Source organism: Polyodon spathula, chromosome 14, assembly GCF_017654505.1.
Source record: "Polyodon spathula isolate WHYD16114869_AA chromosome 14, ASM1765450v1, whole genome shotgun sequence".
In the NCBI taxonomy this organism is placed as follows: Eukaryota; Metazoa; Chordata; class Actinopteri; order Acipenseriformes; family Polyodontidae; genus Polyodon; species Polyodon spathula.
In genome coordinates, this window is record NC_054547.1 from 28,603,232 (window position 1) to 28,664,179 (window position 60,948).

Here is a 60,948-nt window from a genome sequence, read left to right on the forward strand (position 1 = left end):
AAGTTATGTGGCTGTGTTTTTGTTTTGTTTTTGTGAGATTTTACAGTCAATTAATTTTGTTAACTTTGGTAATCGTTTCTGGTAAAACAAGATAGTTTGTTGGATTTTCAGATACCAAAAAAAGTAGAAATAAAGTTTTCTTCTTTGCAGAAATCAGGTTTCTTAAGAGGTACCTGGCTGCACAAGTATTCACTTGGCTGTGCTCCACCGTGTGGCGGCTGAATCAGTTAGGCAAACTTCTCTGTTTTTATACTGCCCCTGCTCAAGCTGGCGCGTACAGAAGGGAACAGAGAGAACATCTTGATTGGAGAAAATGACCTGAGAGTAAAATCTCTGTCAAGAGGACACAAATTGGGGAGCATTAGCAGTAAACTTCTCACGACTGTTAATAGCATTTGACATTTAGAAGGTCAGAAAAAAAACAAAAACATTTTTAAATAATTTTCTAAAGGTATTCACACTGCAGGACACGAAGAGGTTTAGTGTGTGTGTGTGTGTGTGTGTGTGTGTGTGTGTGTGTGTGTGTGTGTGTATATATATATATATATATATATATATATATATATATATATATATATATATATACACATATTTTTCTTTGTTTATTGGTGTGTAGTATACCTAAGCAGTAAAAGTGTGTGTATGATTGAATAAAGCGTATTACACAGGTCCTCCAATAACTGTTTCATGACTGCTGACCAAAGACCTGAAAGCATAGCTAAACTGAGAGCCTATATATAATACAGTGATCTACTTCTGAGCGTAAAGTGTAAACACTTGCATCTTTAATTAATGCATTAATAGTGGATGCTAGTGGTTGGCTAAAGTTAAGAGACGTGGAATTGTGCAAGTTTGTTAAAACACCTTTTCTAAGTAATTAGGAGAGAGTCTATAATTTGTTGACATATATATTTTTAATAAACTACAGTAGTATTTTAAGCAAAGAAACAAACAAAACAAAACTCAGCATTAAAGGTTGTCTATAAATCACTGTACTACCCGCACAATAGAATATTTTACTGGCTGCTATGTATTTAAAATGCACTTTGTTACAACATGATGCGGGCAGAACAAAAGTGGTGCGCTAGATTTACACTGCGTTGCATGCATTGTAAGTGCCAAAACAGCAAAATGATTGTTCTGCAAGCACAGCAATGTAGGTATATATTGTATCCATTCATTTAAGGAGTTGGAGTCGCTACATTGTAACGCAATGGACTTGATCAACACAAATAAATGCATTTTTCATACAGTACAAAATGTAGACACGACCATCATAGATCTATAATTAAGTTTTGTACCCTGTATCATTTAAGTACACGTTGGGCTTTTAATGATAAATCACAAACGGTCGATTTGTACAGGTACCTAGAATGCACTAAATTGCAGGGGCTAGAATTCTAGGCCCTCGGGCCAAAGACATATTGTTTATGATTTATAATTGAAAATCAAGCATTCATTAAAATCAATGCAGGGTCTGAGGAGGTTATAAGAGTTAATGTAGTCTCAGCTGCTAAACTAGGAACAATTATGCACATTAACACCTAATGGATGATTAAACTGTTGCCGATTATGCTTTTGGAGAGTTGATCCATCTAGGTTAAAAGGATATTTGTATCTCAATGAAATACATTTTTTTATTGTTATTTGAAAATACATCATTTATAAATTAAGTATTGCAATACAGTGTTCTGTATGACCAAGGGATTGCAGCTTACATTGTAACAGTTGTTAATGTTTTTGTCCGGTATGCAATTACAGTGCTTTTCTGCTATTGTCTGCCCTGTAAATAAAATTACATATAGAAATGTAATCATTGCCTACAATTTATTTAGTACAGATGGCCAATATGCTCTTGCTGTAGGCATTTTGTGGTTTTACTAATTTCATTACTTAGCATTGCACAATCAACGGATTAATTGGGCATCTGCCAATTGAGTGTACACTGATGATAGAAAAAAAAATCAAAGCATATCGTTATTCATAATTCACTAGACTTTATCTCTATAAATGATTTAAATATAGTAAGGGTAATAGTATCTATTCTAGTAAATATAGTAAGGGTAATAATATGGCATTCCTCAGCAGCCACTGCATAGGCTGCTGAGGGGAGCATGGTGGAACACAGCCCGACTGTAGTGGCTGGGAAGAGGGCCACAGTAGCCCACCCCAGCGTCACGACTGGTCCTGACTTCATCACTAGGGAGAGAAGTTGAGCTCCTGCTGCCACCTTCCTGGCCGGGGGCTCCCCTCCCGGCTTCACCTCCCAAGGGTCCGCCCTTGCTATCGCCTTCTGAGGGATTGGTCCGGCCCTGTCTTGCACCACCTGGGGTTGCCTGCATCGCATCCTCTGGGGTTGCCTATCCCTGCACCGCCTAGTGCTGCCGAGCCAGCAACACCTGGGGAGACCTGTTCGGCATCGCCTGGGAAGGCCTGTCCTGCATCGCCTAGGACTGCCTGGGGCTGCTGAGCCTGCAACTCCTGGGGCTGCCGAGCCTGCATTGCCTGGGGAAGCCGGCTTACCATCGCCTGGGGATGCCCATGCACTATTGCCGGTAGATCTTTGCCCTGGATCTGACCTCTGGGGATTTGCTGGGATTCGAGGAGCTAGCCGTGGTGCTGTCAGCCCATCTGCTGACAGCAGTATTGTTGCCAGCATTTTCTCTGCCAACCATATCACAGGGTCCTGGAGCTGTAAGAAAAGGACTTGCTGATATGCCTGCATATTCTGAGGCACGTTGCTTCCTTAGCACGTCTAGACCAATCATTGTTATAAATATTCAAAAAAGATAAGGCAACTATTAAAAAAAAACTTTAAAATGTCTTGCTCTTTAATGTGACCACCTTGTGACAACCTAATGTGAATGCATTAGTAATGTGAATGTGTCTTTTTTATAATGTATGCTAAGTTTTCTGCATGCTTTATAAATACCAGTTGCTTATCTCGTTTAGTCCAAATTATTATTTTCTACAACAATAACATGCTATTTGATTATAATAATTAGTCTTATCTCGCCTCCTCGCAATGCCAGTTTACAGATATATTTTTCCACAGTTTATAAGTTGATAAGTGCATAATGGCATGCCAAAGGTTTGTTCAAATTGTGTGTCATGATTACAGTGATCTTTTTCTTCAGTGGCATATTCAACCTGTGCCAAACAATATAAATATACAATAGAGATGAACAGTGAGATTTTAACTGATTATGATTGTAACTGCTAAAAAACGAGATTGGAAATTCATTTTTTACCAAAAGAAAAGGTGAAAAGTCTTTTATGAATATAACTAAAAAAAAAAAGTCCTTTGCCTAGTTGAATTTCAAGTAAAAACAAAAAAGTAAAAGAGAAAAAAGAACACTTTTCCACAAACACTGACATTTTTTAATGATCCAAACAGTAGAATCTAATTTAAATAGAGGCATCTAAGTCTTTTGTATTGTATTTAGTAATGTTAGTATGTTATTAAATGACTAGGGGAAAATGCCAGTGTCTACTGGTCATGTGATTATTTCATGACTCCCATGATTCCGCCAACCTGTAAATCTATCTCCCAGCAGCCTCTGAAACTGCCTTCCAATCCACATGTCTCGTACGAGTCATGTGAATATGTGTTTTCCAGGATCCCTACAACTAGCAAGCATAGCACAAAACACTACATTCAAGGTCAAAATTACAGTAAAGTGATGACAGCCCTACCTGTAATGTTTGTCTACTTAACTTTATATTTTTTTAAGCTAATTTGAAATGCCCATGTTATATATTTCTCTGCAGGTGAAGAGCGTGTTCACTTGCACAGCACGCACCCAAATAGTTACAATGTATATTAAAACGTGTAAGGCCCGTGCTTGTTAACACATGTAAGGCCACGTGTTAGCTGCACTATATAAAGGAATGCATGTGTGCACTTTGGGGTTCTTGGGGTATTGTGTTGGTGTTTTCTGCCTTAATAAATGACTTTGATTTTGTACAGTTCTCCTATTCTGGGCTCACTTATTTCCAGACCCTAATACATAACAACCCAGCACTGCAATTCTCTTACTTTAAGGAGGACTGAAGTTCGATAGGCTACCTCCATTACCGCTGTCAAACGAAGTGCCTCTTTTCACCTGTCAAAAAACACGTTGCCAAGCAACTAAACCCTGGAGGTGAAGCTCAACCTGGCTAGTCCACTGTCATGTGGCTCACCACAAGGAGTGGCTGGAGCACTGCGATTCCTCCCTCGCCTCCTCAACCTCAAGTTGTGTGAGTGTCTCCATCGTCAAAACTTTTTTCTAGGTCAAGGACTGCTACTAAAATTAATAATTTAATGATAATGGGCATCATCTCATGTTGATATTTTGAAGGTTTGCTTATGAGACTAATTAATATTCACAGGTGGAAAACTATCATTACAAAATACTTAACTGTTTTGTAATGAAACAAATCTGTGAGTGACAAGCTATCAAGGATCACAGTAGAATATACTGTAATTTCCCATATACAAATTATTTAGAAACAAATTTAAATTTATTTTAGAAATAAAAATAGAAAAATGGGTTTAAGTCTTGCTGGAAGAAGATAAGCATCCCATCATAAATAAGGTTGGCTAAGCTAATGCAGAACCTTTCCAATTTTCTAGATTATTTCAAGCAGCTATCAACGACAGTGAGAAAAATTACAGATATTACCACCAACAGCTGAGAGAAATCAGCATTATAAAACATACAGAATTTTAAACCTACTTTTATTTTGCACACGTACATTGTTTTTGAATGACAATAGAAAAAAAAAGTTTTCAAAGTAAGTCTGTAGCAATTTTCTCCTGTCATCTTATACTCATTTGAAAAATGAGCACCTACAAATAAGAAATCTTAAGGAATGTTTTATGCCCAAACTCAAGGGAGAAAAAATCAATTTCATACACTGTGGTGCATTTAAATATTTCAGATGTTGCATACATGTATCTTAAGAGTGCCTATAAGCAGACTTTATTTCTAACCAGAGCCAGTGTTCTACTAGGTACTATACCACTATGAAAATTCTATGTTCTCCTGGTATTCCATTTTTTTTTTTTTTAACGTATTCTTTGTTGATCATTACTGAACATTTCTGTACTGTGGGTGTCGTCGAGCCTTTGAAAATTAGACATTTTGTGTTTGAATTGAAAGTGATGGTCTCGGGGAGTTGAATGGGTCAAAGTTCAAATATAACCTTCATCCATGCATTATATATATAATGAACAGATTGATTAGAATTTATGTCTGGTAACAGATGACAAATGTGTCAATTAATTAAATGGTATTAACAAATTGTTATACTGTGGAAGAGTATTATCTAATACTATTCATGCCTCTAGATTAAAACAAAGTTATGAAAGCATGATTAATTAACACCATTGATGAGTTTTTAAAAACAGCACAGCTGGTTTAAAAACATTTATACAGTAGAATATTTTATGATTGCTATATTTGGAAGTTTGTTCCCTTAGGGCAACACCATGCTGTACAAAGTTAAACAGATATATAAACACATCACAATTAACAGTATGAATGATAGATTAATGACATTCACCAGCTTCATAGATTTCTATCTAGTTTCACATTTGCTGGAATTCAATACAATTCAATTGGATTAAAATCCAGACAATTGAGTTCAAAGTCTAATGCAGTAACTCTCCTTTAGAACCCTGTTTCAATTGGGATTTTTAAACGTAAAATGTGGTCATAATATGATTAATTTTAGGACTAGTTTATGCAACAGCAATCCCAGAAGTCCTGTGAGATGTGTTGTTATAAACATTTAAATATCATTTACAGTATAGAATGTTGGTAATTCTTAATTTTTCATGACCAAAAAAAATGACACATAAATAACACATAACAGCCAACTTTTGAAAAAAAAGAAAACATTACATGGCAAACGCTTTTTCTTTTCTCTCTCGGCTTTTTTTTTTGTATTGCGTTTTGGTCAGATATCTCTGTTTTTAAGAGAGACTGACACTGACACAGTGGTAAAGGGCACTTGATCACACTGGCTTCCCAATCTCTTGTGTTATCTAAACTTGTCTTTAGTGAACACGAATTTTGGTGATGGTTGACAGGATTTTTCTGTCAATCAAAATGTTGCTGGTGTATTGAGACTTACCTGCCTGAAACTTTGAATAGCTTTACAATATTGATGTTTCCTGGTACTCAATCTCACTATCAGTGCTGTAGGTCACATGGCCATATATGTTGACTCAACCAATTTATTTATTCTATATCACGAAGAAGGTGGAAGCATCCATTAAAAACAAAAAAACAAAGACCAGAAACATGATAAAACAGCACAGCCCTGAAGCAAGATGGCCGACTGCTACATTAATAGAGAAAACAAAAACATGTCTGCATGTCAATATTAGAGCAACAGCAAACTGTGTTAAAGGGCAAAGGAGGGTAATGCTCTGCAAATGTAATTGTTTGTTATATTTTCTTTTAGTTATGAATTGGTCCAGTGTAAGATGTAGCAGAACCATCTGCTACAGTACATTCTTTAGCCAATTCATCAGTAACAATAAAATTGGCATTACTAAAAACAATTAACAATGCTCCTTAACAAAATATGAATTTGTATTTATGTATCCATATTATCCAGTAAGCATGGCATATAATAATTTGTTATTTTTAGTATCTGATAATGATTACGAATGGGATGATATTTGTAAAACATTGCAATGATTATTTTGAAGAGTTGATCAATAAAATCATTATAAATTTAGGGTGATAAAGTGCATTACCTATACATGGAGTTATCCAGGGCTTTGCATGCTAAAAGAGTCACCTGTTATTTCTAGTATGTCAGTATGCTTTCGAAATGGATTATTGACCTTTTGATTTTCCCAGGTGTAGCAAGGCGGTAGAGAGCCCTGCACATGAAAAGCCCTGTTGTTAAAATGTATTTTTTTGTTTTTATTTTGTATTCTATTATTCAAAACAAATGTATTTGTTTATTTTTAGAACAAGGTATCCCACATCCCGGTGCATTTGTATTATTTTGCATTATGATTTATTTATATGTATTTACAAATATGACGGTGAAAGCCGTGTGTTTTGAAATGAATAATAAATAAAGTGTTTATTTTGAAAACCTTGTGTAGAAGGTGGCCATCTCCTGAATGAATTAAGTGGTCACCTGTTTAAAAAGTCTGCAGCTCTCTTTGTTCGGTGTGGGTGTTGAGAGAGATCAATCGAGAGAGAGAGAGATCGAGATCTAATCGAGATCGAGATTGAGCTCGAAAGTAAACATAGGATCAGTGACAGCGATTTGCCCAGTCTGACCTATATTTGTAGTATTGTGTTGGTGATTATTTTTTGTTTACCTGTTTTATTTTTTCTCGTGAGCAGTGTGAGTTTGTGTTTAAGTATTTATTTTATTTTTGATTGAAAATAAACGGTGCGCGGTGCCTGTGCACCACAGTTACCTTGTCTTTGTTATTTTTCCTGCATCTGGCCTGATGTTACCAAACAGCCAGCTTGTCCCACCATGTGAAAGGTATTGCTCATGAACACTGCTGTTTGCTTGACTTCGTTCCATACAGGTTTTACCTCAAGGTTCACTGCTTAAGTAATATATTGTTTACAGAAGTGATACGCAAGGCTTTAAATAAAATAAATGTAATCTTTTAGCACATAGCATTGTGTCTTGTGGCAGACCATGTGACTTAAAGGATGTACATTTTTTAACTTGGAAATTTTCTAAAATTCTTAATTGAAACTATTAAAGATTTTTTTTTACCACAAAGAAATTAAACTGGTTATAATAGCCTTTGTTTTCTATTTTCCATTGTGTTAAAAAAAAAAAAACAACTTTTGAGTATTTTATCCCATGTAAATAAATTTAAAAAATGGGGGACATGTTAAACAGCTGCAATTACAGAGTGTGATTACATCATATTTTTGTACCTTACTAAATGAAAAACATATGTTTTATCATTACTACACAGTGCAAAATAGGGACTAATATTGATGATGACAATAAGAGGTGAAAAAAAATGGCTTTCAGCACTCCTTTAAGTGGAGGAATCGTAAAATGGAACTGTGGCAATGTGCCCTGCCCCTGTGTGTATTTGTGTGTTATATGTTGCATGTGGTGTGTTAATGTTGGTGTATAGTCATTGGTACATGGGATATAAATGAGTCTGTGTAACATGAGGGATTTAAAATGTATATTTGTATTTAAGCATGAGGATTGCACATCACTCCATGTGATAAAAAGTATATAGTGTGTGTTCATGGGAGTGCACTAATTGAATTCACGTGCAGTTGTACCGCGACTCCAACTGAATGATTGATTAGCAATCGTGTTTCGGTACAGCTGCATAAAAGCATGCATGTTTTCACTCACTCAGGGTTGTGTGTTCGGTGAGTGGAGAACGGGTGTAGAGAGGGTACAAAACAAAGTAAAGTAAATGAACGTAAATAGAACTGTTTTGACTCACTGTGTTTGTCTGTTAGTCCACTGTTAGCCCATTAATCTTCTTTTCTTTTTTTGTTTAATTAATTATCGCCACTGCTCAGAGATATTGTACGCTTTGAAACCACCCCATACAGTATGGTGTGTTTGATAGTATTACATTACCCCCTCAATGTGTCTGCCCAGAAGATGTATATTTTTGTATTTAAATATTTACCTTATGCTTTTTTTTTTCTAACTTTTAGAACTATGAGAACACTCTATAGCAAAGGATAATGCTTTTTCAAATGATTGTCATTAATGTTTCTTGATATAAAAGGCTGGCATACAAACAGTGCCCCATGTTTGAGCCCATATGTGCATATCACATGTATTAGTCAGGACAGTCTTGGGTTAAATAAACACCTTTATTATAATACAAAATCTTACGGATTTCCAAAAGCAATGAAACCAAACAATGGATGAAGTTAAACATGTAGAGTACAAAAAGTAGTTGGAGCACAGCCTCATCCTTCAGAGCACCACGATGCCACCTGCTAAGAAACAAACAAACAATAAAATAATAAATCTATGCAACTTGTTCACCCCAGTGAACAAAAATATTAGGCAGAGGAGCATCATATACTCCCCCACTCAGGATGAGGCTGGGAGTGAGGTGGTAATGGGAGGCCAAGCTTTTTATATTATAGCCCTGCGACTATGGAACATGCTGCCCAGATCTATTCGAGATTCTGAGTCTGTGGATAATTTTAAATCTTGCTTAAAGACAAACCTTTTTAAGATAGCTTTTGCTTTTGCTAACTTTTGATTAGTTTTAATGAACTGATATGTTATCTATAATCTTTGTATATTGTATGTTTGTATTGTTCTTGTACAGTACTTTGGGTCTGAGAAAAACGCTCTACAAATAAAATGTATTATTATTATTATTATTATTATTATTATTATTATTATTATTATTTAATGCAAAAGCACGGCAGGACCAAGTTTGCGAAGTAGGTTATATACAGTACCTTATACGTTCATGGGAACTTATATTAATTAACTATGTGCAGCTATAACACTGTGTGTTTTAGATTTAATCCCATTCATTCTGAAATGCATTACTTGGTGATGTTAATTCCCAAAATTAATTAAACATATGAACTTCAACAATTCCCTCTCTGCACAATATTTTGTGTTCCTGAATAGGTAGTAGTCTGTGCTTCTGATATATATATAACTCCCACAAATGGTATCACATTAAATGCTGTGCCAGTCTTAGCAGTCACTGTGGCCTTAGTTTTGACAGAAGATGTTCCAGATGTGAAAGTATACTGTAGGTATTGGCAATATGATGAGATCACTTTTGTTTTCATCAGTTAAGCTCATTCATGGACTGCGTCCGAAACCATTCCCTTGCGCCTTACACTCTTCGACAAGTGTACAATTTGCATGACATTATACTGACGTCGCACAGTGTGCACTAGGGTGAGCAAGGGAGTAGGGTGTAGGGTGGAGCTAAAAACGTTAAATGGGACGCACTTCAGCAAGAAGCTACACTATCTTTTGTTGTCAGATTGTAGTTTGGAAGAATGGCTGTAGCATTCGCACTATTCCTGTTCCAAAGAACTGTGGCAAGGATTTTTTAAATATGTTGCTCGCTTATATCATCTCCTAGTTTTGTAGCTACCTTTTTAGTTCATTAATTAATTCATTGATAGATAATTAATTCCAGCAATCAATACGTACTGAAAAGATTTTTCTCTGTACTTTCAAATCATATATTTAAATCATGATCAGGGATTTAAAAAGATTAATTTTATTAGCTAAGCGACTCAATACAACATTCATTTCACAAATAATTTGCTTGTTAAATAACTTAACAATATCTACAATTTCCTAGCTAATCACATTTATGTGTAGCCGTATCTGCCATATTTGCAACTTGTTCCCACTTGTTTCCACCTTTAACACAAAGAGTTCTGAGACTTCAGCACAAAAACCCTTCCGCAGAAGTCTGCTGTTTTGTACACTCAGTCGAGGGGTGCAGTGAAGGGCACATAAAGCTCCCTTTACTCATTCCTTAAGGAATTGAGACAACCCTTAAGATGGCGAACATATTACTTCTGCCCCTCAAGGGAAGGTAACAAGTGATGCAGCCCAGGTGTGAATTCCTGCACTAGATAGCTCTGAGAGAAGTTAATGCACATCAGTGCTGCCATCTATTGAAGGGAAGTAAACACTGCATTCACATTTACAATAATTGGTTGGTTTACAAAGGTGCCTGCTTAGCTTAAGGGAACTAGGTCCAGATGGCAGCCATCCAGTTTTTTCATCACAACAATTAAGTTTAACAAGATGCCTTTAAATGCAACATATTTTTTCAGAAGAATAAAAACAAAAAAACTTTTCTGAGAATTCTTGCAATCCAGTCCTGATAAAAATGTCCAGGCAGCGTGTGTGGTTTTTATATTTATGAAAAAAATATGTGCAGTAGCACGAAATAGCATGCTGTTATATTAGAAACTAATGTCCGGTTTAACAGCAAGGCTGTCTGGATGATTTGTCTTGGTAATCTCAGCACGTTTCACAACAAAGCAAACAGGTATTTCACTTATTTTACACCAGGGTTTGTACGTTATCACATATCTGAGGACTGAGAGAGGGATTATGGTGAGAGTGGGAGTATTCCCATGTAGCAGACACCATTTAGATCACACTTTAAAGCCATTGGTTTCCTAAATGTCAAATATGACACAACTGAAAGAAACATCAAAAATGAAATCTAACCATAGGCCTTCCCTTCAGGTGATCTGGCAAATGTAACTACTCAGCTGCCTCTACGGATCATAGCATCATATATTAGTTGTGTGGGAACCATAAAAACAAATGTGACAGATATTTTGTCTTGTCTCTGTAAAGTAGTATGGCACACAGGGGATGTGTAAACGTGAGAGATGCTCTTCACATTTATATTAAGAAACTGTGTATAAACTGATATGATTTTCCCTTACACAGTCTCCCTTTTGAGTTTGGTTTTCTATTCAGGTAAACAAGGGCACACCTAAATAGATCATCTCAATGTGTTCTTATTATTTGATATTTCAGAGTTGTGAACAGTTGTGTAAGGCACCCCAGTTCTGTGGCTACAGGCACCATCACTGCCCTTCATGACAAATGCTTAGTAGTTAATGCACACCAATGCTGCCAATTGTAAGATAGCAGGGAGGGGGTTAAAATTCCTCCCTGCTAAAACCATGTGAAAATGCACTGTGGGTGAATTGGGCTAAGGGTTTTTGATTGTGTTAATTGTTTATTGTTTAGTTAATCCCCTGCACCTGGTGCTAATTGTAAATTGGAGCCAGGTGCAGGGTATTTAAGAGAGGCAGCCAGTTTGTTCAGGGCTGCTGAATGAAGAGCCTGTGTGTGTGTGTGTGTGGTGTGTGTGTGTGTGTGTGTGTGTGTGTGTGTGTGTGTGTGTGTGTGTGTGTGTGTGTGTGTGTGTGTGTGTGTGTGTGTGTGTGTGTGTGTGTGTGTGTGTGTGTGTGTGTGTGTGTGTGTGTGTGTGTGTGGAAGTGTGTGTGGAAGTGTGTGGACCCTTCACCCCTTCACACACCTTGAAGTGTGTGTGTGGAAGTGTGTGGAATCTGTTGGTGTTTAGTCAGAGCTCCGAAAGGGAGTTAGGTGTTTATTTCTTTTTGTTTAATTTTGTTTGTGTTTATTAAAAAGTGCGCGTCAGCGCCAGAAAAGTGCAAAGGATCGTTCACACAATCTATTGATGAGAAGTAAACACTAAATTCACATTTGCAATCATTGTTTTGCATTGTTTCATTGTACAACTGTTTTGCACCCATTTCCCTACCAATAAAGAACATCCAATTATTTTTCCTCACTGCAGTATCTCTCCATAACAGTAAAGGAGAACTGAAGATCAGTAGGCACTCCAAGTAGATTTACAGTGGATGCTGGCTAGCTACTGGCCCCTGCCAGACACAGGTGAGTAGGGGCAGCTATAACGTGGTGAGGTGAAACAGACCCTGATAATTTTGCCCTTCCCCCCTACCTACTGTGCCAATGCAGCTCTTCCTATGGGGTCCCAAGCTAAGATCTGCAATTTGGCACAGAAACATTTGCTTCCTGGCTGTATTAGTCTCCCTGAATGGTCTTGTGTTTACAGGTGAAAACTATTATCAATTCTGAACCTATATACCCTCTGAAATGAATTAATGCGTATTTGCTTCTGTGATTCCCTGGTAGCACCCTGGGAGTCTGCATTCCTGGATTTTTGTGCTGTCAAGGATACCTCGCCTCTGAATAAATAACAAGATTATATAATTGTTCACATTTAGCTGAGTTGGGGGGGAAGGTATTTAATGCATGGTTTGCTTGTCAAATTATATTCATCAGAGCTGGGTAAGAAGTGCATTGTAGTAAAGTAGTTTAATTAACACCCTAATGCACCTTTCTCTTCTGAATATTTTGACTGCTGTAAGCTAAGATAGGATACAGTTGGTTTGCTTGAAATAAGAATGACCATTATTTAAAGTGATCTGTGTACAGCCAACAGAACCCTCAGCATGATTAAACCCTGTGGCAAAGCGCCCGCCCCTGTTTGTATTTTGTGTTATATGTTGTATGTTAATATTAGTCAATAGTCATTGGTACATGGGATATAAACAGGTCTGAGTAACACGAGTGTTTAAAATGTATATTTGTATTTAGGCACGAGGATTGCACAGCACTTCATGTGCAAGTAAAAAGTAAAAATATGTGAGCACGGGGAATTGCACTTTATTAATTCACCTGCAGTTGTACCGCGACTCCAATTGAATGATTGATTAGCTATCAAGTCTTGGTACAGCTGTATAAAAGGAGCATGTTTTCACTAACTCGGGGTTGTTGTGTGTTCGGTGAGTGGAGAACGGGTGTGGAGAGGAGAGAATTAAAAACGAGAAAAGTAAACAACATAAAATATATATAACCGTTGTTTTCACTCACCATGTTTGTTTGTTAGTCCACTGTTTGTTTAAGTGTGAGTCTGTTTTGTTTGTCTGTTTATTTTGGCCTCATTTGATTTTTGGTTTATTTGACTGAATCTGTTTGTTTAACCTACTTTCATTTAACATAAGTGTTATACTGAGGCCTAGATTTATAAAAGGATTGCGCATGTTTTACGACCGTAAAACAGATGCTGAGAGATCTGAATTCTTGGATGGGATTTATAAAACATACAATGGCATAAACATGCAATTAATGTGTGATTTTTGGGGGCAATGTCTCTGTGGCTTTAGCCCTTGGTGCATATGTAATTCTGTATATGCATATGTAATTCTGGTGCATTTCTGAATGAAACTGTTCAAATTGGGATGGAATTTTGCAAATGAGGTCTATTAAATATTCTGTCTAATTTATTAAAGCTGCTGGTAATTGCAGGTCTCGTATTTGTGTGATTATTTTAAGAACTCTGAAAGGCAGGCTTTGATTTGCCACAGTCCGACCGACAGTAGGCTATATAAAAGGTTATGTCGTGGGATTCTTGTCTGCAGTAAGAAGGGGATATCATTTTCAAGGACAAAGAAACATTTAATAACATTTTGCAAAGAGCTCATTTTTTAACCCTTCTGTTCAAGTCAGTTTGCAAATTGAGGTTTTTAATACCGGTACTGTATTGTTTTGCAAACTCCAATTTTCAATACATGTTTCATAGCTTGCATGACAAAACAGAAAGTCTACAAATAGAGAATATAGAATCCATGTAAAAAAGTTCTTAGATGCACCTAAAAAGGTCTCCCTACAGTGGCAAAGCAAGGTTCTAAGGAGCCTTTACCTTGAGTGCAGTTGATAAATAGTTTATACAATTCTTCACTGATTGTTCTATTAACTACAATAATGATGCAAAATCTTACAAACTAGTAATGTGTTAACGGCAGTTTAAAGGATAATTACACATTTTACTCATACAAATTATAATATACTAATATCTATCATGTATACAATCCATAACAACACACAGCGGATAGATTCCAACTCCCTGGAAAACAGCTATTTCCTTTATTAATTGAATTGTATGAATGTATTCATGCTGTCAGTTCTGCTACAGTGGTAGGCTGCACGTCTGATGATTGACAAATCTTTAACTTCCAGGTCTCATCCTTCAATCAGAGAGTTCCTGGTACTCAATTTATGTGAGGGAAATGAAAAAAAAAGTCTAAAGCAATCTTGATCAGTAATTATATCTCTCCACAACACCTTGATACATGCTAAGAATCAGTTTTAATGCCTCTGCAATAACCCAAAACAAACTGCAAGATAATAATGCAAAATATTTGAATGCAAAATGGTAAGCACGAACAGAGAAGATAGATCCCGCTTGTATTGCTTGCCAACAAGCCCATATACATTGATTCGAGTAAAAAAGACAACCAATTTTTCACAAAAGGATTCTTTATTTTAACAAATTATTTTCAGTATTCTTATTTTTTAATTTTAGCTTTTCTCATCACACATTTTTTAGAAAACACAAAAGCACAAACAAAATCTCAATCAAAAACAACTGAAAATAATTAGGTACAGAATCAAAAACAAAAGACAAAAGACCATACTTTTTATATTATTTTTAAACGCTCAAGCTGTACGTCAACACAAAACTTTGTATACCACTGGATTTTCTTTTGCTACTGTAAGTAACTTTTTACTCTGCAACTTGAATAATGGGTACACGTACATACAAACATACATTCTACAAAAAAGACCCATAATTAAAGTCTTCATTAAGGCCATGTGGTGCAACAGAATTAAAAAAAATATGTCCAAAAAGTTTTCCTTCTCAAGAGTCATTTGTCAACTTAGCCACCTCTAAAACAATTTTAACTGTTCCCAAAATACCACATCAGATATGGAATGTTGTTTTTTTATTTAAAAGTACAGCTAAAGGTTAGTTGGTATTATTTCTCTGTATAGTACTTTTGTGTTCATTGATACGGGTCTTCAAGGGTTGTGTTGTTTGCTTCTGTTCTGTTTCATGTACTGCACGAACTACAAAATATTTAATGTTATTATTACGTCTAAATGCAAAAATCAGATGAACCTGAAAAAGTGCCACTGCTTTTGAGTAACACGTCTGATTTTATACAATAAAATCAAGCTGTAATAAATGTTCTCTATGTGCACAGAGTGTTCTCTCCAAAGCTTTTTTTTCACAATTCCTTTTCCCCTCTCTATAAACCTAGCCTGCATTTCCTTTGCTTTATCTACTGTGTATATTCTTCCTTACTGGAGCAGAGAGAAAAGATCCTCGAGCAGGTTCGGAAGCATTTAAACTAGAAAGGAAGGGGGGAGAAATCAACAAAAAAACAGAAGGGAGACCGCATCAAAACAAGAACAACAACTCAGGTAAGACAACCATTAAATGTATTTATCTAAATGCTAGAAGTATCAGAAACAAAATTCTAGAACTTGAAGCTACTGCACTAACAGGTAACTATGATGTGATAGGTGTTACAGAAACGTGGTTATCTGAGAGTGATGGGGACGAATATAATATTTGTGGGTATACACTGTATAGGAAAGACAGGCAGGACAGACGAGGAGGAGGGGTAGCGCTATACATAAGAAACAGTCTTGAAGCCCAGGTGTTAAACCTGGACAAAGAAAATAAAACCGAATCAATATGGGTCAGAATAACAGACAAAAATTCAAAAGGCATAATAATAGGAGCATGCTATAGACCGCCAGATTCAGACGGTGAGCACAATAATCTGTTATACAATGACATTAGAAATGTGTGTAGCAAAGGAGAAGCCATACTAATGGGGGATTTCAACTTCCCCCAAATAAAATGGGAAAACCCGGTGGGTAGCGCGAAGGATGAAATAGAAATGGTGGAAATGACAAATGACTGCTTCCTAACACAATTTGTGAAGGCACCCACTAGAGGGGAGGCATGCCTTGATTTAGTCTTTTCAAATAACGAAGACAGAATAACTAAAACAGAGGTCAGAGAACCACTGGCAAACTCAGACCACAACATGGTCTCATTTGAAGTGTTTTTTAAATCCTCAAAAGTAAAGACTAAAGCTAAGGTTTACAATTTTAGAAAAGCAAACTATGAAGGTATGAAACAGAGACTAACAGAAGTAGATTGGAGTAAAATAGAGAAAACACCCACAGAAGAAGGATGGTTGTTCTTCAAAAATGTAGTACTAGAGGCGCAAAACAATTATATCCCTAAAGTAGACAAATCTAAATGTAAAACTAAATTGCCAAAATGGTTTAATAGATCAATTAAAAAAAATATTCAGCGAAAAAAGGCACTTTACAGAGCATTAAAAAAGGACCAAAAAGAAAGTACACAGAAAGAGTACACAGAACTGCAAACGCAAGTCAAAAAGGAAGTTAGAAAGGCCAAGAGAGAAATAGAAATGAACATTGCTAAGGGAGCTAAAACCAATTCCAAAATGTTTTTCCAATATTACAACAGCAAGAGAACATTCAAAGAGGAGATTAAATGTTTAAGAGATACAAATGGCAAAATCGTAGAGGAAGAAAAAAAAAATAGCAAATATGTTAAATGATTACTTTTCACAAGTTTTTACAAAGGAAGATACTGACAACATGCCCCACATGTCATCCAGTTCCTATCCAGTTTTAAATAACTTTAGCATAACTGAGGCAGAAGTGTTAAAGGGACTAGGAGCTCTTAAAATAAACAAATCCCCTGGGCCGGATGAGATCCTCCCAGTAGTACTCAAAGAAATGAAAGAAGTAATTTACAAACCGCTAACCAAGATCATGCAGCAGTCTCTTGACACAGGGGTGGTACCGACAGACTGGAAAATTGCAAACGTAATACCGATCCACAAAAAGGGAAACAAAACTGAACCAGGTAACTACAGACCAGTAAGCCTGACTTCTATTATATGCAAACTTATGGAAACTATAATAAGATCCAAAATGGAAAATTACCTATATGGTAACAGGGTACTGGGAGACAGTCAACATGGTTTTAGGAAAGGGAGATCGTGCCTAACTAACTTGCTTGATTTTTTTGAGGATGCAACATCGATAATGGATAATTGCAAAGCATATGACATGGTTTATTTAGATTTCCAGAAAGCTTTTGACAAAGTCCCGCACAAAAGATTAATTCTCAAACTGAACGCAGTTGGGATTCAAGGAAACACATGTACATGGATTAGGGAGTGGTTAACATGTAGAAAACAGAAAGTACTGATTAGAGGAAAAACCTCAGAATGGAGTGTGGTAACCAGCGGTGTACCACAGGGATCAGTATTAGGTCCTCTGCTATTCCTAATCTACATTAATGATTTAGATTCTGGTATAGTAAGCAAACTTGTTAAATTTGCAGACGACACAAAAGTAGGAGGAGTGGCAAACACTGTTGCAGCAGCAAAGGTCATTCAAAATGATCTAGACAAGATTCAGAACTGGGCAGACACATGGCAAATGACATTTAATAGAGAAAAGTGTAAGGTACTGCACGCAGGAAATAAAAATGTACATTATAAATATCATATGGGAGATATTGAAATTGGAGAAGGAATCTATGAAAAAGACCTAGGAGTTTTTGTTGACTCAGAAATGTCTTCATCTAGGCAATGTGGGGAAGCTATAAAAAAGGCCAACAAGATACTCGGATACATTGTGAAAAGTGTTGAATTTAAATCAAGGGAAGTAATGTTAAAACTGTACAATGCACTTGTAAGACCTCATCTTGAATATTGTGTGCAGTTCTGGTCACCTCGCTATAAAAAAGATATTGCTGCTCTAGAAAGAGTGCAAAGAAGAGCGACCAGAATTATTCCGGGCTTAAAAGGCATGTCATATGCAGACAGGCTAAAAGAATTGAATCTGTTCAGTCTTGAACAAAGAAGACTACGTGGCGACCTAATTCAAGCATTCAAAATTCTAAAAGGTATTGACAGTGTCGACGCAAGGGACTTTTTCAGCCTGAAAAAAGAAACAAGGACCAGGGGTCACAAATGGAGTTTAGAAAAAGGGGCATTCAGAACAGAAAATAGGAGACACTTTTTTACACAGAGAATTGTGAGGGTCTGGAATCAACTCCCCAGTAATGTTGTTGAAGCTGACACCCTGGGATCCTTCAAGAAGCTGCTTGATGAGATTTTGGGATCAATAAGCTACTAACAACCAAACGAGCAAGATGGGCCGAATGGCCTCCTCTCGTTTGTAAACTTTCTTATGTTCTTATGTTCTTATGATTGAAATCTAAAGAATTGGCTTGCAGGTAAATTATCCTTCAACATCTTAGGGTGGAAACTGGATGCCAGAAGAAAAGTATTTCTGTCAGTTATTTTTCTGTAAATTGTCGTCTGAAAACCCAAAACACTTTTAGATATTTTAATGTCCAATAAATTGATCTCTGTGTTGCTGTGTTCAAGGGTGAATTTCAAATGGGAACTCCACTGATTGAGAATTTGGTGAAATCCCTTAAGTTCTATTTCTCTCCCTTTCCATATCAAAAACACATAATCAATATACCTGTACCAGATCAATATATCTGTACCATTATTTTAGAAAATAACCAATTTTAGTTTGAATTCAACACAAGCTGATTCTCAAAATTACCAACATATAAATTTGCAACATCAGGGGTCGTTATACAACCCATAGCTGTTCCCTTGATTTGTAGATAAAACGAATCCTCAAAACCAAATAGATTATTCTTTAAAGCTAAATCTGCCAATTGAACTATAAACTCAGAAGGTAGTGTTTTGGGCCCTGGACGTAATTCTAAAGTCTGAAAAATAATATCTATACCCTTTCATCCTGTAGGATATTTGTATAAAGTGACTCAATATCTAATGTGACTAGCCACACTTCAGAAGGAGAAACCTCAATCTACATATTGAGATAAGGGCTCCAAAAGAGATTCATTACCTGATACAAGAGGATGACCTGGGGGATTTATTAAATGTTTATGTATTTTTGGTTAACTGTACAAAACTGGAATGACCGGATTAGTTTTTAACAGGAAATTATTTTAATTACTTGTTAGCTTTTTTTAAGTCTCCGTTGAGAGAGGGGTGGGAAGAGCACAAACAACAGCAGCATTACAGTCTAAATGCAAGAATTTGAACCTTTCCACCAGGAGACAAAATACAGCTTCTTCCCTAGTCGGAATCGAAATTATGTGCTAAATGGCAGGGGCCATATGAGGTGATTCGGTTTGCAGGAAAGGTGAATTATGAATTTAGACAGCCCAATCACTGTAACAAACAAGAAATTTATCACGCAAATTCATTAAAGCCCTGGTAGACAAGAGAGGCCTTATTTATAGCCCCAGGCAAAGTAGAGGATGATTTAGGCCCCAGTCTAGAGACCTCTAACACTAAAGACATTCCGATGGTGGAACAATTACTTCCAGATCAGCAACAAAAGCTGCGTAAGTTAATTGAGGAGTTCAATGATGTTTTTCTGACTTGCCCGGTAGAACTAACCTTGCTGAATATGCCATTATCTCTCCCACAGGTGTCACGATGAGAGAGAGACCTTACTGGATCCCAGAAAGTCAACAAAGTGGTGTTAGAAAAGAGGTATGGGTGATGCACGAAATTGGGGTGTTTGAGCCTTCCATGAGCAAGTGGTGCAGTCCATTTGCGATAGTGGCCAAAATGGACAGCACCAACAGCTTCTGTGTTGATTCCCGTAAAGTAAACGATATTGCCAAGTTCGATGCCTACTCAATGCCTTGGGTCGACGAGCTTCTTGATAGACTGGGAATGGCTAGTTTTATCTCCACTCTGGACCTGACAAAGGGATACTGGCAGATCCCCTTAACCTGCAGTTCTGAAGGGCTGTTCCATTTCACAACCATGCCGTTTGGGCTACATAGTGCGCCCTCTTCCTTTCAGAGACTGATGGGCCAGGTCTTACACCCACATGGTGAATATGAGGCATCATATATTGACGATGTGGTTATTTACAGATCCACCTGGCGAGAACATTTGGCTAGGTTCATGGCTGTCCTTCAGTCTCTAAGGGTAGCCTGGCTGATAGATAACTTGAGAAAATGTGTGTTTGCCAAATCAGAGATGCAATATTTGGGATTCATAATGGGGAATGGGAGGGTGATACCCATTGTCACCAAAGTCCAGGCTTTGGTGGACGTGGCAATCCTCAAAACCAAGGCTCAGGTGAGGTCTCTACTGGGGTTAGTCGGTTATTACCATAGATTCATCCCCGAGTCTGCCACAGTGGTCACCCCCTTAGTTGACCTCACCAAAAAGTGTATGCCAAATTCAATTAAGTGGTCAGTAGAATGTCAGGGGGCATTTCATACTATTAAGCAAGACTCTGCCCAGCCCCCACTCTCATCACACCTGATTTCACCAAGAGAGTCATCATCCACACCGATGCGTTAGAAGTTGATTTGGGTGCTGGTTTGTCCCAAAAGGTTGATGGATTAGAACACCCAATACTGTACCTCAGCAAGAGAGGCTCCCCCGGGAGCGCAAATACTCTTTACGGTATTGCCTACTGGATCTTGTCACAGACCACACCCCACTCAAGTGGTTAATTAAAGTGAAAGACAGCAATGCCCAGATAACTTAGTGGTATCTGGCATTGCAGCCCTTCATGAATCATATGATTCACCGTGCAAGGAAAGAAGATAGGTAGATTCAGCTGAGTCTTCCTTCGGCTCCACTCTGAGTGATAGACCATGTGACAGACACAAAATGAGTGAGGGCACAGTATAAAGGGAAGAGAGTGCCCTGGACTGGATGGCCAGACAATTCTTTCCCAGGGTTAGACAGAAGTTGGTCATCTAGAAAGAGGGCGGAGCTACCATACACTAAATCATCAACGCAAAAGGGAAATGACGTGGCAGCAGCAGATTGTTCCTTTGTATGGGTACGATGAACCGGAAGGAAAACCTGTGTTGTTATTGTGAGTGTTTTGCTTGTTTTTGTCGTGTCTAAAATGCTGTTTGTTGTTATTAGATGGCTGAATACGATCCGGAGCTGTATCCAAGGGCCAGCACTTATCCGGACTACTCTGCACCATTGTTCATGATAAACAGTATTTGCACAAGGAGCACTAAATCACACTCACTGTGGTCTTGCTGTATTGCCTGTTCTCATTGTTATTATTTACTGCCTTCTGTCATCAGACTTTTGGAAAATACAAATAAAATACCATTGCACCTGGATTTTCATTGTCTGTCTGTTTATTGATCAGGATTCCTGCACCCGCACACTGTTAACCACTTTGCCACAGGATGCTACACTTATTTTTGAATTCAGCTAAACCTATGACCCCATATTAGATTCTAGATTGGCTCCAGCGAATGTGACTGTAGGCTCAGTAGATACAGTGCCTATAGAAAGTCTACAGCCCCTTTCAAATTTTTCACCTTTTGTTGCCTTATAGCTGATCAGAGAGGCTACCAAGAGGACAATGGCAACTTTGCAAGAGCTACAGGCTTGTATGGCCAAGACTGGTCAAAGTGTGCATGTGACAACAATATCCCAAGCACTCCACAAATCTGGCCTGTATGGTAGGGTGGCAAGTAGGAAGCCATTTCTCAAGAAAGCCCACCTTGAATCCTGTTTGAAGTATGCAAAAAAACACTCAGGAGATTCTTTAGCCATGTGGCAAAAAGTTTTGTGGTCTGATGAAACTAAAATGGAACCTTTTGTCCTAAATGCAAAGTGTTATGTTTGGCGCAAACCCAAAACAGCGCATCACCCAAGGAACACCATCCCTACTGTGAAGTATGGTGGTGGCAGCATTATGTTTTGGGGATGATTCTCATCGGCAGGGACTGGGGCACTTGTCAGGCTAGAAGGCTAAATTAATTGAGTAAAGTACAGAGAAGTCCTTGAGAAAAACCTGCTGCCCTCTGCAAGAAAGCTGAAACTGGGATGGAAGTTCACCTTTCAGTATGACAATGACCTAAAGCACACAGCCAAAGCTACACTGGAGTGGCTAAGGAACAAAAAGGTAAATGTCCTTGAGTGGCCCCCCGACCTAAATCCAATCAAAAATTTGTGACATGACTTGAAGATTGCTGTCCATCAGTGCTCCCCAAGAACTTGACAGAGCTTGAACAGTTATCTAAAGAAGAATGGTCAAATATTGCCAAATCTAGGTGTGCAAAGTTGGTAGAGACCTATCCCAACAGACTCACGCTGTAATTGCTGCCAAAGGTGCTTACACCAAGTATTAACTCGGGAGGGGGGTGAAGACTTATCCAATTATGATCTTTCAGTTTTGTATTTTTAATATATGGTGTGTAGATAAGTGGAAAAAATCTGCATTTAAATGCATGAAACTCTGAGGCACTGACACAACAAAATGTGAAAAAAGTTCAAGGGGGTGTACACTTTCTATATGCACTGTATAACAAAGCCCTGTGTAATAGCCTAAATTGTATTACACCCATAATGAAACCTTGTCTAATATCCCGGATTGTATTGGACCCAACTCTTAACATACCGGATCTACAGAGCTTATTATGCTGGTCTTGAGAAGCCTTCATTGGCTACCATTTTAAATTAGGATTGATTTTTAAGATGCTGTTGACCTATGAGATCCCGCATGAGCCAGCAACTCAATGCCTTTCAGGCATGTTGTCTGAGTATGTTCCAGACCATTCTCTATGCTCTTCTACTGCAGGGCTATTGACCATCCTCATCTCAAAACTGCCGGTGGTAAGGAGGGCATTCAGATACTGTCCTCCCTGTATATGTGGAAATCTTTGTTGAACTCAGCACGCAGTGCTAAGTTTTAAATCAAGATTAAAAACATATTTATTTGACAAGACTTTATTATTATTATTATTATTATTATTATTATTATATTATATTTATTATTATATGTACAGTGATTTGAGGTGTTTCACAGAAAGCACTTCATAAATCACTATTGTCTTGTATATTATATAAACAAATCAATTTGCTGAGGCTGTTAAATGTGGATAAATGTGTCTGCTAAATAAACAAATAGGAATAATAATTAATTTATAGTGCTTGATCTTCCACGCCATAAAAAAAAAAAAAAAAAAAACACATTTTCACACAAAGGGAAGAATGTGTTGGATGTCAAAGTGAATATGAGAATATGAGAATGGCAGTGTGATGAAGACAATTTGCTGGAAAAAAATTAAAAGCAGACCGGACATGCGATCAGGAACGCCAAGGCAGTGTAAACTGTGTTTGCTACTGTGGTACCTATACGACTGTTCTTATTTTTTTATATATTAAGCAGTTTTGTGTTATTCTTTTTCCAAGGGGTTAATTAAGTACTGTAACAGCCAATAGTTTATTCCAGACTTGTTAGAAAGTCTGTAACAAAAGCAAATTTTCTTTGGATTGTTATTGTCGATTTGTAGTGGACACTATTATTAAGACACCCACCGTGCAGGTATCACAAAGTCCCTAAACAATATGTTAAAATAAATGAGTTGATTTTGTCAGTGCTTGGTAGTCTAATAACTAGTTTTAAATTTAAAGCATTTTTGTTTCGGCTTTATTGTTAAAGTTTTCACACATGGTAATACTGCCCTACAATTACTAAATTATATTGTGATAACTACAATGTGTTATGTTAGTGAACCAGAGCTATGTTTTAAAACTGAGAGTTAGCAAACGCCTATCGTTCGTGTACTGTAGCTACTAATCCTTTCCTGTTACTGGTATCTTAAAATTAAGGACTATATAACGGTAATGCTGTAACTCTTTTAGAAGGCCTTCTTTGTTCTTATCCAAGTTGCTGCAGTGACACTGTAGATGCTATAACGAGTTACTGTAAATGAGATACTATTTTAGAAGATAGATTTCATTAAGTTAACATGTATTTGAGTGTTTTTTTTAATTAAAAGTAGATTAAAACTGTGGAATTTTTTTTTTGTGAATGTGCTAAGTGAAAAACGACAATTCAAAAAGCCGTCAAAATCTACCAAGGTCACAAATCTGCTGCAATTAATACTAGCCAAAATTTCTCGTTTTACGGTATATTAAAAACAGCACACCCCCTTGTGTTATCAATAATACTCCGTTCCGTGTAGAACCGATGGAAGCTTTATGTGGCTCTCTAGAAGGCTGGAATGTAGAAGCATGCTCCTCTGTATTAGCATAATCTCATTTCAGGAGATAATAAATCTGTTGTGTGTACCTGCTGGTGGTTTTTGTTCTAATTGTGTTTTCTGTATAATGATGTTCATTCTTAAAAAGAAAGTTAGAATGGTTTTAATACACGGCTGTTGTTCCTTGATTCTCCATTCAATTAAAATGTTAAATAGTTACAAAACCTAACTGACACTTATTAAAATACTTTATTAATCCGTTTTAATCCTGCACAATTATCTATGCCTATGTTGCCTCCAGAAAGTAAAAAGTGCAAATAGCACAGTATTTTAAAGAACTCACATATAGATAAAGCTGTTTAAAGCAGGCATAAATAATATATTTAAAAAAGTAATTAAACTGCATATATTTCAAGCCTGTATTCATTCAGATAAGCCAATTCACTCTCAGTGTTTTTTTTAGATTTCTTCAGTCTGTTTTTACCATTATAGCCAAACTCCTCTAAAATTTGAAATAAACACATTGACCTAGAAGCAGCGTTCATGTGAATAAAATGAACTCCCAGCCTCATTCTTTTGTCAGGTTACAGGGTCATCTGGAAGAGCATATTTCTGTATGTGGTGTAGCCCCTGCTGAGGGTCCCAGGCCCTGAATTTGAGAACCCCTGTATCACCCCTGCCAAAGTACCTGAGTGAAAACAAGATTCCAATACTCACTGTGTTCTTTAAAACAAAGGACAATGCTCCATAAATATTGAACTGTATTTAATTCAGATGCAGTCTGTAAAAAACAGTCTTTCAATAACTCATGAGCTGAAGCTTTGTGGTCAGGGCCCACAGTCTCTTATACACAATTTATATGCTCTGAGTACCCTTCTTGAGAATGAATAGTGCAATACAAGACATTAGTTTAAAAAAAAAAAAAAAAAAAGCTTAGGAGTGTAGAAAACTTAGAAACACTCAAATTAGATATGTGTTAATATTGGGTAGGGGACATTAGGTCAAATTTGGTGGGGGCAGCTATTGTATGACAGGATGACAAAAGCGCATGCACTATTTCAGTAATGCTGTACTAATACAGGCTAAAATTGCAGATTATAATGGATATGGATGGACATTCTAACTGTGGTCTGAAAGGAGCCAGAGGCAAAGTAGTGCAGAGAACACAGCACTTTAACATGTGCAGGGATAGCGGTTTACCAGATTCATCTATAATTATTTAGTTTTGCTTCATTTACATGGGTTTTGACCATTGACTAACACCAGTATACCATCATATTGCATTGAGTTCCTTCTCGCTCTGTTTTTCTCATCTCTTCAACTGTAAGATAACCTCCAAAATCCATGTTTTCAAAAAACGAATAAATTAAATAACCGCTGTGTGACAGAGATCGAATGACGCTTGGTGTTAGGTCTCCCTCCCGATCTGAGGGGTGCTAGATAAAGGGAACAGAGTACCCTGGACTAAAAGGCATGACACTTTATTCCGTGGGTAGGTGGAAGTCAGCCGGCTAGAAAAGGGACTGAGCTACGGTACCCAAACTCAATGACTCAAAAGCCAGCATTAATCCAGAGATCACTTTTCACCCCTGCATTTCACAGAGTACTGTAATCACAACACTAGCACCTAATTTCACTCACTGTCTTGTGTTTTGTGTTTAGTGTTGGTATGTGTAAAACCTGGACTTTTGGTTGCAGGTACACATTAAATATATTTTTACACAGGGCTCCCCATAGAAAACTTGCTTCCTGGTTTTCACTCTCATCCAATAGAACTGAGTGGTAACCGCACAGTTTTGCTGAAGCAGTTTGGAAAGAGAAAGCTGTGTTTTTAAGTGTTTCATTTTTAACCGTATAGCTGACGTACTGGTATTCCTGTATTTAATCCTATAAGACTCTTCCATCTTCTCAGGGTTTATTGACACTACCTATCTGATAACCAATGCTTGTCTGTGTTTACCCTGATTTTGCTATGATTTTACTTGACTTTTACCATAGTAGTGTAACAAGAGTCATACTAAAATACTATCAGCCTATCAATGTCCGTCAAGATTTGCTTCTTTGTCCATTGTGAATGAGCCCCATATAACAGTATGGTTTTTATTTTTCCGTCCATCGCCTGTACTTTATTTATGTAAAGCAACTGCCAGTTTTAACGAGCGGGTACAGAACATTTGATGTTATTTGCCAAACTTGCACATTTAATTGCAGAATAAGACACTAAAATATGCTAACTGGATGAAAAAGCCTATAGGTTCAGTAATGTCTGCCATAATTTTAAAGAAGTGCAGACAACTAATCTAATTAGAGACTTTCAGCTTTAAAGAAGCCTGTCTTCTATTTGGAATAAGATCATTACTTTGGTGTTGCTTGTTCCTGTGCTGTACAGTATAGATGTATCTTTTATTTGGATTCGTGCAGATGAAAGACCATATTTAAGTTCTGTGTGAGAGTAACAATAAGTAAAGCCACTGTAGCAAGTGTTTGTAAAATAAATAAGATGTATTTAAGATCCCGGTGGCTTATCCACATGTTGGAGTGTAGAAATCTTGGTCATGGTGGTCGATCTTGGGGAGGAAACATGGCTGGGCATAGTTCACCTCATAATGCCTGGGTGACTCCACCGAGTCAAGCTGTGATTCAGTAGCTTGATAATATCTGTTACTTCAAGTGTAGTTCAAATCCGGTTCCTCCTGATTACCCAATCTTCATCGGAGGCCCACAGGGAGCTCTGCATTGGCATCTGTTCGCATTCAGGATAGGGAGGAAAAATGTCTAGAGTAAGACCAGATAGAGAATTCCCAGGATGGGCTCTGCCAAACTACCAAACCGATACATTATAATTGGATAATAATTTAAATAAAGCTCCCTTGATGGTGTAGCCCCAATTGTGTGGCCCTGATACCAGGCAAATATCCTTGACTTGAAAGTTCACTGGGAATCTCTTTAATCTTTTTCTTAGCCGAGGTAGAATAAGCAAACATTAAATATATAAAAGAACAGGCTTCTGCTTAAAGCCTAATTTGATTGAGAGATATTGCTTTGAATTGCTTTACAAGCATTTATTACTTAATTTCTGCAGGATGCAGGCCGATTCATATATAGCTTTATAAGGTCATGAGCTTTACCTTTGTGCAGTCAGTAAATGCAGTCCTCAGTAAAAGGCTTTTCTGAAAAAGTCACAAAGGTTTGACAAAATATCTGTCATTTTTCAGACACATAATAGTTATGCTTGTCACCATAAAGCTGGAAAAAATCTGTCAGCTTACAGTTCCTTAATGATAATTGAATGTTGTGTGTGTAATTCTTTGTGTCATACAAAAAACAGCAGAGTATCTGTGATGTGGCCATTAGATAAGGCTGCTCAATGTATATCCACAGAAAATTAAAGAAAGCAGTGAACCTCCTAAGCCTTATCAATAAAGCGCATAAAAAAAAGCTTCCGATACAATAAGATGGTTTAAGGTCTGGAAGCTGTGTAGTATAATGCCAGACCTCCAGTTACGTTTAGAAAAAGTGTGTTAGACATACACTCAGGTTTCTGCACACACTCAGTAATGGATGTTGAGAATATATTTGTAATCTATAACTAAAAATGCTAATCCCATTTGGTTCCTCTTTTCTTAAACAACACAACAGAGAAGACCAACATACATTTAATTTAAAATATAAAAGAAAAGCAGGGTTACTGTATACCTTTAAAATCATAAACTTGAATAAATGACAGGGGTCTACAAGATGGGAGACGTTTCACATGTAATGGAACTACCATAAGGTATATTTATATATGTTCAATATGTATAGAATCTTATATAGGCCCATTTGTACAATTCTCATTTTAAGGTTAATTTACTAACTTTGGATGCCTTTTTAATGCACGTGCCATTGTTAAACCCAATCATCTTTGAATATTTATCACATTTCATAATGGTAAACAACATGTGTAGTCAAGACTGAATTTGTTTATGCTGTAGGTGGCACTTACATCAAAAAAACAAACAAAAAAAACACAACACTCTATAAGGGGGTGCAGGGATTTATTTATTTATTTATTTTAATCATGGCAACCTTTTCTGCTGTTTGTTGACCAAATGAAGCTAACTCCAATCCCATTTCCTTACAATCTATTGTGATTGAAAAGCAGGACTCTCTCTTGCTTCTCTTTCCTTCCTTCTGTTTCTCCGTCTTTTCTCTTTGTGTGTGTGTGTGTGTGTGTGTGTGTGTGTGTGTGAGGCATTATTGGTCCTGTTGATGTGTATAAAGATGTACCAGTGTCTCTGTTGTAGTCTATTTTTCTGAAAACTGGAAATTTCAATAAGCAAAACCAAAAACATCAGAGTAAGAAAAACTACAAAGTAATTTCTGTAACACTGATAGTTATTTTTTACCTATTGAAAAGAAATAAGCATGTTAATTAATCTAGTTCCTAATTGTTTTAAAAGGGCAAAGGTAGTTTTTGGCTTTAGTTCTTCAGGTTTCTTGAAAGTGAAGTAGGTTATTCAATATTTATGGACATCCTTCAACACACAAATGCATAGTGACATCCACTGTGCAAAGTGACATATTATGAGAAGGAGGTGGTGACATTCAGCATTTCATTGTTATGTGTCTTCCTATTGAAACTTACCCACAGAGACAAGGTAAAAGTGCCCAGTTAAGCAAAGGTTTGCTTCAGGTGTCTTAAGTAAAGGTATTTTATAAAGAATGAACTGTTACAAAACTCTATGTATATACTTTGGTGTTATTTAAAGGAATACTTTATACCATGTTACGTTTTGAAATATGTTAAATAATGAAAGAGAACACACATAAAAGCCTCAAACAAGTAAGAAATGTAATCATTTTTCATATTCTGTGGTCCTGAGTGAATATTTGTTTTACTGGATCTAATTTTGGAATCCATCAACAGAATGATACACTATTCCAAATTATGGAATGCTGCAAAGCAATCCCAAACAGGAAAGTGTTTATATAGTAAATATAGGCTTTTCCATACACTGTACTTGTTATATACTCCATGAACGTTCAGTATCTCTCTCTCTCTCTCTCTCTCTCTCTCTCTCTCTATCTATATATATATATCTATCGCTATATATATATATATATCTATATCTATCTATATATATATATATATCTATATCTATATATATATAATATATATATATATATATCTATATATATATATATATATATATATATATATATATATATTTATATATATATATATATATATATATATATATATATATATATATATCCTTTTCATATAGGAGGTTTAACATAAGATGTGAGAATACACAGTAAAGAGTACATGGCCTTGATATATTTTTTTCATATACAGTAAAAGAGACATATTGGCATTCTGAGCATGTCTGTTTTGTGTATAAAATAACCCTGTGAACAACAATCCTGTGTTCCTCTTTTACCCATGTCATCTTTGACTTTTTTTTCTTCCTGGGTGGAATTCAGATTGATTTCCCAGAAAGAAAAGACTTTTTAATCATAGAGACTAAGAGATTGGGTTCAGAGTCTCAATTTGGGAAGCCAGGCAAGGTTCTATTTCAACATACAATACAAAGTGGAAAACTACAAATCTATAGAAGCATAGATTTTTGGAAGCCCTGCTCATGAAAATAGTGTGAGTGGTGGATTTTTATTTGTTTGGCAGGGATGGGGTTCATTCCTTCCCTGCTAAATATATGTTGAACGGGCCTGGGTCTTAATTGAATAATTGACCAATTAAGACCCAGCCTCATGGTATAAAAAGGGACGAAATCCTTTGTTGGTGGTGGGAGTTGGAAATAGTTTTGTGAGTGGGTGCTGGGTGCTGGGTGCAGGGTGCAGGGTGCTGGGTGCTGGGTGCTGGGTGCTGTTTTGTGTGTTGGTGGTGGGAGTTGGGAGGAGTTTTGTGTGTTGGTGTTGCACAATCAGAACAGAAGTAGTACAAAGGGAAAAATCGCTTCAGAAACTTAGGAATTTAGACTGTCTCCAATTCATCTTCAACCTCAACCAATCAAGGCATATATGAGGTATGGCAGACTTTCCTCCACTGAATTTAAGTTGTAAATGTTGTCATTTGTCTCCATTAAATGATGGCTTGGCAATTGCTTTTTTGGGGATGGCTACCACATTGGGAGAGACGCCAACTGTCACTCAATACTCAACTACTACAGAACATGCCCTGTCCTTCAATGCTCTACTTCGGGATTATGACACAGAGGCTTACAGTCTGATTAGCAGAGATATAGTGTTGTGTCAGTACTCAATACAAATAATCTCCATGCATGAAGCTGCCTACTGAGTTTACAGAATAAGACCCCAGAGCTACAACATGTGACAAATGTCCTTGTACTTACCTTAAAGGCAAGAAGAGTGTGACAAAACAATCACAACTAGCAGAATGGGCAAATCAGACATTATTAAAGAGGACATGAGGTACAAGTATATTTTCACTATAGTGTAGTTTTGCTGTGTAAAACTGATGCATTCTTTCAACCAAAAATAATGTTTTACATAGTTAAATGGTTGAATATACAGTAGATTACAAAATTACGAACCCACCCGCAGCTGTGCAATGCGTATTGCTGTGACGATACTCCCCAGCACGAAAGTAGTTTGTAGTTATAGTTTAAATGCTGACATGTTCGGTCTGTGTGTAGATGCTCCCAGAGGTGTAGAGAAATGGATGAATCGACAACCCCGACGAGCCCTTTATCATACAATCAAGAGAGTAGGGCCATTTAATAATTAAAATTATAAAAAGTCTAAAATACCTTAAAGGGATACTTTAGTTATTCCTGGTTTCAATCGTGATTTACCAACTAACTGTTGCAAAAAAATACTGTCCTTTTGAGATGGTTTGAAAATGGGTTTACTTTTGTAAATGTGATGCTGTTCAAGATTTAGTCACAGTTGCAGATCTGGCACTAAAGGATACAGCGGCACCACACTTTACAGAGTCTGTTCAGAAGCTGAACATGAATCAGTAAGTCTGTAAAATAATGATTGGAAACAGTAACAGGACACTACCATCTCACAAGGGTTTTGGTAAGAGTGAGCATAATATTGCGAAAGACAGTAAACAAATAAGAAGTGACCTTTTTTCTGATGATGAGTTATCTGTCTTGCACAACTCTGCAACCTGTTTTTTATACATTGCAATTGTCTTTGGTTTATTGTTTTCCAGGACCTCCTTGTAAATTTGTCTCAATGGGTCAATCTCCCGGTTAAATAAATAAATAAATACAAATGATCATGACTGCTGTTTGCTTTAAGAGCTCTTTTAAATAAAATGAATATCTGTGTTCTCTTTTTGTTGCCTGAGGGTTGTTCCTCTTTTTTTTTCTTCAATTAGTAATTTGCATTTGCTCTCACAATGTTATGAAGTCCACATGTTTTTAATTCTGGATCGCATGCGGACCTGTGGACCAATTATTTCAATCCCTATGCATGTAGCTACCATCTCTATTGTGACAGAATCCTGAAGTATTAAAAGAAAATGCTGTTGGAACCTGTCTGAGGAAACTCAAAATTCTAACTTTTCACCCTGTGACAGAAATACAATGAACCTTGGTTGTAAATCTCCCTCTCGACCTGTGAGGGTGCTAAGCGAGGACAGAGTTGTTTTTTTTTTTTGGACTGGCTGGCTTGACAGTTCTTTCCCTGGGTCGGGAAGTCGGTCAGTCTGGAAAAAGGCGAGACTCTGTTGCAAGAACATATTGACCTGGAAGGCAAACAATGTAGCAGCCATAGATTGTAAAGGCAGCTGCATTCGTTTACCAAGGGGTCATGCGTGACAGCATATAAAGGGGATGGAGAATCGTAATCTCTTCCTTCGCATTGGTTTGTAGTGAGTTAAAGCCAGAAGGACAGTAAAAGTGTTGTTGAAAGCCATGAGTGTTGTGTTTTTTTTGTTTGTAATTATCTCATCTTGTCTTGTACGTTACCAGACAGTTAACACAGTTCCGGAGCTGTCGCCAGGGGCCAGCACTAAGCCGGACAACACTGCACCTTTGTCACAAATAAAACTGTATTTGCACCACAAGCACTAATTCACACACTAACAGACTTGTGTATGTGTTTTGTGTGGGTGTATAATAAAAACAGGATTATTATTTGCAGGGCAACCCAGGGATTATAAATTAAGTAATACACGCCACTGTATTACTCACCTCCATTATTATTTACTGATTGTTTTGCCGTCAGGCACTGGACTTAAAAATAAATAAAACAAACCTTTTCACCTGGATTGCAATTGTCTATCTGTTCTTTAATCACCTGCACCTGGACACAATCAATCACTTTGCCACAAATGCTTGAGCAGCTTTCTTGAGAAGAGGTCCTTTCAATGAGAACTGTCTCGCCCTATTTCCGCTTTTCAAAGTAATAAAATCAATCTACATTTATTTAGTAAGCACAAGGTTAAGGTTAGGGTTGTTTTCAAATGGTTGTAGGCAAATGTTTACCCTGGCATGGTTTTCTTGATGGAAATGTGTGTTGATAATTATTTGAGGAATGTGTGCCTAATTTCCATAAGGATAAACATGAATTCTTGTTATCTTCTCAAATAAGCACAGCAGTAGCTGAACCAAAAGCAAATTAAAAATATTTTTTTTGCCAGACATTCACTTATGTTTAGACACAGCACATCTGCCTCTTGCAAACTGCACATCAGCAACAAAAATAAAAGAAAAAAGGGAGGGCAGCTTAATGTTTCAAATGTCTGATGTCATGAATAAAAATAGTTTGATTAAGATCAATGGAAATAAGATCATAAACAAGAAAGTTTACAAATCAGAGGAGGCCATTCGGACCATCTTGCTCGTTTGGTTGTTAGAAGCTTATTGATCCCAGAATCTAATCAAGCAGCTTCTTGAAGGATCCCAGCGTGTCAGCTTCAACATTACTGGGGAGTTGATTCCAGACCCTCACGATTCTCTATGTAAAAACGTGCCTCCTATTTTCTGTTCTGAATGCCCCTTTGTCTAATCTCCATTTGTGACCCCTGGTCCTTGTTTCTTTTTTCAGGTTGAAAAAGTCCCTTGGGTCGACATTGTCAGTACCTTTTAGAATTTTGAATGCTTGAATCAGGTTGCCGCGTAGTCTTCTTTTTTCAAGACTGAATAGATTCAATTCTTTTAGCCTGTCTGCATATGACATGCCTTTTAAACCCAGAACAATTCTGGTTGCTCTTCTTTGCACTCTTTCTAGAGCAGCAATATCATTTTCTTTGCGAGGTGACCAGAATTGAACACAATATTCTAGATAAGGTCTTACTAATGCATTGTACAGTTTTAACATTACTTCCCTTGATTTAAATTCAACACTTTTCACAATATATCCGAGCATCTTGTTGTGGTCGTTACAACCCTTGTGTCAAGAGACTGTTGCATGATCGTGGTTAATAGTTTATAAATAACTTCTCTCATTTCTTTGTGTATTATTGGGAGGATCTCATCCGGCCCAGAGGATTTGTTTATTTTAAGAGCTCCTAGTCCCTTTAACACGTCTGCCTCGGTTATGCTAAAGTTATTTAAAACTGGATAGGTTGACATGTGGGGCATGTTGTCCTCATTTGTAAAAACTTGTGGAAAGTAATCATTTAATATATTTGCTTTCCTTTGTCTATGATTTTGCCATTTGTACCTCTTAGACATTTGAAAATATCTCGAAATGACTTCCTGTGAAAATGCTTTATGTTTTCAATGGACTTCCTGTCCATTTAAAGATATCTTCAAATGAACAGAAAGTTATTTAAAGATATCTTTAAATGAACAAGACGTTATTTGAAGATATCTTTAAATGAACAGGAAGTTATTTAGAGATATCTTTAAATGATTTAGAGATATCTTTAAAACCCTCATTTGAAGATATCTCTAAATGACAGTTTGATGTGCCATTCTAGCACAATCCATATGGTTTCCATAGTATTTAAAGGTATCTGTAAATCAATTTGAGGTATCTTTATTTCATTTTTAGATATCTCAAATTGATTTACAGATATCTTTAAATTAATTTTAGATATCTTAAAAACTGCACAATTAAAGATATCTGGAATTCAATTTGAGATATCTCAAAATGTTTTACAGATATCTCTAAATATGTCAAGATGTCTTAAAGTGCAATTTTAGATATATCTAAATGATAATTTGGCTTGCCATGATCAGTTTCCTTCTTGATTGGTCATCCAGTTTGGAGGGATGGCCTGATCTAGGCAGGGTCTTGGTGGTGCCTTAGACCTTCCATTTCTTAATAATCGTCTTAACCGTGCTTCAAGGGATATTCAGGGCCTTTGATAATTTTTATAACCATCCCCTGATCTGTGCCTTTTAACAACTTTGTCCCGAAGTTCTTTTGAAAGCGCCCTGGTGCTCATGGTGGAGTCTTTGCTTTGAAATGCACTACCAAGCAGAGGGAACCTACAGAAACTGCTGAATTTATCCTGAAATCATGTGAATCACTACAATTTAACACAGGTGGAGGCCACTTAACTTGGTGTGTGATTTTGAAGCCGATTGGTTACACCTGAGCTTATTTAGGATTGCTATTACAAGGGGAGTGGACGCTTATCCAACCAAGCTATTTCAGTTTTTATTTTTAATTAATTTTCTACAAATTACTAGAATATTTTTTTCACTTGGAAGTTGTGGGGTAGGATGTGTAGATAAATGGAAAAAATAACTATTTTAATGTTTTAACTATTTTTTAATTCCAGGCTATAAGGCAACAAAAGGTGAACATTTTGAAAGGGAGTGTAGACTTTCTATAGACACTGTAAGTGTTAAGAGGCAAAATATTGTACAAAGGATATGCACAGTAAAATCAACAGTAATGAAAATCATTAGGACATTGTTAGGTTATTATTCTCTATAGTAGGTTTGATTTTGGCAAAGTGTGTTTTTAGATTTTTGCATGGAGATATTTGGTATTCATATTTGGTACATAGCTGTATTCTATTATACCCTCAATCAAGTTCCTTTACAAATGTTCTCCAATAGAACTGTTTCACTGGCATACTGTCTATAGTAACTTCTGACCATACCAATTTCAGAAACCATAGACAATATTACCTTTATACTTCTTTCACTTGACAACACCTTTATCAGAGATTACCTTTAAGACATAATACAGGAATGCTGTGTTGTTATTTATTATTTATTGAAGACAAATGACCCCACTCCCTTCCTTCTTTATCTGCCTCACCAGGATCTTAAAGACAATTCACAGAAGAGCATTTATTTACACACAGATCGCTTGGAGCTGGTCTCTAAACCACTGCCAAATGTTTATAAATATGTAATTTAGTAGTACAAAAAAACATATTTGCTCTAATTATTATTAGTTGTAGTACTCTTATTTTATGACCAGTAGGGGGACTACATCAGCTGTCAAACAGCATATGGTATTCCAGGTGGTTTCCCCAACCTTGTGTATCTTCTGAAATCAGACTTACTCAAGGTGGTGTGACTGCTTTGATAGCTAATGAAAAAAAAACAATTTAGTACCAATAAAAAAGGGGGTGCTAACAAAGCCAACAACTAATTTTAAAGAAAAAAGACTGGTGAAAGGATTGTAAATTAAATGTTCAAAGAAAGAACAAAACCAAAAGAAACGGTACAGAGCACAGCACTTAGAGTCCACTGGTCGACAAAGGTCATCATGTCACGTGTTGGCGTGCTCTAAAAAGAAATCCAGGATCTGACAAGGGCCCTCAACATGGCTCTGCAGTCAAAAAGACTGTCCTCGATGATCTTGCGCTTCTTGGTTTTGTAAATTTCCAGGGTAGGGGAAAAATACAGCCAGAACTGCAGCAGAAGTATTATTATTATTATTATTATTATTATTATTATTATTATTATTATTTATACTGACACCTTATTGTTTCCCATGTTATCCTCATATAATTTCAAAATCTATGTTTAAACAACAAACCTGTATTTTAAAATATTCAAAGGCAAACTCTTCACGTGGAAAATAAATACAGTAGCTATTTCATAAAAAAACAATCCAGTTTTTTTTTTAAGTATTATTCATTTTTATTAGAAATAATAACACATGGAATAAAACATCTATGAACATCAAAAACCCCTTGAAATCTTTTAGTCTTTTAACTGCAATGAACTTCAAACCTTCATGCATTATGAATATCATTATTATTAGGGTTGCACTTTCATTTTGATTTTGAAATGTTTTGGAGTGAAGAACCTTAAATCATATTATTTTTTTGTCACTGAAGTGGTTCAGAATTATACATCTTATTGCACACTTGTGGAGCTGAGACTCATAAATCGTATCTAGAGGGATGTCATATTAGTGCGAAATCTTGTTCCCTTTCAATTCGAAGATGGCCACCAAAACATTGTTATGGGATACACTCCTGCCTATTGGTAGGTGTCACTGTGTTCTTTCTATCAAATCTGCCGATAGGGGCTCTCTCCTTAGTGACCCCTCGGTCCCGCCTTCCAAGGGTACTTAACTATTACGCAGGGGACATTCGCTCTCCTTTGCTTCTCACGATTGATACGGTAAGACCTCTTTGTGTTGCTTTGAGCCTTTTTTCTTCTAAAAAGTGCTGTGTAAGCTATTGCTAGTTCCCCTGCACTTTGTGCTGAAAGCTGGCTTTTGCCGCTTTCCCAGGAATCAGTGGTTTAAAAATGTATAGCCTTTTTGTTCTATTTCTGTCTATCAGCACCTGCTCGCTCCACGTGTCAGGCTGATTCTTTCTGTCTGTCCATCTTAGTATGGTAAATATTATTAAGAATTGTGTGTGTTTTTCACCCTTTCTTGCTTCGGAGAGCGCTGTTACTCCACTGGGCTGGGCTTGCCTTGTCCCCGTTGTCGAGTTAGCCTAACAGCCGCCTGCGGGCCGCAGGTTGGGCCTTGTTTTGATTGTAGCAACACGTCCCCATGCTTGCACAGAGGACTAGCGGCAGTGCCATACTAACGGTCATGATCCAATCTCCTGTCCCATGCCTGTCATCTTGTAGTTTCTGCAAGATCTGCTTGAGGCTGGTAGATAACCTTCCACTCTGAAGGTTTACCTAGCGGATATTTCTGCTTGCCATACCCCCGTTGACTCAGTGCCCCCAGGCGCGCATTTTCTGGTTACCCAGTTTCTCCTAGGTGCTCGGCGATTACACCCTCCTAGGAAGGCTACTCTCCCCGAATGGAGCCTTGAGATTGTACTGGAGGCTCTCACTCAGGCCCCGTTTGAGCCTATATACTCCATCGAGTTGAAGCACCTGTCCATGAAGACAGCCTTCCTCTGGCTATCACCTCCGCAAAGCGGGTGAGTTAGCTGCAGGCGCTGTCTGTGCATAGCTCCTGCATGCATATTTGGGATGATGGTAGCAGAATGTCACTGTGTGCAAACCCTGCTTTTCTCCCCAAGGTGGTTACAGCCTTCCACTTGAATCAGTCTGGGGAACAGGAGTCCTTTCATCCTTCCATCCTCTACAGAAGAGGATAAGAAGTTGAACCTTCTCTGCCCGGTATGGTCATTGAGATGTTATGTGGATAGGACGAGAGCGCTGTGTCAATCTGACCAGATCTCCATCAGCCATGGATCACGGACCCTGGGACAGCCCTTTTCGAAGCAGCGACTGTCTCATTGGATTGCAGACACAGTCTTGACTGCGTATGATGGTGCTGGCTTACCCCCAATTGGGCAGGTAGCCCACGAGAGGTGTGGCTATGTCATAGGCCATCTTTTGAGGTGCTTCCATGGTTGAGATTTGTGATGTGGCTAGCTGGCCTACCCCACATACTTTTTCCAGGTTTTATCGCCTGAATGTGACAAATCCCTCACTGCCCTCTGTGGGCACTAGGGTCCTCGAGGTTGCACGCTCACGCAGCTGACCTTGGTCAGGCAGGACTTAGCATCCCTCATATGCTGCCGTTCTTTCCTCCCTCGCGACGACTCAGCTACACGTTTCCCATAACAATGTTTTGGTGGCCATCTTCGAATTGAAAGGGACCTACAGTAAACCTGGTTCCCTGAAAGAGAAGATAGCCACCAACCACGAGGTCACTTCGGTCGACATCGCGGTTTTGTCCCGAAAGAGAGCGAATCTCCCCTGCATGATGGTTAAGTACCCTCGGGAGGCGGGACCGAGGGGGTCACTGAAGGGAGAGGGCCTATCGGCAGCTCTGATAGAAAGAGCTCAATGACACCTACCAATAGGCAGAAGTGTATGCCATAACAATGTTTTGGTGGCCATCTTCTCTTTCAGGGAACAAGGTTTACCATAGGTAAACTAATGTTTTTCCAGCACGTTTTATCAACCAATCTTGTGATCTGCAGCAAGCTCATGAATATAACACTGAAACATCATGTGAATATTCATGATCATACATTTAATGGTCATGGTTATTTTACTCATGAGGATAGCAACATTCATCAACATTAGCAACATTCATCAATCAAATCTCATTCATGGAAAAACTACTAAAGAGTTCCCCATGAACATTCATTAATTGTCCTCTATATCCCCCATATATATATATATATATATATATATATATATATATATATATATATATATATATATATATATACTTATATAATATTTGCATAAACTAATTAATTAAGAGCAAAAGCTAATTTATTGCAAAGACTAGTGGGTTGGTAATCATGTTACTAATGCCAATAAAAACTTAGTTATCAACCATTAGAATCATAGTAAGATTTCATTGGAAAACAATGATTATAATGTGACTATACGCGGTTAGGGTAAACACCATTGCATTAGCTGCCCCCTGGTGTTTCACTACCTCGGTGCATGCTCAGCCCTTGGTGCTTCAGTGCCTCATACGAATGGTGCTCGTGTGCACATTGCACACGGTGCTCAGTGCACTCGGTGCGCACGGTGCTTGGTGCGTACGGTACTCGCTGCATTTGATGAGCACAAAACACTTCACTCATGAGTACTAATAGGTTGTTTCCTTTCTCGGTCCTAGAGGTAACCACATCAAAGGAACAGATTTCATCATCACTTCCCCAATTATACTCTTAGTCACGCCCCCTGCGATAGCTAGTCCAGTCACATCTCCTCCAATCCATGACTGACACATTGCATGCCGCTTTAGGGCGATTACTTCGGGCATTGTGACTCCGGCCCCTTCCTGGCTGGCTGGCTGACCCTGGAATGAACTGCCTAGTATCCCCATGTTTTTAATATCTTCTCCTTGTATTAAAACTGACCGTTTGTCACTATATATATATATATATATATATATATATATATATATATATATATATATATATATATATATATATATATATATATATATATATATATTTTCTATTACATGAGAGTATGTGTTAAAACTTCACTGATATTGGACTCAGCTCTCGCCAAGATAAACACCAACTAAGACATAGCTTATTTTACTGTAAACTAATCTGATCCATTTGCGTTTCCTTCCATCTGATGATGTATATATCCTTCTGCCTGGTGTTGATGGCTGCAGTGTAATGCTGGCTCCAAGGATCAGCCTATTTTGCCTCAGTGGCGCATCAGCACACACAATGGCTGCAATGCTGGCTCCAGGGATCAACCACAGTGCAGCCTCCTTAGCGCATCAGCATGACAACCGCCTGAACTGAGCCGAGTAGGGTACTTCTCTGGGGTCTTCAAGTGGGCATCTTCCGTCCTTGGTGTTTTGTTGACTAGCCCACAACACCTTAAGGGGGCTCGACAATGATTCTGGAGTCCCAGCATCACCCTCCTCCACCCCCCACTCAGCTAAGCCCAGCTTATTATAGACAGTTCACATGTCACATGACTTAAAGAATGGAAGGAAAAAGGCTGTTCAATCCCAGCATTTAGGATTCTTCAGTCAATCTTAAAGCGAAAAGCCAGGTTAAGGCATATTTACAAAAATGATTGGAAAAGACCATAAATGAGTAAGTAAAATGTTAAAAAAAAAAAAAAAAAAATTAAAAAATCAGATTTTTATTTTTAGCTACTTACTCTTTAAGTTTGACTGAAAAGGGACTTTGAATGGAATGTTTCTGTGTTGTAATCTATAACCTATAGCTGCTTTACTGAAGTGTGTAATTAACATGATTTTTTCCCCCTTAACTAAGTCTGGACATTTGATAACCATGTGGTTGTGACATGGTTGCCGTGGTTCTCACACCAAATAATTTGGTGACCACAGACGGTAGCAGATGGGAGCTGAAAACTATTAAAAAGGTCTAATAAGCACATTATTAGTTCAATTAAGGGATTTGTTGAGTAATTGAGAATTCAGTTGCAATGGAAACCAGCAGACACAGGGTCCTCCCGGACCAAGACTGGGAACCCCTGAAATAGAGGGAAGCAGTAGGAGGACTGATAATAATGCAACCCAAACTCATTCATTCAGCACTGCTTTAGCAGCTCCCACAGTTCATGAATGTTAACATTTCTGTAGCCCTGCACCATGTAGAAAGGGGCTGTTGGGCATCTATTGGAGGCTTACTGGAATTCTAATACCCCTTTCACATAGACAAGTTATGACGGCTCAGAACCGGCAGTGGAATTATGGTCTGTGTGAATTGCCTATACCGTCACAGGGACTCCTCCGAACCACCTCTCTTAACTGCCTGTGTGAAATGCTATGCCGGCAGTGAAGCGCTATAGTGGCTGTGGATTGAAAGTCAACATTTCATGTAACTGTATACCGGTCCTGTTGGGTCCTTTTGTTGTCGGTGTTACACGCTTTCAATTTTTTCAAATACAATGGTTGATTACACTATGCAACACAATTTTTGTTCCTAGGTAGTAAGTGTTATTTCCTAATTGCTTATGCCTCAAAAGTATAGAAAATGGCTATTATTTCCCACAAACTTTGCTTTTGTGACCAGGACAGTGATATTTCAAAATATCACTATTTCCAATGAGAAAACGGGCGCTTTTATGTCTTTTCGTTCACATAAAGTCAGAGAAAAACAACATATGAATCCAAATTAACATGTATTTATACTAAAGTAATACAAAAATGACTACAAAAGATTTAGAAGTGAGTAGTTTTTCAAGATTTACGATTATACTGTAAATTTACTATACTTTTGAGGCATAAGCAATTAGGAAATAACACTTACAACCCAGGAACAAAAAAAAAAAAAAAATTGTTACACGGTGTTATGAGGTAGTAATTGAAGTCCGGAAGAAGTATTTTCTCTCTATATTTTTGCCTGAAGAGACGGAATCTCTTTCGTTTAAATATATTGTATCGCCTTCTTTGCAGTAAAATAAAAAACCTACATTGTGGTTGAAGCTCCAGCAATTTGACTCTTAGCAGGTTGTTACATTGTTTAATATAACTGAAAATTAAAAGCAAAAACAAAATGCAGTCAGGTGTACTTATTTGACAATGGATGACACCATTTTGTTTTGTGATTTTGTTTGGTGTCCATTTCCATGAAAACAATTTGTTGACTGACCAGTTTGAAAGTTGTACTGACATGGTCCCATTGGCTCTGTGTAAGGATTATGACAATATTATACCAGCATAGATGTGCAAATTTGTGCTATGTGAATTGCTTTTTTTTTTTTTTTTTTTAATTGAAACATCTCTGAAATAGCTGAGTAGCAGCATGTGTGTGTGAAAAGGGAGGCCAGGAAAAAAATCACCCTCATGGTTACATTTGGGAAAAATTGGTGTGATGATAAAATACATCAGCTTTACTAATACTGTTTCTCCGTTCCTTAGATTATAATGACATCCAATGGTTGAAATGGGATTTTAAAAGAGGTGAAACAGTCGTGGCTCATGTAAGGTTGTTGACGGGGGGAGCAGGGGTGCTAGTGAATTCACTCGGGGTGCCTTCCTACTTGGTCTTCTTATGTTCAACAGAGGACATATGTACCTACAACCATCAAAATTAAAGTTGCTGTAACTGTATACTAGTGGGTGACCAGAAACGGAATCATGAAGAGGAAGAATACAGTTCTGGAGCTTTACACGCCAAATTAACCCCTGATGACATCTAGTGCTGTGAACATTTTATTTCAATCCACACACTGAAAAAGCATGATACTGATACTGGTTCGTTCAAGTAGCCTTACACAGTCATTCATACAGTTGTGTTGGCATTCACAGGGAATAGAAGCAAATGAGCTGCTTTGAATGTAAAACCATATCCAACAAAGTGTCATTAGTACGCTCTGCTATATGAACCCTAAAAAAATGGAGATTCATTATTATTTTTACCTGAATGAAGAATTACCAGTTTGCATTCAATTTGGAAAAATAAAATGAATAATACAAAATAGATATTGACAAATCTTTTATTTAACAAATTATTTTGCAACTAAACACAAAATCATAATCCCCCTTAAAGCAGTACTGTTGTTTTAGATGAGTTACATTATTATTATTATTATTATTATTATTATTATTATTATTATTATTATTATTATTATTATTATTATTATTATTATTATTGTTGTTTTTTAATCAGTTAATTGAAGAATCCTTGATCCTCCTTATACAGCTGCTGAATCAGGTTCACCTTATTCTTTGGCTGACCAGGACACTTTTCTCCAATCATTGTAGGGAAAGGATGGATGATGGGACCTTGAGAAGCAACTGGAGTGTCATGGAAACTGGGAAGAGTAACAGGCTTGTCTGCATCGGCATTGTAAACATTTGGTACGTCGATAGGTGGCAGATACAGCACTTCTCCCTCTGTCTCCTCGTAATGAGGGGTGATAGCTCTCTGAGAAGGGGATTTATTGCCATAGTGATGGTGCTCATGAGCATGCAGATGTTTGTGATGATGGTGGTGGCCAGGCCCATGATCATGCTGGTCATGTCCATCGTCATGGTGATCCTCATGCTTGTCATGATGCTGGTCATGCCCATCGTCATGGTGATCCTCATGCTTGTCATGATGGTGGTCATGCCCATCGTCATGGTGATCCACATGCTTGTCATGATGGTGGTCATGCCCCTCGTCATGGTGATCCTCATGCTTGTAATGATGGTGGTCATGTTCTCCTCCCAGCAGGTGGGGTTTCTCTTCCTGCTGTGAGGCCTAAGAAATTTTGTAAAATAGACAGAATCTATGTGGTTTTATTGTGCTTAAAGGAGTGATGGCCACATTTTTTAATCACTAAGTACTATCAGCATTATTACTGACCCCCATTTTCTTGTGTTAATTATATTATTCTTTACAATCTTATACTGTAGTTAAGATGCATGTATTTCACGTACAACAATATATATAAAAAGCTATCTGCAATTTGATGATGCCTAGTTAGATTTTGTTTTGACTTATAATGTTGTACTTGAAAAATCTGTATCCTAAAAGGAAAAAGTAGAAAAAAAAATGTTTCTGTATATCATGATCGTGGCCCTTGTGTTTCACTTTTTTTTTAACTCTTAAATTATATATATTAAAGACGTTCATACCTCTGGCTCAAAGAGTTCGCAAGAGACAGTGATATACTCGTTATCTGGTGCCTTCATGTATGATCCTTTGCAGTGACCTTTGTGCTGTAAAAACAACCATGTTTGTTAATTCATTTTAAACATAGTTTTATTGATGGGCACTGAAACAATCTTGCCTCTCAGTCTTTTTGTTACCTAATTTTGTTCTAATGCATACCTGTTGTTTAAACTTGTTATGCCCACTGGTGATCTTTTCTTCACTGTTCCTTTCCCCTCTCCTTTCTTCCCCTTTGTCTGAGTGGAACCCCCTCTTACACTGTTTTTCTCAGTTTTGTATTATCTAGTAATATATATTAGTGTTTTTATTTCTAATCACAATCTAAACCTGTTAAGAGCATATTTAGAGATTGCATGTAACCCCTTATAACAGAACACTAAACTACTGATATCAGAAAGTTTGCATATTACAATATAGAATAATATAGAATTTGAAATGTTTTGTTGCAAATGATGACTGCTGATTTGTAAAGAGTAATGGTGACTTACAGCAAACTCGCAGGTCATTAACTCACACTGGGAGACATCCCCCCTGTGTGTGACCTTGGGGCACACCGTCTCCTGGATTGTGAATTCCATTGCATATTTCTTAGCCACAAGGGCCTGTGAGCAAAGAGAACATTCCAAAGTTAAGAAGTTTGTTACATGTAAATAAGGACTGCTTGTTTATCCTAATAAGTACTGTATGTGAAAGTACAACATTTAAAATCTAATGAGCTGGTTTAGAGCCTTGTGTTATACCTCATCATCACTAAAGTAATACATTGCAAATATATTCAGGGTCTTCACTGACATACTAGCAACACAACCCTTTTACCACATACAAATAAAACAACTCAATAGTGTACCACTGTAGTGTCACAAGGAGTTTCAAGCATAGAATGCAAAATAATAAAAATCTGCACAATAAATACACTTCAATAATTGCTCCAGTGTTTGCAGTATTGATCCTTTAACATACTCATGCAACATTTTTCTTGTATACTTTTCCCCAAATATTGTTAACTACAGTTATTTTTATCTAACACTTTGATAAAAAAAAAAACAAAAAAAAAAAACAACATAATATGAATGAAAGTAATCTCACCTGCTCCGATGCTTTAGTCACATTCAGAAGAGCAAAATATTTTGAATGTGGGCTTTCATTGTTATACTTTTGAAGGACCAACTGTGTAGCATTTAACACAGCAGGATCATCCACCATGCGTGCTTCTGGACAGTTCAGACAGATATCATGAACTCTGTTGCGTGGAACTGCAAAGAAAAAAAGAATAATGCAGACAGATAGGTCAAACTATTGAAGTCGAAGCATGGATCAGCAGTTTGGATTGGTTTGCAGTTTGAGACACAGACATAATTACATTGTGATCTTTTCATCATAGCCATGACTATAATACAGTATAACAAATTCATTAGTGCTGTACGCTTAATGATCTTCTACTGGTTTTAAGCTGTTTTGTTCTGTAAGGGGTATATTAAAAGTGTGCAATGCTAATAACATTATTATTACATCACCATATACTGTAGTGTAGGTCTCGGATTTTGTATTATTGTTACTTGATCGTATACATTGTTATTTAGTAGTAACAATTAGACAGCTACCTCTGACCTTTCAATTACTTCCCACTGAGAACCCTGCCATTACTTTTAGTTCCCAGGGTCAATATTTATAGAATTGTTGTATCTGCTTTATGAGTTTGTGGACTAAGTATATAAAGATGCCATACCTGGCCTTAAAGAGCAGTTGTAGTTGTAGAGCTGAACAGCTCTTTGTACTTTATTAATGTAAATTGTTGCCTGGCATTGTCCATAAACCTGTCAATAAAACAAAAAGCATTAGTATTCACCTTTGCAATTACCTTAAATGTGTTACATCCATATATGTTTTGCTTTTCTCTTATTTTTTAATGTAATTGGAGATAGATTTTTTTCTAGAACCATAGCTTTGCAGGGTTACGACTCCACGTACTTGTACCCTTTTTTATTCCTGAGTTAGACTCAGATGGTGTACCAAATGTGATTCCCAGAACCACCATAAAAATTGACAAATTGCTTCCCTTCAGCTGCAGCATAGTGTAATGCATACTTGTTACTATGGTAAATTATATAAAATGTTGCCTTACCAGACTGATCTGTGTCGATACGTTTATACTGTAGACAAACACTTGTTAGATATAAAATACTCACAGCCTCAGTTAATGGTCTCACTTCACAGCTGGTCCACAGCCTCTTGCTAAGAACGTTGCATGATGTTTCCAGAACATCTATCGTCAGGTAAAATACAGTCCCCCTCGGTCCCTGAAAACACAGTGAGATGGTTTCAACCCCATTATTAATCAAGAAATCAAACAATCACACAAAAACCAAGCACATCTTATCCTGGGCACAGAGGTCATTCAGTATGCATTGACCTCTAACAGATTAAAATCCTTATGAGAACAGCTTGGCATATAAATACTGCACTTATCAAATAAAATATTAAATGACAATGCATGTATCAAAGGGTAATTTGTAGGGCAACTGTAGTACAACGGCAGCTACAATGGAATGAACCATTGATAAAACGGTGCCACTGTTGTAACTTCTTAATGTTGACATTGCAGACTGAGCTACAGAACCCTGGTTAGAGAACATCACTGCCTGGTATGACTGAGTTATAGGATGAGAGAACATATAGTGAAATAGAGGACGTGGCCAACAAGGTTCTCCCATTGTCAGGGTTGCCTACATTTTCTCACAAGTCCACTGTCTATCAAACAAAAGCTGCTAACTTTGAAGTATTATTTTCATAGGTGACCCCCTGTCTATGCCATTATTTTGAATGTTTAACTCACCTGCTGCTTTTGGTTGACATTGGAAAGGCGGTGGTAGCTGAATATGTAGCCTTGTTTCCGGTGACTATTGATTTTCCTCAGGGCCAGGTCTGCAGCAGCCACAGCATCTGGGCATTCACAGGAGCCAGGATTCAGAGGATAGATTGGCTCACTCACGGCCCAAACAGACAGCAGCTGTGTGCACAGCAAAAGCAAAGCCAACTGTTTCATTTTGAAAACGCCCTCCTTTTTCTTATCCCACTCAGTCTGTCTGTGAGGAGAGATCAAACTTCAGTGCAGTGAGACAGATTATATAGCTGACTGAGACTCCTCATCAGTCAATTATGAGTGACCCTAACCTTTGCTCTTTGCCTTCCAAATTACTGTGAATGATTTGTAGATCAACCCTTGATTGTTGTTGTTTGTTGTAAAGCAGGTGTTAAGTCCTGTGGTTTATGAAATATCAGTGCTTTTAGGGTTTTATCTTTCTCAAAATAGACAGGCACAAATTGAAGTTTGTGTGATACAGATTCATTTTCTTTCCTTAGTAATTTGCATATTTTAAGAATAAAATTAATATTATTTCTAAAATAGATATTCTTAACATGTGCCATGTTGTTATGTAAATGTGTATGGTTTAATACATTATTGCAAAATGTAGAAATTGCATTTAGTTTAGTCAGTATCATACTTACCTGATGAATCTGATTTCATTGATTACTGCATGATGAGCTTGTGGGCTGTGTCTTGTCTGTTTGGTATTGCAGAAGCCAGCTACTTTGAGTCTACATGTTGTGTATTCCAATGTATGGAATTACATATTGTTCTTTACTTTAAAGTTATCATTACCTTTCAAAAGAACCAACGCAGGACAATGACAAGCTTGATCCAAAGCTTACATACATGTTTTGTGTAAACGTAATTGTAGAATTATATGATTTCAAGGTTAGCTAATCTACAATTTACAACAACTTCTAAAGCTGGCTTCAGTGACACTGCATCTGTGTGAGGGACCAATGAAGGAGGATCCAAATTACTTTGAACAAAATAATAGCCATTGCAGTAGAAAACACTAGGATTATAAACATGGGCAGCATGTATAAGATGCTTAGGGAGGCTAAGCCTCCCCAAAATAACCTGCCCAAACCATCACAAACCATGTCAAATTAAGTAGTTTACTTCATTAGTAAAAAAATTTCCTTTTGGGACATTTCAACAAGCCTATCTGACTGCACGTGTATGCCTAACAATTCAAAAAGACTTGACATAGTACGGTGTGTGTCAGTTCCAGAGTTGACAGTTGAAAATATGGATATTCTCAATTTTTTTGGCCCAAGCCGGCCAAGTTCTAAAAAGTCTGGTTCATAAAAAGCTGCTCGTAAAAGCCTGTCTGCAGCGGGTATGAATATAGGCACTGCAAGGAAAACACTCCAGTCAAGGAAATGACTGAGTCGGATTCGGAGCCTTTGTTTGCTTCCTCTTGCAGTGGTGTTCTGGGCCCTGATCGGCGGGAAGAACGCTCATCACATTAAATGGTGAACATGCATCTGACGTACTAGAACTGAAAGCTGTCCTTGCAGATACACTTTACCTACAAACTATTCTAAAGTGCTTGAATACCTTTGATGTTGATTTTGATGATGTCAGTGCATTTATCTCTATATTTGATGTTTAAAAAAATAACAATAATCTGTACACATAATTTCTAAAATAGTTCAGTGCACAAAATGCGATACCTTACCCGTGACACTGCCATGAATTTTAAAGAAAATTTTCACAGCGCCTTAATCAGAATTAGGAGCTAGTGCACTTTGAGGTGTAGATCTCGCAATGTCAATGACAACAAGGTATTCTTATTGTTTAAACCATAAACAGAGTCTATAAAAACACATTGCATACATTAATGTCAGCTTTTTGTCTGTTTTTTTTTATTATTTAGATTTATTGACTTATAATATGTTTATAAGTGTTCAAATTGAGAGCATATGTTCAAAAACTCTTCATAGGCCTGACAAAGCAAAGAAAAAAAAGAGAAATACACTTTTAACTTTATTAGAGGTAGCCACCAAATACTTACACATACATTAAATACTTACATACATACATTAAATACTTACATACATTAAATGTATAAATAACTGGAATTGGTCATTTCTTTTTTTGTTACATAGGTTACTAGTATTAGAATTCATCCTTATGGATTAAAAACAAATGTCTTTCACAGACATAAGGTTATATGTGTCTAAACTTTATTGATCTCCTGCCATTTATCTAGAGATAGCCTATTGACCAAAAGTCAACAGCTGAGATTTGAAAAATAGCTTTCTGGCACAGTCCAGCCTTGACTTGCACGGTTCACATGGAATAAAAGCCAATGTGCTATCTGGCACTTTAAGCTAAATGATTAACATAGTTTTCATCCAAAGCATGGGAACTGCATTATATACCACATGCTTTGCCACATGGGAATAACTTAACTGTCTTTCCACATAGTAGGCATGTGTTTGTGTTTCAACTAATTGGTCTATACACCTAACAGGGTGTCTTGATCTTCAGTATTTTGGTAGATACAGAATGTGTAAAACTAGGAATTTCTTGAAAATTAAGCATTTTGGTAGATAGAACATTAGATAGAAACCCCATCTTCCCCAGACATTGGGCCCATGTCTTGTTTAAAGTGTTCCAAAGGTTGCTCTCAACTGAAATGCAGGGGTGCAAATTAGGTTAGATTTGTATGCACTTTGTAGCAATACACAACTGTTATTCAAGGTTAGAACACTTAACACTCATAAACTGTGGCTACATTCATCTGTTGCTAAGCTTAGATTTATTGTGTCACGTTATACTATCAGTGGATTTAGTTTGTGTGTCTGTGTAAAAAGGCTAGAAAGATTACAAAATACCAAATACAAAATCCATTTGTCAAACACCCAGGTTTATTGATTCAATCCCTGGTCAGGTTTCACTGTAATGGGCTGGTTTTATTGGAATCTTCTCAACTGTGGAAACTTTCACAGCATGGTGTCATTCAGATTCGTTAGGTAGGGGCAGTCCGGACACACACTATTAATATTCTCAGCTGAATCTGAAAGAGGGGTGTCTAAAATGATTACAACCATTTGACAACACATGTCTTTGAAGAAGCACAGCATGAAGATGTGAACATATGTATTTGTTTAAAACAGTGGTCAAAAGCAAAACAAACTGGTTTTTCTACAAGTTTTGAATTGAATCTATGTAATATTTTATGACCACTCGCAGGTTATTTCATTTATTTGTGTACTCCCTAGTATATAAAGTTATAATGATACTTTTCATTACATTTTAACCCTGTGATTGTGTATGTCATTTTCACATTACATTTTTGGTACGCACTATATGGTTGAATTCCTTTCAGTGGTTGTAACTTTAAAAAGACACATTGAGAACAACACACAGTTGTAGTCAAAAGTTTACGTACCCTTTACATACAAATGTCTCAAAAACAAGTGTTGCTTTGAATAGATGTCTACAATTATTTATTTCAGCATTTTTTTTTTTTTTAAACTCCAAAAATGCCAATTCAAAAGTATTCGTACCCTGACAAGGAAAATGAAATGAATAGCTAGTTGAGGCACCTTTAGCAATAATAACCTCTTTTAAATGATTAGGATATTATGAACAGCCCTGAGAGTCACAGGCTGGGACATGAGGAAATGTCCAGCTGCCCAAGGCCTGGGCTAACACCTGCAGGACTACAAAGGTCTTCAAAGGCCTTTTTATTAAACCCAAATTCAGATATTCAAGGGAAGAGCTTATCAAAAAAAAAAAAAAAAAACTTACACCATTGTATCTTGTTATGTGGTGTTTTTGGTGAAATCAGGTCAGTTATTTATTTTGCTTCATAATAACTGAATTTTTTCTTTTTTTTTTTTTCTCCTCAATTTTGTATGCCTAATTATTATCTGTATCCTCGGCTCACCGCTCGCAACCACCCTGCCGACCACAAAACGGCAGCTGGAACACGTGTCCTCCAAAATGTGCTTCTGCCAATCCATCATTTTTCACACTGCAGTTCCACAGCGAGGCCACGAGACCTTTAGTACACAGAAACTGTGTAGGCTGCAATGTTCTATCCCTTGTTCTTGTGTATTTTCCTGCCATCAAGAGATAGCCTAACAACTACTGCACTGCACAACAATGCTAGTATTTAAAACTCTTGCTCGCAAACATTTCATGTTTTAAAGTATGTGTTTTGCAGCTCTCGACCATATGGAAATGTTGGTATGTGGCCTGTAGGGTCAGGAAATTTGGCCACCCCTGTCCTAGACATTATTGCCATGTAGTGCTGAATTCTGAAGTTGAAAAACTAAATTGCAAATCTCTGAAGCAGCCTTTTATTAAGTTTGTTACTGTCCTCAGTATACTGAAAAAATCATATGCTGCCCAAAGAAGGTCAGTGGTACTGAACCCTATGCATTAGCTAAATCCAGGAATGTAACATGGCGCTCCTTCTCCTTTTCAGCTGTTTGAACTTGCTGCCAGATCACACTGATGTGCTCTAAGCATCATGGGAAACCTGGAATATCAGCTTTCTGTAGTGAAGTGTCAATGAGGCAGTTCTTCAATAGGTAAGCTCTCAATCTCTGAGCAACAATGCTGAAGAAAATCTTGCCTTCCGCATTTACCAGGGAAATAAGGCAAAACCGACCGATACTCGTAGAATATTTTTCTTTGGGTATAAAGACCCCACCTGCTTGGCGCCATGCTCTTGGTACAACCTGTTTTTCCCGTGCTACTTTCATCATTATTCTCGGCATGATGAGGTCAGATTTCATGGTAAATCTACATTCATTTCAAAAGTAGGACTGTGGCCAATTTTATTTGTTTAAAGGTTACTTAAAAACAAATAAAACCAAAATTTGCAATTTACAAGTGCTGACAAACCAATGACATCAAGTGTAATTTAATTTTTTTAAAAAGTCCCTGTTTTTGCTAATGCTCTGTAGGGCCATTTTGTTTAGGGGCAATCTGTTTTTACAGGAAATGTGCCTATACTGAAAATGTTAACTTCTCCCATTAACACCATTGTTAGCATTCCTTACATAAGAATTGGGGATATGTTTTGCTTAAAACAAGATAGTTTATAGGGGTCCTTATTTATATATATATATATATATATATATATATATATATATATATATATATATATATATATATATACGCCCGGGGGGACTGTGTAAAGTTACTCACAGACCATGAGAATAAAACAGCGTTTTTTGGGGTTTTTGTTTTTGTTTTTTTAATGCAATTCCTAACTGGCAATACTGCCCCCCTGTGGAAAAACAATACTTGTGAATTTTAACATGAGTGGAAAAGGGGTGTGAAGAAAAGAACGGATAAACATTATTGACTACATTGATGGTAAAGTTCTGTTTGAAAGAAACATTAATATTGCAGCTTTTATAAAACTTAACATTATGTTTGGTAATTAACTATAACTAAGGATACGATTTTGTCACGGAGGTCACGAAAATTGTGAAAATCATGAATTTGAACAAAAGTCAGTGAAATCTTGGAAATGTATGTAAAAACACATTTGGTTAGGAACTGCTTTTATTTCCTTTAAAATGCACTATGTCATGCCGTGAAAATATAAATATGCGAGTATCTGTAAATTATTTGCTTGTGTAGCACGCAGCATTATAAAAATACATTGATCTACATATATTATATATTGGGTGACTTTTCTGACCGTTCGGCGCCCCACAGAAAAACAGCTATGCCAACCAGATACAGTTCAAAAAGAGCAACTGGCTGATCAAGGGGGCATAGAGTTAAACTGCTGGGGCCAAGAACCTGTAATATAGGGAGGTGGGGGAAAGCAGCCAATCGTTGTGAAAGAAAGTAATGCCATTCCACTCGATTTGGAGGAATTTCCAGAGACGTAATTCTTCGGAGCATTAAGAGAGGGTGGAAAGGTAGAATGGTAGCTGCCTGGGCTTGTTGGGAGCTCAGAGGGAAGCTAGGATTAGGAAAAGAGGCTTGGGGGTGGGGGGGGGGGCTGGTTGGATGCATAGGATCTGAGATTAGAGAAAGGGGCTGAGGGGGCTAGATGAACACCCTCAAATGATGTAGCGTTGGGATGAGGGGGAGCTGCGGCCTGGTGAAGTCGTGTGGGATGAGGCTTGGGAGCGATTAGCTGAGATGGGGATCTAGGACCTAGTGTGGAGTCAGCTCTGAGGGGAGCGTTAGGGATCCGTGAACGGGCGTGTGTGCACCCACAGCGGCATGGGGTGGAGATTGAATCAGGAGCAGAGGCAGGGAATCTGGGCCACGGCATGGTATCATTTCGAGAGCGACTTGTTCACAGGGAGGTTATGTAGAGCTGGAAGAGTTGATCTTAGCGAGCTGAACTGCTGAAAGGGATGTTTTTATTTCGAAGCTGCTGTTGGAGGTTTGGGATTGTCCAGGACTTAATATTGGATGCTGTGAGACGGGCGATGATTCAGGAGCTTTGGCGGACCGGAAACTGGTTACTTGTCAAGCAGGAAATCGGTGAAGAGGAACGAGACGGGTTCTCCTCTAACATGGCTGAAAAAGCTGGAGTGGGGATAACGGCAGGACGAATCTATCAAGGAGGATTTATGCTACAAGCATTTGGCTCATGGTACATCGGCGTCGGCATGGCAGTTAATGTAACCAGCTGAACTTATCGGGCAGGAGTAACTAGGATAACCACCAATGGAAAGGAAACTCTCCTGGCTTCAAGATCTGAGGAAGGGTGCTAGGAGTATGAGCTTGTTTCCCTTCACACAGTGATTTAGAGGAATCAAGGAGCACAGTCAATTCCATTAATGTTAGGAGGTGTGGGTGTGCTTTTCCTTTAAAAGTACTCGATATCATCAGGTAGTCTTTACATGGTATGTATTTCAGTATATAAGATTACAAAGAAATATTATGGTACACAAGCAGTATTATCATGACAATTCATTTATTCAGGATAAAAACCCACTGAGATCTATTGTACAGGGGCAACTGTACTGAGCATGTATCTAATACCCCTAATATAATTACAATGCATTGACTTGATATAATCTCTGCATGAGCTGAAAATGGCAAAAGACTGGAACGCAAGAAATAACAGTATTGCTTTTAATTATAGTTCCAGCTTTATCACAAAACAAACTCAGAAATGTCTAATTCTTCCTGGGCAGATGGGTAAAATAGGGCCCGCTACAGGTGGCAAGGGCTGTCCAGGTAGTTGATCTATAGGGCCTGGTCCAGAAGGTGGACCTGGTGGGTTAATTTCAACTTCTGTTCCATCAACCACCGGGGGCTCATTGGCTATGGTTATGGGGGGGGCACCTCCTGTCAGATCATCCTTGTCAGGGGTTTCTCTCTTCACCTTCGGTTTTGTCATGACTTGCTCTGACTCTGAAGAAAGAAACAGAGATCCTCCTAGGTCCTGGGAGCTGCCCAGGGCGTAATGTTTGGTGCCGTGTACCAGACTGGCCGTGCTGCCATGGTGAGAATGGTGGACGATGTGGGGTACAGCAGGTGGAGCAGAAGGATCTGGAGAAACCAGGAGAGGTGGACCCTGGAAAAAAAAGGGGATATGTGTTTTCTGCTTGCGTAAGCCCTAGCAGTAGGCCGGTATATACTTTAAATAATCTCCACTTTGCTAATATTTCATTTTGTTTAACATCCTGTTTTTTTCTCCATTGTTGTTTATGCTTACACTAACCTCCCATGCTCACTATTTAAACAGAAATGTTAGTGTTATGCTGTGCTGTAAAGCCTGTGCAGCAATGTTGTGCTTCACTTTAAATAATCTCGGATAATAGAGAATCATACAGAACTCACAAATGATGATATAAAGTACCTCTTTAAGCCATGTATTCCAGGTGCTTTAAGATTTAAATAATATGAAAACAACCATAAACATGCACAATGGCTGACACCTTTCCAACATCATTTTTGTTACATTTAGAGATGATAAGGGGACTATTAATCGCCTTTTAATGAGTATAATTTAAATCGTCAAGAATATTAAGTTAAGACGGTGTTTAGATCTGCCACTGTTTAAATATAAAATAGACCCATCATCTACCCCAGCCCCCTCAGATTAAAACAGCAGTAAATGCATGAATAGACTGTTAGAACTTTTACCTGCTGCATTAATATAAAGCAAATCACATCACAATATAGTAAGCTTAAATGAAACTGCGTGATTTTACCACACAAAAAAAATAAAATAAAATACCTACATCTGCTTTCGGAAAAACATGAACGATTAGAAACTCACATTCGTTAGGCCATTCACATCCGTGTAATAAACTACACCGGCCTCGTGACCAAAACTTAAATAACAATCATTGGGCTTAGAAATCGTTTCTTTTATTTGCAGAACCATAATACCTCCGAACAACGTATATCATTATTAAAGGAGGCAACCTCAGCAATCTTACTTAATGGAATATTTCACCAGAAAACACTCGATCCGCTGCAGAATAAAGCTGTTCAAAAGGGGAAAAAGTGATCAAATAAGATACATGTATATAACACACGACCTGTGAAACGATTAAAAAAATTCAACGAAATGTGTAGATAATTGAAAAATGAACTACAGTTACCTACATTTCAAGTTTTACATTAGGATGTGTTTCGTGTGTAAACTAGTGAATAATACAATGTTCTTTAAATACTGCGATAGCAGCGCTACTGCTTCAGATATTTAATAAATCCCAACAATTTATGTTCACACTGAATAGTTACATCCATGACTCCATGCACTCAGGTCAAATATCTTTTCAAAACTAAAGAAACTTAGCAAGTAACTGTATTGTTTAGTGAGTTCACACAGGTAACAATTTACAACAACACACACGCTCCTAGCATCTGACCAATCACACATCACTTATTTCTATATTAGAGGCCCAAGGTGCATGTGTGTGTGGAGTTTGTGGAAAACAGGCGCACTACTGTATTTGATTTGATAGCGACAAAATTCTGATATTCTTACAAACAACTGATTATTGTATTAATCCATTAATATATTATATTAAAGAATATTTATTTATTGCTACATTTGTGCTATATTTATTTACTGCTATAATTTGATCCACCGATTATAGTGAGTTTTACTGAGGGCCCCCTAGGTAGCTGGGGCCCCTGTGCATTAATCCGCCCCTGGCGGCATTGCATGTAGGGGTGTGGACTAACACCTCAGCTGTGTACTGTAATAGTAAAATGTACCTCTGCAGCATAGACGTCACAGTCAACAGTTATATCTTCACTAAGATCTGTGGTCACAGCAGTGGCAGTGCAAAATCCATGGCGCTGTAAAGAAAAGGAGACAAACAAGGAAAAACATTTCTTTAGGGATTTGAAAATATCAATTTATTAAGCAGACCAAATTTATTAAGCAGAAACAGTACGGGATACCAAGGCTCCTTTATCTGTATTTATTTTGTATCCCTCGTATAGGACTGTGGCAGGGGTGAGGTCTGCCCCAGTAAAGACTGATTTTGATTGATTTGTACATAGAAATGTTTAAATTTTGACAAACAAAATGTGTCTAATTGAAATTAATGTGCAGCAGGTGGCCAGGTGTCAATTAAAGAATTGATAATCAATTAACCCTGGTCACCTGCCTTTAAAAAGAGGCTGGAAAGTCAGTCCTTTGTTCTGCGCTGTACCAAGTTGTGTGTTTACAAGTTGAAAGCTGTACGACTGGGTGAGTGAACCAAGACCGAGGACCACCACGGTATGCTTTAGGAAGGGATTAATTTAGGGGATTATAATCCCACTCAGATTTATTTAATTTGTGTTAGGGAGAATTATCCTGATGTGGGACCTCCCTTTTAGTGGGAGCAGCGTTCAGCCCGATCTTGGCCACCTTTTGTTTTTGGATATTGTTATAATGTATCCTTCCTCTCTAGGGGTACCATTGTTGATCCCATCTGGTCTCCTTGAGTCTTGTTTCACTTCCAATGCAGCGGTTCATTATATATATATATATATATATATATATATATATATATATATATATATATATATATATATATATATACACACACACACACAAACATAATTTTAAAAAAGAGTGAAAAGGGAGAGCGGCAAAAATCCTTGAAATTGATTTTTAGATAAATTTTTTTGTGATTGAATTTAAGAAGACTAATTCATTATTTTTAAGAAATCAAACCTCTTACACCCCTATTACAATTACTTGTTACTATTATTGTTCCCCTTGTTGTCTGTTTGTGTGTCCTGTGCTTTACCATAAGCATTGGACTGATAAGGGCAATGGTAAAAAGGCTCCATTTCAAATGCTTAGCAATCTCTACATTCACCGTACTTACAGCCAGGCTTTCGCTTAGTGGGACACAGTCATCATGGTGACTGTCAGGAACATCACTGGTGCAGTTTGTCTCTACTATGGCGTATTCAGCAAAGTATGATGGGCCAGTTGGCAAGGTCTGGAAAAATACAGCATAAATGACCATTCAGAACCTACTCAACGGTACTGCTCAATGAACAGCATTGGTCACAGCTTCGATAAAAGTGTTAAGCAGGGTGTCAAAAGACCTTGTGGAATTGCATCGTGATAAGCATACTGAAAATGAGACAGCTTTATTTGTTTTTTCTTTTCTGGTCACTGTCGAGCCACTACTGTAGTTGATTATATTTTTAAGCACATTCAACCAAGATGCTTGAATTGCGTAAAATACATTGTGACACCTTTTAGGACAAGTAATGATGAACGGCATTTGCCCAAATGTTTGTCTGTTTGATTACCTGAGTCGACAACCTTCCAACCTCCATCAGCTTAAAGTAAATGGGTTCACTGGAATCTGTGTTGAACTTTGAAAGGGAAACACTGACAACGTCTAGTGCCTTGGTATTATTCAGAGGCAACAGTGCTGGGCAGTCTGGACACCGTTTAGCAACATCCTCAGCTGAATCTGAAGAAAAAAAATTAAACTGAATTATGTGGCAGGGTGAAGGGTAAATATAGGTTTGGACACAAACCTATATTTTGACCAAGGGTTGTAAGCTACAGATTTGCTGTATAACAGGATCTGGATAAGAAGTGGGTGTGACTTGGGACGTTCTCTTCCAAACAATGCTAGTGGTTTACTTGAACCCCTTTTGGGGTTGTGTCTCTCTTCCACTGGAACCATTTGTTCACTGTAAATATTGTGAAGTGCTATATAAAGAACCTGGACTGAGTGTGTTTTATTGATTTATTACCCAGTCTGTCCACAACCTCTTACAAATTCCATTAATGTTGGAATAATCACAGATGGGTGGTTGATGCAAACCAGGGTGATTTCCCTGTGCTGTAAAAACTGTAGTTTATCAAATCAACCTCACAAAGGGTTAAAAAAAAGGGCAAACAAATATCAAAATCAAACATTTGACATTTTATCAACATTTTTTAATAAGATTTGTAGGAACCAACTACAAAAAAAATCTACTGGTAAATGAAAGTGCCACTTAGTAATAGAATAAATACATGCGGCTTCTATTCTCCAAAAAAATGCATATTACTGAAAACATATTTTATATACAAATATAACATATATACAAATATATCTAGTACCATACAGTACATCATATTTTCATTTCATTTGTGGGTCTATATGCTCATGTTAGGATTTTCAGACATCATAATAATCTGAAAAAAAATATGCCAATGGTTGAAACATTATTATTATTATTATTATTATTATTATTATTATTATTACAAAACGTACCTGGACTCGATTTACATTTAAAACCAGTCACTGTAAAGGTTCCATGAACCTTTGCTAAGGCCACGTCACAGTCACCTTCAACTTTCTGAAAGAATAGAGAAATATCATCAAAAGCAACCCTGGTATCTTGCAAGTGTAGTACAGGTGAAAAAGGGGGGTTTCAAAATGACATTTGAAGCTAGTAAAACACATTTAATCAATGCAGCCATAGAACACATGAGCTATTTCATTCCTCTAAACACAAACTGCTCCAGCTTCTTATAGCTGCAAAAAAGATTTTCCTACTGTTGCCCTGTGACTCAACTCGACTTTAAGACACTATTACGACAGTTAGAAAAGAGCCACTCACCGTTTCTGCAAGCGATCTGACTGTGCAATTTTCTACAGGCAAAGGGTTCACTATGTGGCATTTGGTTTCCAGTAACTCCAGTTCCATTATAAAGGTTTCTCCTTCAGGTACCTAGAAGAAACGAACAAAACTAACACTTACCATATAATACATTGTTAAATAAACAATGCAACAAATTCAAAGTGGAATGATGACAGAGATTTAGAAATATATGTTAATTATAGAAAAGCAGGGAAAAAAAACTACCCCCCCCAAGATATTACATTTAGAAAAATAGCTCCGAAAATCTAGAATGAGAAGTACAACAATGCAGTGTTTACCCTTGGAATGACCTTAACGTCTTCAATTTCATTGAGAGTGTACTTGTATCCATGGTGATGATGGGAATTGATATAACCAACAGCTGCTTTGGCAGCCTCCTCAGATTCAGGAGAATCGCAGTCCAGTTTGCGCAATACTGTTGAAGCTACACCAGTGGCTCTGCTACCCATTGCCTGGGCCAACATCAGCAGAACTACAAAGGTCTTCATTGCTACAGTACGGACCCACACAAACTGCAGCACAGGAAACAAGACAGGAAGAAAGTTAGATGAAGTGTTGCCGTCAGGGTATTTATACTCTGTACCCTGGCACTGAGGGATGGTAAAAAAAAAATAGTTTTCAAGAGAGACTGGGAATGGCTGCCAACATAAATACTGGATGGGCTCAGTTAGGTCATTTGTTTATGAGCTACTGTTGTTTGCAATGAGTGTTCATTTTGTCTGTAAAGTAATACTAAAAAGATTCAAGAAAGAATGACAAATTTCCTCCAAAACAATGTTATAAAAAGTGATGGCATTCAACTCTCTAATGCTAACAACAAAAAACAATTCATATTGACTTCATGACTTCAGTTATGAAACAAACATTTCTGCCACATGAGTTAAAAAGATCATATTTTTTATTGAGACCAACCTTAATTATAAAATAAGAAAAGAAGGGGGTATATAAACTATTACCAATGTATATTTAAAAAAAAATCGTATAGGTACAGTTAAGGGGTTTCAGCTAAAAAGATAATGTTTTAGCGGCACAAACAACTCAAAGTGTTAAATCACTGTTGAAATAATCAGTTTTATTAATTTCATCATGGCGCACATGGTTATAACTCCCTTTCATTGTAGACATAGATTTTTAAGCAGAAATAAAAACCAAACCCCTAATTTGAGCATTGCTGTATAAAGGTATGTGTCTCAGGGCTCCTGGGCAGGTAGGAGAGGGTGACGAGGAGTCAGGGAAGGTTTTTAGAAACACTGGAGCCATTTTCTGGCTCTTTGGCACTGGAATATACTGCCTTTTGAGGCTTATAGAGATAAAAGGCCACCTGAAGTTTCTTTGAGAGTTTGTGGCCATGATGCCTCCTTCCTCAGGAGATTCTGACTTAGACTCAGAGGAGTGGCGGTATCGTCTGGGCACTGCTGATGACGGTCCTTCGGGGTAAGGATATTGAGGAGGGCTGAGCAGATAACACTATGTAACACAATTTTTGTTCTTGGGTAGTAGGTGTTATTTCCTAATTGCTTATGCCTCAAAAGTATAGAAAATGGCTATTATTCCCCACAAACTTTGCTTTTGTGACCAGGACAGTGATATTTTGAAATTTACCTATTTCCAATGAGAAAATGGTCATTTTGTTCACATAAAGTCAGAAAAAAACAACATATGAATCCAAATTAACATCTATTTATACTAAAGTAATACCAAAATGACTACAAAAGATTTAGAAGTGAATGGTTTTTCGGGATTTACGATTATACTGTAAATCACTTTCACGAATCAGCCCCCAAATGTAGTCTCCCATCATGTTCTCGTTATACTGTCCTTGGTAGCGGCGTTCAAAGTCCAGTATATCCTGGTGGAAGCGCTCACCTTGCTCCTCCGAGTATGCTCCCATTTTCTCCTTGAATTTATCAAGATGAGCATCAAGGATATGGACTTTGAGGGACATCCTACAGCCCATTGTGCCGTAGTTCTTCACCAGAGTCTCAACCAGCTCCACATAGTTTTCAGCCTTGTGATTGCCCAGGAAGCCCCGAACCACTGTGACAAAGCTGTTCCAAGCCGCTTTCTCCTTACTAGTGA

General features: G+C 37.5%; 2 protein-coding genes across 2 annotated transcripts; both read right to left on the bottom strand.

Annotated features, from left to right (window-relative positions):
• Positions 1-42,807: 42,807 nt before the first annotated feature.
• Positions 42,808-46,990, bottom strand: LOC121327414 (fetuin-B-like). The gene is made up of 7 exons (XM_041271471.1): positions 46,756-46,990; positions 46,109-46,219; positions 45,649-45,736; positions 45,009-45,175; positions 44,411-44,524; positions 43,886-43,969; positions 42,808-43,508 (listed from the first exon to the last, which is right to left on the bottom strand). Exons 1-7 carry the CDS (start codon positions 46,963-46,965, stop codon positions 42,933-42,935), a joined length of 1,350 nt encoding a protein of 449 aa, XP_041127405.1. The 5' UTR covers positions 46,966-46,990; the 3' UTR covers positions 42,808-42,932.
• Positions 46,991-53,690: 6,700 nt separating this feature from the next.
• On the bottom strand, positions 53,691-59,418 carry LOC121326524 (alpha-2-HS-glycoprotein-like). The gene is made up of 7 exons (XM_041269854.1): positions 59,148-59,418; positions 58,828-58,938; positions 58,479-58,563; positions 57,517-57,683; positions 57,081-57,197; positions 55,972-56,055; positions 53,691-54,313 (listed from the first exon to the last, which is right to left on the bottom strand). Exons 1-7 carry the CDS (start codon positions 59,355-59,357, stop codon positions 53,903-53,905), a joined length of 1,185 nt encoding a protein of 394 aa, XP_041125788.1. The 5' UTR covers positions 59,358-59,418; the 3' UTR covers positions 53,691-53,902.
• Between the last annotated feature and the right edge of the window lie 1,530 nt (positions 59,419-60,948).

What these genes read in the sequence shown, in the direction of transcription:
- LOC121326524 (XM_041269854.1), bottom strand. Translation starts at nt 59,357, where the DNA reads ATGAAGACCTTTGTAGTTCTGCTGATGTTGGCCCAGGCAATGGGTAGC. An exon ending in ACGTTAAGGTCATTCCAAGG is followed by an intron (nt 58,939 to 59,147) that starts GTAAACACTGCA and finishes CGTTTCTTCTAG; the next exon opens with GTACCTGAAGGAGAAACCTT. An exon ending in TCAGATCGCTTGCAGAAACG is followed by an intron (nt 58,564 to 58,827) that starts GTGAGTGGCTCT and finishes CTATTCTTTCAG; the next exon opens with AAAGTTGAAGGTGACTGTGA.
- LOC121327414 (XM_041271471.1), bottom strand. Translation starts at nt 46,965, where the DNA reads ATGAAACAGTTGGCTTTGCTTTTGCTGTGCACACAGCTGCTGTCTGTT. An exon ending in CAACTGCTCTTTAAGGCCAG is followed by an intron (nt 45,176 to 45,648) that starts GTATGGCATCTT and finishes TTTTCTTTGCAG; the next exon opens with TTCCACGCAACAGAGTTCAT. An exon ending in TAATGACCTGCGAGTTTGCT is followed by an intron (nt 43,970 to 44,410) that starts GTAAGTCACCAT and finishes TTGTTTTTACAG; the next exon opens with CACAAAGGTCACTGCAAAGG.